Here is a 72,089-nt window from a genome sequence, read left to right as displayed (position 1 = left end):
CGATTTCAATACCTTCTAAATCCTAAACAATGTCGAGTTAGTGAGCAAATCCATAATAAGAGTTGGAGATCTACATACTAGCTACAAAATTGCTTTAGCAATCAAAGTCTAATTCTCAACGGTTAGGAAGATACATCAGCACAAAGTCAAGCACGTCAGACTGTAAACAAAAAATGACTTAGCAAAATTTCCAAGTCCCAAAATCAGTGAAATGTTGATTCTTGTGAGCTCAAAATGACCAAGCTAGACACTGAATTAGCTCATCACCCAAAAATAAAAGTTGTTTCTCTACTCAAATACTACAACTTTGATTTAGTGTACACATCCATGCAAAGGCTCTATGACATAGTTCAACCTAGGTCAAACATACCACTTTCAAATGAGGACTTACACTATAACTATGACTTAGAAACAAAACTAGCCTTAGTCATGAATACCAAAGTTGTTCCTAGTGACATTCTAAACATGTTTAAGGTATTCATAAGGTCACACAAGAATTTCATACATTGGTTACATATAATGGTTCCTAGGTCAACAAGCATATCATCACTTTGGAGCTTAATTATATAAAGTGATCTACATGAACATTGTTCCATTAGTCATCTTAAGTGTAGCTAAGGTGTTTTAGTGACCCACATCAACCACTTACACTTATTCACACATGATCATAAGCATACACATATGGAAACATAAAATAACAAGGCATGTTTCGCATGTTTCAGTTGTACGTTTCATATGTAAAAGCTTATATATGAATGCTTGATGATTATACTCATGCAATGCAAGTGAAATTATGCAAGCCTAACACCTAGGGTGTTACAACCTAGTCACCCGAGAGTGCCCAAAACCTATCGGAGCATCCATGAATACCGTGGAGCATCCGCTAGAGCCTGAATAGAGTCAACCAAAGACGAGTCACCCCGGCACCCGGCACAATGAAGTGTCCATCAGTTGAACAAAGTGTCTGTCAGTCATAGAGAGTGTGCATTTAATTAACAAGCTTACCCAGACAAGTCAATAATACTAGTTAGTATCCCATGCCAGCAACATAATAGTAGACCAACCATTAGATGTCACTTCCTAGGAACCAACTGTGATCTATCCACATTCCTTATCATTGTTCTGAATCACTAGTGAATCTCTCCAATCGGATCTCTCTTGCTCTTTTCAGGAATTGTCATGATCAGAAGCGCATATAGGATGTCATTGTCAGCTTCTAGATGTCTAAATGGCAACACCATTAGGCCAGCACCCCAATATTATGAACCCTACTTTGGATACCTATCAAGTCACATTATTAGTTATGCATTGCATGTAGAGTTGGATAATGATCTCTTTTACATAACACTTATAGTTATTCTTTAATTTGTTATAACCCACTCATCTTAACAATGGGAATGGGAACGCTTAATGCTTAATGCTTAGTTGCTTGGGCAACTGTGGAAGTCGAGCATGAGACGGGAACTCATACTCGCGTGTGTAGGATGCTACACCTAGATAATTAACTACTAAAACCAATAAGCGTACATCTTGACCTATCTAACCAACCTAGTTAAGGAATGATATCCCTAATGTGATAATCTTAATGATAACATGGATATCTTGCTCATGCAAGGGGTAGGTCGTCATCAGTGTGTGATCTCAGATGACATAGCTCATGGAGCAATAAGGACCATGTATTGGGATACGTAAGTCCGAGTAACCACCCATATAGACCACATGTTGTGGATGGGGTCAATAGCCAAGTAACTAGTTGTGACCTGTTTATCCGTAAAACTAGCAGGGGGGTGGCATTGGTCGGAAATGTCTAGGACATTGACTGGGAACCCAGTCAAACCTTTCATGTGACACTCGGGCCGGATTAGGGAAAGGTTGAAGAATGTGAGGCAACCCTTACTACCAGACCTAGTGCATGGTGGTTAGTCCCATTTTTTGTGTGGGTATAGTTGTACACCTCTGTAGAGTCTTGAAAGCCTAAAGTCCTTTGGGATGGAACTATTCAATTGTTCTTTCATTTTTATACCCATGGTAGAATGAATGATGGACTGAGCATTTTTACTATAATGATAAATATTGTAATTCTAATGTTGAGCATAGCATGTTATACTCTTAATGAATATCATTGCTTTCTATAACCATACAAATGCCTAATAATTACCCTATGCATCCACCAAATCTTATATGTTGGAATTAAGTCCTATGAGTACGCAATGTACTCATGGTGTAGCCATTAAGTTGTTTTGCAGGTAATCAGGGCATCTCCTTGAGACTAGCTCCAGTGAATGCAAAGGTTAGCAAACCTTGGAACAGGTGTTCTCCAAGATGAGCTATGTGTAACTCAACAAGTAGATGAGTGACAAGTGTGGCAACCTAGTGCAAGGATAGAGTTGATCGGAGCATTAGACTTAGTAGTAACCCTATTCTCTTAAATCCTATTTTGTTATCAATAATGTATTAGGAACAAGCATGAGACTAGAGCGTGTATGTGATTGAGTTGCCTGGTATGCATTGTATTGGGTATGTGTGTGTAACTCAGGGCAAAGATCCCAAAGAGGAGTTGCTACGTGCGCTACTAGGGGCCTCGTGATGTTATGTTGCTTAAATTGAGTTGGTCCAGAGGATGGCATTCAATTTAGGTGAATTAACACGATGGGTACCCCCACACTACTACTACATTGGCAAGGATAAGATTATTTGTTACATAGCTTTGATCATCTTATGTCACTATCATGAACTTGTCGCATAGGGCCTACGATAAGTTGAAGTCAAAGTCCAAGAAACATTGTGAGCTTGGCAGATCTAGGTTTCAAGTAGTATCGACCAGTTTGATCCCAATGCAGCCTGCGGGCAATGATCTCTATGGGTTCTATGTCATGCATTACATGCGTAGCCTCATCAATGCTTTCTCCGGCTCACAAGTTTGGCCCCTTGGCCCCTTTAGTAAATTTGGATGACCTCACAACATACTTAGAGTGTGTAGCAAAGCTTTTCATAACTATGTTTCACCCTTGTGTTCTAGACTAAAGTGTCATCTACACCAGAGCTGACCAATTTGGATATATCTAGGTTCCAAGAAGATCTTTCTGGTTTCATTATGGACCAAGTCATGAACACCAAGGGAGTCCATCACTTTCTCTAATCAAGGTGCTAGTGTTCTGAAAACTATATATTCATTGTTGTTGGATGCTAGAGGTTATGTCGTTGTGATTGAAAACTATGTTTGTTGCTGTCATTTGTATGGATATTTGTGTCTCAGTGGTGATGTATGTTTGGATACATTACATTGTCTCTGTCTGTATATGTTGCTGGCAATGCATAAGCCATGAAATTTATGTATTATTATTGGTGTTATAATGTATTGTGAACAATAATGATGCACAGTAGTAACGCCAGCGGTAATGGACAAAACAATACAGCTGGAACAAACACAATGGTGGTGGTGACGTTGCCCCTCATTACGGCCGGAGGGAACACCGATCACGTGCGCTGACACCTACATCACCGCTAGATATTACGCTGGTCTGGCATTGATGTTCTCATCAACATAGCTGGATGGTACGCTGGTCCAGCATTGATGCTCTCGTCATCACAGCCAGATGGTATGCCGATCTGGCGTTGATGCTCCCATCACCATAGCTAGATGGTACACCGAACCGGCGTTGATATTCTCGTCATCATAGACGAATGGTATGCCGGTTCAGATAGGTCCATCATCAGCGCTGCTAGGTATGCTGGCCTGGCGATGATAGGTACACCATCATCGCCGGATGGTATGCTGGTCCGGTGTCAATGGAGGCATCATCACCGTCAGATGATACGTTGGACTGGCATTGATGTACGCATCATCACTGCCGCATGGTACGCCCGACCAGCGTCGAAGGATGCATTATCACTGCTAGATGGTATGGCAGGCCGGTGGTGATAAGATGTCATCACCACCGTATGGTATGCCAGACCGACGGTGGTAAAATACCATCACCACCGACGCGCAACTAGTGGAGATAAAGGTCACCGATCACCGCCGACTACACCAATAGGGCCCAAAACCATCGGTAATGGGGTTCTAGAGCATGCAGTGATTAGCTTTTTGTAGTAGTGCAAAGTGCATAATGGACTCCTCCATCATATTTTTATCGTCAAGATGGCCAGAAAGTATACTTGTGTCGGGGACCAATACTAGGGTACCTAAAGAGGAGCTAATGACCATCAACATCGATTCATCCGAGCAGTCAAGAGCGCAACTATAGCTCCAATCGACCCCCAGGTATGCGAGCTCCGCCTCACCCAACCTCTAGGGGCAGGCTCCGCCTCGCTCGATCTCGAGGCCACAAAGCGTGGGCTCCATCTCTCTTGACCTCTAGGCTGTGGGCTTCAAATCACCCGACCTCTAGGAGCAGGCTCTGCCTCACCTGACCCTAAGGCTACAGGCTCCGCCTCGCTTGACCTCCGAGGGCGAGCTCCACCTCACCCAACCCCAAGGTTGTGGGCTCTGCCTCACTCGACCTCTAGGGGTGGGCTCTACTTCGCTCGACTGTGAGGCCATGGGCTCTACCTCGCCTGACCTCTAGGGGTGGGCTTTGCCTCGACTGACCACGAGGCCATGGGCTCCCCCTCGCTCAACCTCTAGGGGTAGGCTTCGCCTCGCTTGACCCTAAGGCCATAGGCTCCACCTTGCTTGTGCCCCGAGGCCGCGTGCTTCGCTTCACCTGACCTCTAGGGTAGGGCTCTGCCTCGCTCGACGGGGTCCCATACCACCGCCAACCACTCTAGGTCTAAGCGTATGGGCCAAGGTCAAAACTCTAACACCAAGGAAGAGATCAGCACACCCAGATGTAACCCATGGTCTTGATGGGCCATACCTGATGGTTCACATCAAGAACAGTGTTGGGCGTGCTGGTATTGTTCTGCCTAACCATCATATGAACACTGACAGGCGCATTAGTTCATCATGATGTTTGTCGGAATGGAACGCCATGACCAGTAGACGATGCCTGCGTGTGGCACCAGTGATGGACAGGGCCACACGGTGGAGCTGCCCCTGTTGACATCTACAGGGTTGGCAGGACCTGCATGAAAGAGAAGAAGCACCCGGTGATCCTGAAGGACTTCTTCTCCTCTCATTCTTCTCTTTTCTGCTATTGTAACCTATGCTTTCCCTTGGCCTATAAAAGGGAAAGTAGGGCATCCCATGGAGAGGATCGACCCATCGAGGATAGATTGAATCACCCCAAACCAATCAGAACATGAGATAAACACATAAGAACACGATATGAACACACGGCTAAGCAGCGATCGAGCTCTCAGCACCTGTTCACTCTTTCCACCAGAGACTTGGGATCCTTTCCCTCTCTCACCTATTTGTACCCCCTACTACAAACTTGTAGTGCTAGTAACATGAGTAGTAGCAACAAACTAGACGTAGGGACTTTCTGCCCAAACCAATATAAACCTCGTGTCCACTAAGCACACCATCCAAGCCAGATGCGTAATATTAGAAATTTACTCGTCGGTGGTAACTTAAAACACTGACAGTTGGCGCACAAAGTAGGGGCCTTTTGCATGCCTCGAAGTCCACTTTAGGTCTCAAATGGCAATTCATGGCGTCAGCTGGGTCCTGGGCATGCATGTGCACTTCGGGGACCTAGACTTCATCATCACAATGGAGGGAGAGTTGGCGTAGGCTCCCACCGCCATCCAACCTCTCCACTCTGCTAGCCTCAACGCGATCGCTGAGGTGCTTGAGGAGCTACAGCTGCACGCACCAGAGGCCCATTCCCTCAGGAGCGACTAGCTCCTTGGCTTCAACTATGGGAGGTTAGAGCGCCAGCTTGGTGCCTTCTTGGGACCCTGACCGTCTTGGAAGGACCTATGCCACCTCACCTTCTTATTCGCTAACGTCCTAACATAGCTTGCCGGAGGAGAGCCGCTCTCTCTAGAATACCCAATCTAGAGCACCCCGATAGCACTCCTGTTCGGTGTCCACAATGCCGTAGAGACGATTGGCCACCTTGTGGCACAACGCACTCCTCCATCCCCCACGAACGATGAGTTTGTGGGGATGATTGAATATGTCATGGAATGTTTCATGGCAGGTACCCCTAAGGGATATGTCAAAAGCATCCATGAGGGAGAGGCTACCCCAACGAATGACTTCAACGATGAGGTCGAAAGGGATGCAGGGGCCGCACCTTGCCTACGGGTAGAGCAGCTGAAGGCCTAACACCAAGAGCTCAAGGAAGCGTGACTCTAGCTTGAGCAGGAATGTGTAGAGCTCGAATAAGAGATCGAGCGCCATGGAGATGGTGGGCGTGCATGTGCCATGGCCCACATGTGAACTGGAGGATCATCAAGGATAATGAAGCCCTCCCACACTTCACCCGGGCAAGCCAGAACATCACTGCTGCAGTGGCCTTGCTTTGAGGGCTTTCGAGACCCGTGATGATCGAAGATCATCGAGCCCATCATGATATTCGCATGCTACTCGAGCATGCGGCGGTGCAGCGGGCTGAGAGCTCGCTGCCCCAACGATGTGAGCACGATGCTAGCCAGTGCATGCCCTCAGAATGACCCAACAAGGACACGTCAGTCCACCAGGCACCGCAAGGCGGCAGGCCACGCACTGTAGTCCTAGTCCATGAGTGTCTCGACCACCACCCTAACGGGCATGACACCCTCGATGCCCATAGGCGTGCCCACGGTGATGCAAGGGAGGGGGCTAGCCAAGGCTACCAACCTCACCATGGAGGATGCTATGATAGCTGTGAGGACCAAAGCCCCAGCCTCGACCTACCGAGACCTCAGGCCTTCGACCGACACATCCTCAACGCCGTCTTCCCACCACGGTACCAACCAACATCCTAAAATACTCTAAGAAATGAACCCTGAACTATGGCTCAAGGATTATTAGCTTGCTTGCAAAGCTGGTGGAGCGGATAATGATGATTTCATTATCTGCAACCTTCCATTGTTCCTAGCCGATTCGGTGCGAACATGGTTGGAACACCTTACACCCAACATAATCCAAAGTTGGGTGGACCTAAAAGAGATCTTCATGGGAAACTTCTAGGGCACATACGCGTGTCCTGGGAACCCATGGGATCTCAAAAACCCTTTGTGGGTACAACCAGCACTTCTCCTAGTAGTGCAACGAGCTGCCCAACATCACTAATGCCGACATCATAGGAGCTTTCTTATCTAGGACCACCTATGAGTCCCTAGTCCATAAGCTGAGATGTAAGGGCCCATGAACCACCAAGGAGCTCCTCGACATCACCACTAGCCATGCCTTAGGTGAGGAGGTGGTCAGAGTGATCTTCAACCACCTCAAGGGTAAGGCGAAGCGGGATGAGGATGCTGGCGAAGGCGCCTCCAACTATCCTAGCAAGAAGAAGAACAAGCAGCAGCGTGAGGGCTCGCTCGTGGCCACCACTGACCGCAAGGGGGTCAAAAGCCACTAAGGGTACCCCAAACCACTTTGAGAAGCTGCTTGAAGGGCCATGCCCGAACCATGCCTTCCTCGTCAAGCATCTATACAAGGAATGTGGCCTCATGAAGTGGTTCTTGTCTAGAGGCTCCAACAAGGGGGAGCATTAGGGGGACCCCAAGCTGGCCATAGATGATGCTGAGGGGAAGGATAGTGGCTTTTTGACACTGGATGGCTGCCTCATGATCTTCAAAGAGACGGCAGCCTATGACTCCAAGCGCCACCAGAAGCTTACGTGGCGCGAGGTCTATACAACTGAGCCAGTCGCGCCTTCCTTCCTCTGATGGTTGGAGTCCGCCATAACCTTTGATCGGACTAAGATGATATCTGCTCATGGTTGACCTGATCATCAGTACAAAGTGTCTCACCAAGGTACTGATGGATCGAGGCAGTGGCCTCAACATCATGTATGATGAAATGCTCGACGCCATGGGAATCGACCGAGCACGTGTCCGGCCAACCGGGGTGCCTTTCCATGGCATCATGCCTAGAAAGTAGGCCATGCCACATAGGCAGATTGATCTACCCATCACCTTTGAGGATCCATCCAATTATAGGATGGAGACCCTTACCTTTGAGGTGGTCGGGTTCCATGGAACCTACCATGCCATCTTGGGACGTCCATGCTACATGAAGTTCATAGCCGTCCGCAACTACACCTATCTAAAGCTAAAGATGCTAGGTTCATGCAGGGTCATCACCATCGGCACCTCCTTCTAGCACGTCTATGAGTGTGAGGTCAAGTGATGTGAGCATGCCACGGCAATTGTCGCCTCTAAAGAGATCGCAGCCATCAGGAAGGAGGTCACCGAAGAAGCACTTAGCCCAAGCAATTGGCCAGGTCTTTTGAACCTATAGAGGGTGCCAAGGAGGTCCTCATAGACCCCAATGGCTCTAAGGGCAAAGTGGTGCGCATTGGCACCACGCTTTCCTCCAAATAGGAAAGCATGCTCATCGACTTCCTCCGTGCCAATAGAGACATCTTTATGTGAAAACCCTCAGACATGCTAGGCATTCTAAGAGAAGTCATCAAGCATGCCTTGAAGGTTAGGCCAGGCTCCAAGCCGATGAAGCAGCACATGCGTCGCTTCGATGAGAAGAAACGTAGGGCAATCGGTGAAAAGATTGCGAAGCTTTTGGTGGCTGGGTTCATCAAGGAAGTATACCACCTCGAGTGGTTACCCAATCCCATTCTTGTATGAAAAAAGAGTGGGAAATGGAGAAGATGTGTTGACTACATGGGTCTCAAAAAAGTGTGTCCAAAGGATCCATTTCCTTTGCCATGCATAGACCAAGTAGTTGACTTAACCTCAGGGTGTGAAACTATTTTGCTTCCTTGATGCGTACTCTGGGTACCATCAAATCACAATGAAAGATTCTGACTAGCTCATGACATCTTTCATCACCCTATTTGGATCGTTTTGCTATGTCACAATGCTATTCGGTTTGAAAAACACAGGGGCAATGTACCAGAGTTGCATGATCAAGTGTTTTGGGGACCTCATCGGGTGAACCATTAAGGCCTACATGGATGACATTATGGTCAAATCCAAATGGGCTAACCAGGTCATAGACAACCTAGAATAGACCTTTGCGAAACTCTGAGCACACGGCATCAAGCTCAACCCCGAGAAGTGTGTTTTCGAGGTCCCAAGGGGTATGCTACTAGGTTTTATCGTTTTCGAGCATGGCATCGAAGCTAACCCAGAGAAGATTTCGGCATCATGAGGATGGGCCTGATTTAGAACATAAAGGGGGTACAGTGAGTTATAGGGTGCCTCGCCATGCTTAGCCACTTTATCTCGCGCCTCGGCCCCTCTATTGGCTCCTGAAGAAGGCCGACCATTTCGAATGGATGCCTAAGGCCTAGGAGGCACTTGACACGATCAAGCAACTTCTAACAAAGGCCTCGATCCTAGTCCCCCTAATCGATGGGGAATTGCTTCTGCTCTACATCGTGGCCACCACACAAGTGGCCAGCGCCACCCTAGTGGTAGAGCAAGAAGAAGAGGCACATACCCTCAAAGTGCAATGTCCCGTATACTACATTAGCGAGGTCTTGTCCGATTCCAAGACCTGCTACCCCCAAATCTAGAAGCTCCTGTATGTTGTCCTCATCGCCAAAAGGAAGTTGCATCACTACTTCGAGTCGCATCCAGTGATGGTCGTGACATCCTTCCCTCTCTACAAGGTCATCCAAAATAGGGATGCCATGGGAAGAATTGCCAAGTGGACACTTGAGCTGATGGGTCAAGGCATTTCATATGCTCCCCAGACGGCCATCAAGTCCCAAGTGCTGGTTGATTTCATTGAAGAGTGGATGGAGGTCCAAATGCCACCAGCAGTCGTTGACCAGGAGTACTAGATGATGTACTTTGATGGACCGCTGATGAAGAAAGGTGCCAGCGTGGGGCTGGTGAAAGGTCCTTGTTTGGTTTTGGTAATTGAGTGACAACTTAGGTAGACTAATTATGTTTATGTGAGATACACAGGTGATTAGTCCATAGGTACATGTGTGTGAGCAACATATGCCATGGAGGTGAAAATGGCTTGGAGATGTTGCAAAGCTCACACATGTGATGATGAAGGAGCTTATTGCACATGAGACATGACATTGAGTCATGTGATCAAGGTGGAGAAGATCAAGACAAGACTTGGCTTGATGGACCGGTTGCAAGCGTGAAGGGCAAGTCGAAGGCTTTGGAGTGATGGACTGCGTGGCGGTGAAGCTTGAGCAAGACTTGGCGCTGATGGATGATGGCAACGGTGAAGAGCAAGTGAAGTCAAGATCAATGAACCAATATGATCACATGATGATATGAAGTGGATCATATCATTGTTGATCGTGTTGATGCATGCGTTGCATCGATGTTGGAGGAGATGGAATGGAATGCGCAAGGCAAAGGTATAACCTAGGGCATTTCATTTCATCGGTCATAGGAGTGTAGAGAAGTTTATGACCGGATTTAGGATAGATGGCCGTACTATCAAGAGGAGCAAACTTGTTTGCATATCGGTCGTCTAGTGCCACTCGAGTGATCTAACTTTGCATCATCGCTAGGATTGAGTGGCGTGGCAAGTTGAGTGTCTAACCCTTTGGGAAATGATTGAGAAAAGCTAACACACATACACATGGTGGTGTACACTTGGTGGTGTTGGCACATTTACAAAGGAGATGGAGTTGCAGTTGATGTGTATCAACTTGGTGAAGAAAAGGAGTGAGTCACGCTGGTCAGAGAGTGATCGGACGCGTCCGGTATGGTGACCGGACATGTCTGGTATTAACCGGTGAACTCAGCGACCGAACGTGTCTAGTCGCTACACCGGACGTGTTCGGTGTGAATCTGCATGGTCGGCGTTCTGTGAACGGTTGACCAAGAGATTGTACAATGAGAGAGATGAGATATAAAAGAAATAGAGGTTGGACATGGACAAAGAGGGAGCAACATTGAAGAAAAGAGATGGATCAAAATTCTTGGACAAGAGAAGCACACAAGTAGGGGGAGTAAGCTCATGAACTTTTATCGATTGCATTTGATATGTGCATATTCATGTGCTTGCTTGCATTGCATAAGCTTTCAATCTCCCCCTTTTTGGTAATTGATGACAACCCTTATACAAAGATATGAATAAAAGTTCATTTGAATCCATGTTGCTTGCCCAAGCATATTTACCATGTGTAAAGAATATGAACAAGTTTCATGAACTCCAAATGGTAGCAATTGCTCCCCCTACATATGTGCTAAGAGTTTGGATTGTAGCTTTGCACATATGATTAGATAGGAAATATAGGAGTCAATTTCTACCAAATGATGCTAAGGTACAAGAGATGGACCTTTGAAGCATGATACCAATCGGAGTGCACCAATATACCATCCTTAGCACCATTAGTAACTAGACATATACAAAAAAACTAGAATACCTCGTGAGATCAACATTACATGCAAGGGTCTAGTTTCTATAGAAAGAACATAAGTCTAGTTACTTAGCCTATGCATGCTAGTTTTTCATTTCAACATTCAAACTTACAACTAGCATACACCACACAAGCATGGATATTTGGAATTAAAACTTATGCCATGCAAGCAAACATATGTAATGCTCATTCAAATGCACCATACAAGTTTATGAGCTTGCTCCCCCTACTTGTGTCCTTTAGCATATCTCTCCCCTAATGTCCAATACTCCCCTATCACTCATATCTTTGTTTCTCTCCCCCTTTGTCAACAATTATCACAAAAGGTGAGCTCAAAATATGGATAGGTTGGGGTGAAACCATGTGAAATGAGGATCATTTTCCCAATTTGGTTCAATCTAGATTATTTGCACAAGATATTTAACTCGGTTTGATCCAAGGACAAGCTTCTTCACACCTCCAAATAAGGGTTATCTTGTACCATGTTGAGTTAAATACTTATAGCTCATTTTCTAAATCAAACGCTAGGTTTACAAGCCCACAAACATGTCATATGCTACCACTAGATCATTTCAAACATACAAGCAATAGTGGTACCATACAAGCATCAAATTCATTTGATTTTCATGAATAAGCCTAGGACATGATGGGAATGACTAGATGCACAAAACACGTCCTTAGTAATGAATGGATGACATGTCAATCAACTTTACCTTGCTTTGCTCGAAGGAGAGGCATGTCATATAGTGGGGGTGCATCAACTCATATTGGAGAAGTCAAGTATGTTCAATTCATTCCTTAGCTTGCAAAACCTCTTCTCATCAAGTGGCTTGGTGAATATGTCGGCAAGTTGATCTTCGGTGCCCACACTCTCTATGCAAATGTCCCCTTTTTGTTGGTGATCTCTTATGAAGTGATGACGGACATCTATATGCTTTGTTCTTGAGTGTTGAATCGGGTTGTTGGTGAGCTTTACGGCACTTCCATTGTTTTATCTTTCTCATTTTCTAAAGACATGGTCATGCTAGCAAGTCCGCTAACAAGCTCATCATATGAATCAACATGATCAACCACATTATCATTTGATACCTTAGTGTCACCTTTATGGCAGAACCTCCTAAGAAATCAGGCCCACATGCACTTATCGTTGTCTTAACAGACCTCGGATAGCGTACATGAGTTCCCAACAACTCAACAGGTTTGTCGGGTGTCCTTGGGAAACTTGAATCATCCACGATTCTCTTTTCAAACAGGATCCCAATCACAGACATTGCAGATTACAATAGTTTATTTAAATATATACATCAGAGTAAAAGATAGCGGAAGTCTTAAGATAACATAGTTTACAAACCAGTTGTTTTCAAACTTACAATACCATAAGTGTCATACAACCATAGTAGCGGGATAATATTACATTAACTTTATTTATCATACAAACTAGTGCCTTGTCCAAAGGCCATTCATCACTCCTCATCATCATTGACTTCAAACACAGACATGCAGCAGGGACCAAAATAAGCCTACACATGTGACTCACCTGCAACAAGGGTTAACAAACCCTGAGTACAAAACTACTCAACAAGACTAACCTGATGTAAAGGGGTGTAAGACTTTTTAGAGATGTAGGGTTTGGGTCAAGGTAAGGTTGTAGAAAAATTCAAAAGTTCTTTGCCAAAAGCTTACTATTCTTAATTCTATTTTCTAGTTTTACCCCTAAGTACTTTAGTTCATTATCTCAAACTAAGTGTTCATATCCCACATTTAAATCTTTCTCATTCCATTCTTTTCTCATATTTTAGTAATTCACCAGTCCTACATTGCTTCTGTAATGAATCGAGTCTCCATATCCGTGGAGCACCGGCAATTCAAATTGATTCAAGTCCCAGCTGAGGATTCCTTATCACACGACATATGTAGAACTTAATCTTGCATATATCAACCTCGCTACCGGATCCTCCTATACTAAGCCGTCTCCACGCCACCCGACAGCACAGCACACCTCAAATCTAGCCACATTCTAGCCACGAGGGTACACGCTACTCCCGCCATCTCTCCACTCCTAGTGCGTGGGCATTCGTCTTAGTATCAGATTAGCCGAAGTAGGCTTACCAGAGTATGTGACCAGTACTACAAAGTGTCTCGTTCAGAAGATCCACAATGAGTGGCCTTTAAGTGACATAGTCGGCAACATTACCCAACATTCAAGATAAGTCACCCGACTAGTCTCTAGTTCATTCTATCTTCTTTCTTCCTTTGGCCAGTATGCCATCTTTGATTGTATTGAAACTTTTACTTTGAAAGCCTACCATAAAGCATACTAAGCATTCTATGCCTTTGTAAAAGAAAACATCTTCAAGGATGGTAAACAATTAACAAGGTAGACAATGCATCAAGTATGTAACATTTGAATAAATCAACTTAATGCAATAGGTAACATAGGTGATAAACTTTTCAAAGTAAACAAGGTAAGGGTTTAATGCATAAACCGGGGCTTGCCTTCGTTGACGATCTCAGGTTTTGGATCAGTACCATAATTATCGAATCCCGTGACAATTGGGGATTCTTCCAGAACTTGCTCAACTAGAATCGTTTCACTCTCGGATTCTACATGAAATGATAACATATGCAGTGGCCTACAAATTTTATGTAAGCTTCCTCATGACAAATTAGTGTACCAAAACAAATTTCATAATTTTTGGAATTATACAGTGGCCTACAAAAATCATGGAAATTGCATTTATCAATTAATGGACTTAATATTTGAACATTAAAAATTTATTCAAATTTCAAGTTTCATATTTTTAAACCATACTAGAATATGTACAGAAGCTACACACAAATTTTTAGAATTTTTGGAGCTATGATTATTTTCCTACAAATTCCCAAAGTTTTAGCACTATTCAAAATCCAGAAAATATCAAAACTCACTATTCTCTCTCTCTCTCTCTCATTGGCAGCCGGCCCCCACATGTCATCCCTAACCTCTGGCTTTGACTGTGGCAATGATGGCACTGACCGGCGCTAACTCACCGACGGTGAGCCCAACAGTGATGGCCAAAGTACCAACACGTTCACAAGAACTAGGCGCATCGATCTGTGGTACTTCGGAGGTTGATTATGACATGGAACAAGGCTGACGCCGGCCATGGCAGACGCGGTGGTATGGCAGCGTTATGCCGGTGAAACAAGGCCAGTAACGGTGAAATAGAGAGTTCAGGAAGCATCAGTGGCTCACCCCGAATGTGTTGAAGCAACGAGCGAGACCGGAGAAGCTATGGTGACGCGTTTTGACGGTGACAGTGATCACAGCAGAGCGGACCTCGTCGACGACGGCATTCCGGCGACTGTAGTGGGCAAAACGACCAAGCAAGAGTGGATTAAGCACTACAGCATCAAGACGAAGCTGTAGAGACAACAAGCAAGGGCAACAGCTCACCGGATGATGCTGGCCGCGGTGAATCAGAGTTTCGGTCGAGGTCGCTGGCCACGAGGAAGAAGAATGTGGACAGCGAGCTCTCGGTGAAATCAAGCGGTAGCAACAGGTTGGTTGGATGCACAAGGAGCATGCGGAACTAGAACACTACTTTTCTGGGGCTATCTTGCGCTGAGGGAGCGAGAGGAGCTCGCCGGAGTTGAGGCGGCGGCTCGGGAAAACAGAGGGAAGGAAGAAAAGCAATTGACGCCGTCTGGGCTTTATAGCGCGGCCAGGAGCGCGCGGGATCGACATGCAGCGTGCACCCCATGCCAGCGCAAAGCCGAGGGCGGCCATGGGCGCACCTAGAAGGCCGGAGAAAGGACGCCGACGGTGGGGCGGTGACGCCCTGTTGCCAACCTGATTTTTGAAATATTTACAGAATTGCCACTGCATTTATTTTGCAAATTACTCACAAATTTTCTAAAGAAGTTGAAAATCTCCAAAAATGAAAGTTGCTCAACTTTTCAAACTCTACAACTTTGCTTCAAGGAACATTTTCAAATTATGCTTCTATTTTGAAATTTGAATTTGGGGTGCATTTGAGTATTTGAATCATTTCAAAATTACTCCAAATTTTATATGTAAACTTTAAAAACTTTGAATACCAAAGTTGATCCTTATAAAATAATCTTCAACTTTGCTTTTTGCCTCAACCCCAAATTCCAAATGGATTTTGAATTAGTCAAAAGGGGCAAAAAGGACTTTTATGATTTGAATTTGAATTCAAATTTGATTTGTTTACCTTTTTACTTTAACTTTGATTTTTGACCAGTAACATGGCCCATTAGGGTTATTTAAGTCAAATGACACATGGTCTAACATGATCACATGAAATTTGACCCTTGTGGTCATGATCTTTATTTAGGGTTTTGAATCACATCACATAAAATAACAACTTATGAAATAAAGCTTATTTAGTGAATACATTCAAAATTTTCTACTTTATGAATGCTTTGCAATGCATATGATGACATGTCAAGTTTTAGTGCTAAGTCAAAACACCGAAGGTGTTACAACCTTGTGACATGAGACAATGTGTTGTGGTTGGAGAGCATGTAGTAGCCTCTTCATCATGTCTTGAGCATGAACCATCATTACCATCAAGTGTGCATGGGGTAGCATCATCACTTGCAACACTTGTGGCATCATCAACCTTGTCAAGTGAACTTGTAGTAGATCGATCATCATCATCATCACTTGACCATGAGGTGGAGCAATCTTCCACAATCACCAAATTGTGGTTATGCTCAACACACTCATGCACCACCTTCTTGGGCTCATCCTCCTTCTTGAATTTGCCATCATCCCATGTGGAGGAATCACCGAAGGTTTCCTTGATGGACTCCCATATCTCACGAGCGGTTCCCTTGATGTTTACTTGTTTCATCAAATCAAAGCTTAAAGCATCCATTAGAAAATAACAAGCATGTGCATCAAATTTATAGAGAACTCTTTGAGCTTTGGTGAGATTTCTATGGTCCAAGACATGGGTGAGACCACTTGTGACAACCCACCAAAATTTAGGTCCCTTTGCACAAAAATGATCAAGCATGTGATTTTTCCAAAGTGCAAAGTTTGTGCCATAAAAAATGTGTGCCTCACAAACATCTAGCCCATTAGACGCCATCCTCTTGGGTCGATGAAGACCACAAATGAGAGACCGGGTTCTGATACCAAGAGATTGTACAATGGGAGAGATGAGATATAAAAGAAATAGAGGTTGGACATGGACAAAGAGGGAGCAAAAAATGAAGAATGCATCCCTCACCTACAAGAGCTCAAGTGTATCAAATGGATGACCCATGCTATCACATAGGGGGAGGTGTCCCACAAATTGATATCAAGATAAAAAATCTTATGTGTGGTATCTCAAGAAACCCTACACAAGATACAAGTGGTATAAGTTACAAGTGGTATCTACAAATGGTGTCATTCCAACAATCAAGTGATGTCCATCAAAAATACAAGATTCAAGCCTCAACCATCTACCCCAAATGCATACCTTTGCATCAATAAGAAGCACACCTTTTATGGAAATTGGTGACAAAGGGGGAGAGATTGTATAAAGATATAGCTTGATTAAATGGGGGAGAGATTGTACAATGGGAGAGATGAGATATAAAAGAAATAGAGGTTGGACAAGGACAAAGAGGGAGCAACATTGAAGAAAAGAGATGGATCAAAATTCTTGGACAAGAGAAGCACACAAGTAGGGGGAGTAAGCTCATGAACTTTGATTGATTGCATTTGATATGTGCATATTCATGTGCTTGCTTGCATTGCATAAGCTTTCAAATTCAACATGCATGCTTGTGTGGTGTATGCTAGTTGTAGAACTTAAATGATGATTTGATAACTAGCATGCATAGGATAATAGCTAGACACTTGGTATGTTACTCAAATAATGCTAGTACCTTGCTTTTAATGTTAATCTCACAAGGTATCTAGTGTTTTTATTGCCAAGTGATATCTAGCTAACCATGGTGCTAAGGATGAACTTAAAGTTGCAACTCCAATTGGTACACGCTTCAAAGGTTTATTCTATACACCTTAGCATCATTTTGTAGTATTTACTCTCCCACATTTTTAATCTATGCATATGTGCAAGCTTAAAATCAAATACTCTATCACATATGTAGGGGGAACTAATACTGCCATTTCGGATTTGTGGTACTTGTCCAAAATCATTTACACATGGTAAAATTGCTTGGGCAAGCAACATGAATCCAAAAGAGCTTAATTTATATATCTTTGTAGAGTTGTCATCAATTACCAAAAAAGGGGAGATTGAAAGGTCCTTGTTTGGTTTTGGTAATTGAGTGACAACTTAGGTGGACTAATTGTGTTTATGTGAGATACACAGGTGATTAGTCCATAGGCATATGTGTGTGAGCAACATATGCCATGGAGGTGAAAATGGCTTGGAGATGTTGCAAAGCTCACACATGTGATGATGAAGGAGCTTATTGCACATGAGACATGACATTGAGTCATGTGATCAAGGTGGAGAAGATCAAGACAAGACTTGGCTTGATGGACCGGTTGCAAGCGTGAAGGGCAAGTGGAAGGCTTTGGAGTGATGGACCGCGTGGCGGTGAAGCTTGAGCAAGACTTGGCGCCGATGGACGAAGGCAACGGTGAAGAGCAAGTGAAGTCAAGATCAATGAACCAATATGATCACGTGATGATATGAAGTGGATCATATCATTATTGATCGTGTTGATGCATGCGTTGCATCAATGTTGGAGGAGATGGAATGGAATGCGCAAGGCAAAGGTATAACCTAGGGCATTTCATTTCATCGGTCATAGGAGTGTAGAGAAGTTTATGATCGAGTTTAGGATAGATGGCCATACTATCAAGAGGTGCAAACTTGTTTACATATCGGTCATCTAGTGCCACTCGAGTGATCTAACTTTGCATCATTGCTAGGATTGAGTGGTGTGGCAAGTTGAGTGGCTAACCCTTTGGGAAATGATTGAGAAAAGCTAACACACATACACATGGTGGTGTACACTTGGTGGTGTTGGCACATTTAGAAAGGAGATGGAGTTGGAGTTGATGTGGATCAACTTGGTGAAGAAAAGGAGTGAGTCGCGCTGGTCAGAGAGTGACCGGATGCGTCCGGTATTAATTGGCGAACTCAGCGACCGGACGTGTCTGGTGTGAATCTGCATGGTCAGCGTTCTATGAATAGTCGACCGGACGCTGGCAACGTCCGATCGGACCTAGGTGCTTACTGGACTCGACTAGACACAGCGCCTCAGCGTTTGGTCATGTCTGCTTCTGTGTTCGGTGTGAGCGTCCGGTTGAACATGTCAGAGAGTCGTTGTGGCAACAGCTAGTTTGAATGGGACACATGGCGGTCAGGCACTACCGGCCATGTCTGATATAACAACTGGATGTGTCTAGTATGCACGGTCGGTGCGTCTGGTGCAGCGTCCGGTGCTACGTCCGGTCGGCCCAAAAAACGCCCAGTGAAGGGGTAATGGCTCTATTTGTTCGTGGGGTTATAAATAAAAGCCATGGTCGGCCTTGGGGCAGCAGCTGAGCACACTAGAGCCTTGGTGGCTTGTGTAGTGGTGCTTGGAGCCCTCCATCTCACACATACTTGATAGTGATCATCCGATTGTGTGAGTGAGCGATTCTAGTGAGGTTGCATCGAGTGGCACTAGGTGACTGAGTTGCAAGCCGATGGTGCTTGTTACTCTTGGAGGTTGCCACCTCCTAGATGGCTTGGTGGTGGTCTCCGTGAAAGCCCACAAGAAGCTTGTGCGGTGCTCTGGAGAAGTGCTTTGTGAGGGGCATTGTGCTCGCCCCGCGGGAGCCGTGAAGAGCAACTTTAGTAAAGCATGTCATTGAGCTACCCTCACTTCTAGGGTAGGTTCTTGTGGCGCCCGACGTGCGGGCTTGGTGGGTGATGCCAATTAGCCACTGAACCACCAAGTGAGTGGTCAACACAACGGGGACTAGCGTGTTGGCAAACACGTGAACCTCGGGAGAAAAATCATTGTGTCAACCTTGTTCTTCCCGTTGGTTTGCATTCCTGTCACACAAGCTTGTGATTACTTTTATATACATTGAGCTTGTGTTGTTGCTTTAATAATTAGTTAGCTTGTGTAGCTTGCTAATTATCTTCTAGCTTGTGTAGCATAGAAGTAGCTCCCTTACGTGGCTAATTTGGTTTGTGTAACCTTGTTAATCACTTTCCTTAGTTTGTGTAGCTAAGTATTTGTGCTCTCTAATTCAGCATTGGTTGCCTTGTTATTGAGCATTGCTAGTGAGCTTAGTTAGCTTTGTGCTATTGCTTACTAGCATGTGTAGGAGCTCCCTTGTTGCTTAAAGTACTAGTGGCATAGGTTTGTATGACCTTGCTCCTAGAATTGTTTAAGAGAGCTCTAGCTAGCCCGGCACCTTAGTTGCATAATTAGTATCTTTGCTAGGTGCTAGTGAACATATATAGAGGGGTGTAGTCTTGGCTAGACCGATTGTTTTAATTCCGCATTTATATCGGTTAGCCGACGCGTTTAATTTTAGAAAAGACTATTCACCGCCCCTCTAGTCCGCCATCTCGACCCTTCAGCTAGTTTTTGTTTTGCCCCTTGGGGTACACATGAGGTACATGGTTCACATCCATTTCCCCTCCTCCAACAACGTGGCCAAATATGAGGCTCTCATCAATGGCCTACGCATAGCCATCGAGTTGGGTATCCGACGGCTTGACGTCCAAGGTGACTCCTAGCTGGTCATCGACCAAGTCATGAAGGAACCAAGCTACCACAATGCCAAGATGGTTGTGTATTGTCGAGAAGTCTACCAGCTGGAGGACAAGTTCAATGGTCTCGAGCTCAATCACATCCCGAGGTGGCTCAATGAGGATGCCGACGCACTGGCGAAAGCGGTATTTGACCGAGAGCCTGTGCTAATAGGCATCTTCTCTAGTGATTAGTACAAACCCTTGGTCTGCTATGAGGAGTCGGAACAAGCCGATGACTGGCTGCCTACCCTAGGCTCAGGGGCTAACCAATCGTCGGCTCCATCCGACCCCAAGTCATGGAGCTTGATGAGGATCCAGCGATAGAGCCCGACCCTCTAGCTGACTGGAGGGCATCTTACCTCGACTACCACCTCCATGAGGCGCTATCGATGGACAAAACAGAGGCTCAATGGCTCCCACATCGTGCTAAGTCTTTTGCCATTATTGATGGTGAGCTCTATAGGTGAAGCCACACTAGGGTCCTACAGCGCTGCATCCCCATCGAACAAGGGAAGCGGTTGTTGAGCAATATCTACAGTGGGGTCTATGGTCACCATGCCGCGCCTAGAACCCTGGTTAAAAATGTGTTCCGATAAGGCTTCTACTAGCTGACCGTGGTAGTCGACGCTGAACATATTGTGCGCACCTACGAAGGGTGTCAATACTATGCTCCATAGACCCACTTGTCGGCCCAAGCACTCTAGATGATCCCCATCACGTGGCCATTCATGGTCTAGGGGCTCAATCTGGTCGGACCTCTCAAGAGGGTGCCCAAGCACTATATGCACTTGCTCGTCACCGTATACAAGTTTACAAAGTGGGTAGAGGCTCGATCAATCTCCGTGATCAAGTTTGAGCAAGCCATGCTATTCTTCCTTGACATCGTCCATTGCTTTGGAGTCCCAAACTCCATTATCATGGACAATGGCACGTAGTTCACCAAAAAGAAGTTCCTCTGATTCTACGATGAATACCACATCTGCGTCAATTAGGCTACCGTGGAGCACCCCTGCATGAATGGGCAAGTCGAGCGCTCGAATAGCATGGTCCTACAAGGCCTCAAGCCTAGGATCTTCAACTGGTTGAACAAGTTTGGCGGACGATGGGTCGTAGAACTTCCCACGATGCTCTAGAGCTTAAGGATGACCCCCAGCCGGGCCACTGACTACATGCCATTTTTCATGGTCTTCGGTTCTAAGGCTATCCTCCCGACCAACCTTGACTATGGAGCACCAAGGGTTAGGGCATACGACAAATAGGGAGCCGAGGCATCCCTCGAGGATGCCATGGACCAGCTAGATGATGTGCATGATGTTGCCCTCCTCCACTCAGCCAGGTATCAGCAAGCGTTACGCCGGTACCATAGCTGTTGAGAGCGGGGTTGGGACTTCAATGTCAGGGACCCAGTGCTTCACCTCGTCCAGAGCAACAAGAACTGCCACAAGCTTTGTCCACCATGGGAGGGACCATATGACATCATGGAGGTGCTCCGACCAGTCATCTATAAGCTCAAGACCATCGATGGCGAAGTCTTCATCAATACCTAGAACATCGAGCAGCTACGTTGCTTTTACCCTTAATATATGCATAGTTTCTCTTATCAGTTTTGCTATCGACTTGTGACACCAACCCCAGCAACGGCAAGGGGTCGGGCCTCACTCGGGGGCTAATAAGAGCATATCTATCTGGTAGACATTCTCTATGCCCAACCCTTTCTCACATTGAGACTTGAAAACAAGGGTTGTGGAAATGAACGCTGAGTAAAACTGGTCAGACTACAAGAAACCTACGCCCTAGTGGCTATAGCATTTTTGTTCACCAGCGTGATTATAGTTTTTCCGCACCATGAGCTTTTAGCCTTAACTATAGAAAGAGTTAGTATGTGGCTAAGAGTATATCCACCTGGTAAACATTCTTTGTGACCGACCCTCTCTCACATTGAGACCTAGAAGCTAGGGTTGCAGAAATGAATGCTGAGTAAAACTGGTCGAATTGCAAGAAACCTACGCCACAGCAGCTATGGCATTTTTGCTCACCAGCGCGATCAGAGTTTGTTCACCCACACCCCTAGCTTTATGGCCTCAATGACAGAAAGGGTCGTAATGCACTAACCTTTTTATACAAAAGGGGGAGAAGGGCTAAAAAGCTATTTGGCCATAACAAAATTTAAGAGCTTATCCATTTATTACAAGTTCGTCGCCTGCCTTATTTGCCTAACTAATTACTAATTTCTTGGGCAGGATGATCTCATCCTCTATCTCTGAAGGTAAGTCCTGTGCTAGTGGGTCACACAAGTTGATCGAACAGCTTGGCCGCTGCTGAGAGATGGGTATGGAGCAGTAGGATGCCCTATGTGGGTTATGCCAACTCCGTCACGAACAAAGGGCATGGATTCCACTCGAACATGTCCGGTAAGGGCTCTCCAAACTTGTCACTTGAGCCATCAAGGTAAGTCCTATGCTAGCAGGTCACCCAAATTGATCGGATGACTCAGGCTGCTACCACGACATAGCTCTAAGTGACACCCGACCCTAGCAATGGCAAGGGGTCAGGCCTCACTCGGGGGCTAGCAAGAGTGTCTATTCGATAGACATTATCTATGCCCAACCCCTTTCTCATGCTAAAACCTAAAGTCAAGGTGTGCAGAAACAAACACTAAGTAAAACTAGTCGGGCCACAAGAAACCTATGCCCCAGCGGCTACGACATTTTGCTCACCAGTGTGATCAGAGTTTTTGTCCCCACACCCCAAGCTTTAGCCTCCACCTTCCTAGGAAGGGTTTGGAGGGGCCCACCTATGGAATGACCATTGAGGAGAGGCTAGCAGGTCACCCAAGTCGATCAGATAGCTCAGGCCACTATGAGAGAAGGGTAGGGAGTAGCAGGATGCCCCATGCAGGTTATGTCGACTCCGTCACGAACAATGGACCCGGATTTAACACGAAGATATCTGGTAAGAGGTCCTCGAACCTGTCACTTGAGCCATCGAGGTAACTTTACCAACCCCCACTTTACTTCTCCAGTGCATGAGCATTCATTCATCCATTCTCATGCATGCATTCATACATTCATCTCATACATCCAAGCATCGCATATGCAATTATTGCGTCACAATGCTTTGTGTTGCGTCACGAAGCAGTAATCGTCTCATTCAATATGAGCGGCGACTGACCGAGGTTCAAAGGCTAGCCTATGAAGGGCTTGAGGCCACCTCATGTCAAATAGAGCCAGGGCAAAAAATGATGATGAGCCCCAGCGGCCTTTGCCTGACCTGCTCAGAAGCAGATAGGGTCATCTCAACCTTCTTGTTTGATCCTAACCTCGAGCCTAGCCCATAGAATCTCCATCGAGGGGAGGCCAATGGGCCACCTAAGTCAGTCTCTAGAATGACTCGGGCATCTACTGGGAGGTGGCTTAAGGAGGAGTGGAATGCCACATAAGGGCTATGCCGACCCTATCATGAACGACGGACCCAGATTCCACTCAGACATATCCATTAGCGAGATCACCGAGTGTGACACTTGAGTCATCGAGGCAAGTGCCATTAGCTCAATCCCTCCGATTGCGGAAATTGCAGACGGGGTGACGCATAAAACTTGGCCGACCCCTACCAAGCCCAACGGGGCTCGGGGGCTCAACCCGCCTGACCCCGACTCGAGAATTCGATAGACTGAGGTTTGAAGGCTAGCCCACGAAGGGCTCGAGGCCACCTCGTGTCAAACAAAGCTAGGGGAGAAAATGCAGATGAGCCCCAGCAGCCTTTGCCCGACCCACTCAGAAGCAGACAGGATCATCTCAACCTTCTCATTCGATCCTAACCTTGAGCCAAGCCCACAGAATCTCCATCGAGGGGAGGCCAGCGGGCCACCTGAGTCAGTCACTGGAATGACTTGGGCATCTACCAGGAGGCGGGTTAAGGAGTAGGGGAATGCCACATGAGGGCTATGCTGACCCCATCATGAATGACGTGCCCGGATTCCACATGGACATGCTTGTTAGCGAGCTCACTGAGTGCATCACTCAAGCCATCAAGGCAAGTAACATTAGCTCAACCACGAATGGGGTGATGATCACAAATATGAGCCAACCCTCAACTGGAGCCCTGCTACGCACGGGGGCTTGAGGAAAATTGGACTCATAAGGAGACCGAATGCGCGATCGTAGAATGATGGCTCAGATCCTAGGGAGGGGGTACATGTGAAAACTAAGAATACTGTTTCTAAAATAAGAGACACTTTCTCCTACTAGTTTTGCTATCCTCTCCTCGATCTTTAGTGACACCTGACCCTAGCAACAGCAAGGGATTGGGCCTTACTCAGGGGCTGATAAGGGTATATATATACCCTTTCTGAAACAATCACCGTGCCGACCCCTTCTTCACATTAAAAACCCTAGTGGCAAGGTTTGTGGATACGAACGACTAAGTAAGGCTGGTCGGACTACAAGAAACATACGCCCTAGCGACTACGGCGTTCTTGCTTACCAGCGTGATCAAAGTTTCCCGCTGACACCTCAAACTCGACGATCTTAACAAATGGAAGGGTTAGAACGCATTAACCCCTTTTCACACATAAAAGGGAGAAAAAACAAATTTGTTCACACGAAAATAAAAGAACAGACTTGTTTGAACAAAACACAAGGGTTGGAACTTGTCCGATTATTACAAAAATTATCGCCCGACCTATTTAACTAACTAGCCCCTCCGGGGGAGAACTATGCCTTCTATCCTATCTACCAGGTCCTGAAAGGGGAGCCACCACCATTTCCATCTCTAGCTCGTGGACTTCATAATCGGGCACGTAGCCGTGGCTCATGGCCTCCAGATCGATGCTATCCCCATAATGAGAATGAGAAATCATGAAGGACTAATTGACCTCAGTGCGAAGGGCCTTCCTCTTGAGCTAGCGCACCCAAGCCATGATCTCGATGGCATGGGCCACGAGCGAGCTAGTCCCCTCTGACCGCACCACCTCAAGGTCATCACAGACCACTCTGAGCGTGGCGCTCAAGATACCAAGCTCATCACTCTCCACCTCAAGATTCCTCCTCACCTAGGCAAGATCCACAGTCAGCCCAGCAGAAACGCTCTCGGCATCTAGCCTTGGGGTCGTCGCACTTTCAAGCTCAGCCTAGAGGGAGCCAACCCTCTGCTCCATGTTGTCGCGCTCTTGGCAGGCCTAGTCATGCTCTCAGAAAGACTGGTCATGCTCCTTGCGAGCCATGCCACATTTTGAGCGGAGCCTCTTCGTGGTTTAGATCAGCTCATCCCGCTCCTTGCGCAGCCGAGCAACCACCGTGACATCTAGGCTTGCCCTCTTATCTAGGGTCACGAGCTTCTCCTCAGCCCCCAGCTTTAGATCCCTTTCGTTCTCAACCTCACCTAGAAGGTCAAGGATTTGCTAGCAGGTCTCAGTGTCCTTCTGGAGCAACTCATCCCGCTCCATCCTGACCCTAGCGGCTTCTTTGTCATCCTTCTGTGACCTCACCGATAGGACATCGAACGCCTTCTTGGCCTCATCAGCATCCCGATGGGCCTCGGCCACCCGTGACTAAAGATTGGCTACCTCCTCATTGAGGGGGGTTAGCTCAGCCACCCTGTGCTAGGCAACAACAAGCTAAGCTATCACCTCCCCACATAGCCACACCTCCTCAACAAGGCAATCCCAAGCTTCCTTCTATTGATGAAGGAACCAAGATTTCCCCTGGCTACGAGCTATAAGGACTGCAGAAAGACGATGGTCAGGATACAAAAAGTATATAAAAGGAAGATAAGGGCAAGAAGTAAGACCAAGCAATAGCTGGCCAGAGGGAACAACGACATCGTGCAATGCGCCTGTGGCATGGTCCAAGGCCTCGAGCATGGACGCGATCCCCAACATTGAGGCCCTCCCACACCATGCTCTCTATGGTGGTGTCCAGGGTAAAAAGTGCCAACGCTGGATCCTATAGATCCATCCACTAGAGCAGGGGCTTGCCCTACGCGGGCGAGCCACTGCCCACTGACATCAGGGCTAGGGGCGACTCCTAGGTGGCTCCAAGCGCCGCCGACCCCTATCGATGTGACGTCCCCACCGAGATGCCCCCTATGGTGATGAAGGGGTTAGCGGTTCGGATGCCAACCTCTCTCCTAGTATAATGACTCCTAGAGACCCCTCCATCTAGCCCATGCCAGGCATCATCGCTTGGGCCACCGATGGCATGAGTCACGCTGGTGCCTCAGGCGCCGCTGCGGTTGTGCCCGGCTATGACCCATCTATCACGGCTGCCACCACCTCCCCTTGTGTTGGCAGGGTCACGACCGACTGTGCCACGCCCACCACATTTGGTGCCACGAGCACAGTCGGCTGCCCCATCCGTCCCGCCATCGGTAGTAGTATCGTGGCCATCACCAGCTGCTCCATGACCTTTGAAGGCGCCCCTTGAATGCCCATGTCCGCATGTCCCGCCAAGGGCACAGGCACCACCATGGGTAGCACCTGATTGTCCGATCATGCGGTCACATTGGTGCTGCTCCTGCCCAAAATGGGCGCGACACCAGTCGATAGCTACCACCTTGATTGGAGGGCGATGCTCTTCTTCGGCGTCGACGCCAAAGGATTCTGCTGCCTGCCGATGCTGTAAGGGATGAAAAACATAAGTCATGATGAAATCTGACTAAAAGAGGAAAAAATAGAGGAATTGATAACTCACCTCAGCGCCGTCGGGTGGTAGATGTGTTTGGGGGGTGAACCCCCTGACCTTTGCTCTGCCTCATCAAAACAAGGCCATTTCGAGCCTGCACCCTGCTCCTAGGCAGAGGGGCTCACCCCTAGTAGCTTTTAGGGCACACTGGCGAAATGCCCCGCTCCCCTTGGCTCTTCAAGCGCGATGGCAGAGCCGCCTGCCTCTGTTGGCTCCTAAGGTAGGCCAACGGTACGTCTTGCCCCCGCTGGCTCCCTTGATGTGCCCTCCCCTCCATGGAATGGGAAGGGTCCCGATGCCTAAAAGGATGAACCGACACCTATCAGCACATCCTTGTTCTCTAGGTTGTTCCACTCGATATCGTCGGCTACAGATTTTTCTTCCTCCATCACCTCATCGTCGTCACCATTGTCATCATCATCATCATCGTCGTTGGTGTCCTCCCCTTGTTCCCATGCCTATAGCTTTTGTTGCTTCTTCATCTTCTTGTCCTCCTTCACCTTCCTTAGCCGCTCACCCTCAGTGCAATTCACTGTCCTCATGGCCAAATCCCTTAGCTAGTCCCGCCCCTCTCAAAGTTAGTATCACAGGGTCAGGAAATCAATTGAAGAGAAGGCAACAGAAAGGGAAACTTACAAAGATGACATAGACTGGCTCTAGACGCATCAGAGGATGCCCTAGCATAGGGTATATGAAGTCAAGGGCAGCACCCACATTGTCACATAAAGGCTCCATCATGTCCTTGATGCATTGCGTGATCTTGGAGTTGGGGAGCATTCCCTCAGCAAGCATCGTTCCATCGAATGACACCTTAGGTGCCATTGCGTATAATGGGAGCGCGTGCATCATCAATGGCGCCACCCTCCTCGCCTAGTAAGCCCCGATGATGCCTAACCCCTTTAGGCCATTCTCCTTCAGTATGTGGATGGCGGCGATGTGGTCTTAGATCTCCTTCTTATCCTTCTCTAGAACACCCCACTTCCTCCACTGCTCCAGGGCCTCTTCGATCAGGTGCCTGGTGAACTCTGGCAGAGGGGCGGCAGCATCATTCTTGAGGTAGAACCACTACGAGTGCCACCCCTTGTTGGATGTCGAGAGCCACATGGACGGGTACTCACCGACCCGATTATTCTGAAGTTGGATGCCAACGCACCCCATCGGCATGTGCAGCTCTTGTCTACCGCTTTCTCCCTCTTCTTCTAGAGGTTGATGGAAAAGAAATGCCTCCATAGGTTGAAGTGGGGGCTGATCCTTAGGAATCCCTTGCACAACATGATGAACGCCACCATGTGCTAGATCCTATTGGGATTGAGATGCTACAGCTCAATCTTATAGTAGTGCAGCAGCCCCCGAAGAAACTTGTGGGCGGGGGTCGTGAGCCCATGCTCGTGGAAGTGGGCGAACGACACCACGTAGCCATCGAGCGGCGATGGCAAATCCTCATCGTCGGGTAGCAACCACTCCTTGGTCGAGGTCCGCACGTGGAGAAGAATGTGATGGACGAGGCCCTCCATGCACTGGAAGGTGATGTCGGAATGGCACCATGGATCCATTAGAGGTGGGGGCGGATGGATGCGGGCTCAACGACGGCGGAGATGCAGAGGCAAGAAACCTAAGCATTGGCGGTAGCGGCATGGCTGCAGAGGTAGGGATGCAGGCGTGCCAATGAAACACAGAGGGCTAGCCCTTTGGTTTTATAGGGGCGACGGTTGCGAGGAAACCAACCGTCCACCTAGATCTCCACGCCTACCATGACCTATCATCATGACTCATTGTGGGGCGTGCGCACGCAACCTATGGTTGTCCCCTCGAAAAATGCGCCAGACCTTTTGTCTCCCCGAATAGGCCACAACCCATCATAGGTAAAAGGGATATCTAGGCCTAGGAGTTCAAATGTTGGCCCACCGACGGTTTTGACAACCGCTCCGGGCACCTTTAGAGTGAGGGGTGGAAAGGGATGGGCCCGCTAGTGGCCAAAACCCGGGCACACGAGCGCCATGGGCATCCTGGCCCATGTTCAAGTCTCAACCAGATACGATCCATGGTTTTTCCTCGAAGAAAGGCAGGAAGCCCTCGGGACCGGTCGAATGGACCCAAGAACTATATGGATTGATAGCTGAGAATCTAGAGTCGGTCACCAATTGACCCAAGCCAGACCCATGCAAACAGGATACCGAGGCCCCATTCAGACTAGCCCATTAATAGCTCACCGAACACCATGATTCGTCTATAAAGGAAAATTGTGGCATGGCTCAGCCCCTCCATTTTTGTCAGAAAAAACGCTTGAGCGAAAACGATCACAAAGACAAGCCAACCCTCGATCGGACCCCTGCTATGGGTGGGGGCTCGAGGAAAATTGGACTTGCAAGGAGACCGAATGCGCGGTCATAGAAAAATAGACCCATGTAGGGGTTGAAATTAGAAAAGACCTTTTCTGACCCACCAAATCTCATGGCTATACCCCCAAGGGGTCCAATCTTGACAAAAGGGAATCACTGTCCCTAGGTGATGCCATGGGTGATAAACGAAGGTTAAGGCCCTCAGAGTCCTCCCGTTCAAAAAAGCCTTCGAAGGAGTATTCTACTCCTCCGTAGGCTTAGGGGCTACTGTCGGTGACCAATACTAGGGTACTCGAAGAGGAGGAGCTAATGACCATCAACATCGATTCATCCGAGCAGTCAAGAGCATGACTACTGCTCCAACCGACCCCCAGGTACGCAGGCTCTACCTCGCTTGACCTCTAGGGGTGAGCTTCGCCTCACCCGACCCTGAGGCTGTGGAGGGCGGCCTTCGCCTCGCCCGACCTTGAGACCACGGGCTTCACCTCGCCCGACCTCTAGGGGCGGGCTCCACCTCGCCGAGCCCCGAGGCCGTAGGCTCCGCCTCGCCCATCCCCAAGGCCATGCGCTCTGCTTCGCCCGACCTCTAGGGGAGGGCTTCGCCTCGCCTGACCCTAAGGCTGTAGGCTCCGCCTCGCTCGATGGGGTACCATGGCGCCGCCAATCACTCCAGGTCCAGGTGTATAGGACTGGGTTAAAACTCTGACACCAAGGAAGAGATCGGCACACCTTAATGTAACATGTGGCCATGATGGGCCATATCTGAGGGTTCACATCAAGAACAGTGTCGGGCATGCCGGTGCTGTTCTACCTAACCATCGTACGAACGCTGACAGGTGCGTCAGTTCATCACGACGTCCGTCTAGATGGAATGGAATGTCGTGACCGGCAGACGACGCCTGTGTGTGGTACCAGTGACGAACAGGCCCACGACGTGGAGCTGCCCCTATTGACATCTATAGGGTCGACGGGACCCGCATGAAGGAGAAGGACCCGACGATCCTGAAGGACTTCTCCCTCTCATTCTTCTCTTTTCCTCCACTGTAACCCGTGCTTTCTTTTGGTCTATAAAAGGGAAAGCAAGGCATCCCATGGAGGAGATTGACCCATCGAGGACCGATCGAATCACCCCGAACCAATAAGAACATGAGATAAACACACAAGAACACGACATGAACACACGGCTAAGCAGCGATCGAGCTCTCAGCACTCGTTCACTCTTTCCACCAGAGACTTGAGATTCTTTCCCTCTCTCGCCCGTTTGTACCCCGTACTACAAACTTGCAGTGCTAGTAACACGAGTAGCAGCAACGAACTAGACGTAGGGACTTTCTGTCCGAACCAGTATAAACCCCATGTCCTCTAAGCATACCATCCGAGCCAGATGAGCAATATTAGAAATTTACTCGTCGGTGGTAACTCGAAACACCGACAACTTGGATCATCGCATTTGGAACCCAAACGAAGGAGGCTGACCCAGCTAGTTGGCTGTAAGCCAACTTTTTCAACTTCCTCAAATTCAAGAATGGACTTCACCATTGTGTTTCTCTCATCGAGCTGATCGAAAAGCATATATGGATCGCCTCATTTGAAGTCGGATGAATTAATTATGAATTTTAGAAACTTTTTATGCGGAATCCTCAACGCCAAGTCAGCTCGACTCTCCTTGTTTTAGCCCCCTCCTTGTTTTAGCCCAGAAACAGCACTCTGAGCCCTAGAAACCGGAAGTCGGCTAAGCCTGACTTTTCTGCTGTTTCTGAGTCGATTTGACTTCCAAATTGATTTTCGACCTATTTTGAGCGTGTGAAACTTTGAGATTACGATTGAGACTTATTTTCTAATGGGATAAGACAACTCCCTCTATATAAACGAGAAGATCATGACCGGCCCACTGAGGATCCAACTCAATCATCAAAATTTGAAAAGCTATGGAGAGATTCGCGTATGAGAAATCCAATCGTGAAGCGTGTTGTTTGGAGGCTTAATGCCGCTTTTTTTATACCAAAATCCACTTAGAATCTACTCCTAACAGGCCAATATTAGATTCAACGCAAAAGCCTACCAAACGGCCACTGGAAAGAAGGTATCGTACGAGAAGCACCTATACAGTCTGAAGTCATTTTTGTACTGTAATACTAGGTAAAAAGAAAAAAGCTTCCACCGACTCCTCTCCATAAAAAAGAAAACTTTTTCGCTAGAGATGCAAGGGCGAAAGCCATGTGAAAAGAGCTGAATTTTTGCCAAACGGGGTTTTATGATTTTTCCTATATGAATATAATTTATCTAGTACACAAATGAAAAAGAGAAAAATAACTTATTATACGTTATAGAATGTAGTAATGAACTAATGATAGCTACGTCGGTTATAAGAACAAAAGATATTAGGAAACCAAAGCGGTAAAAGCATGCGACGACGAACCCACTCACCATGAATAAATTTCTGCTGCCCACAGTTTACACATGCGTGTTTTTTCTTTTCTTTGGGCGATCTATTTACATGTGAATGACTTCTGTATGTGAGCATTTTGGGGCCAGAGCTTGGGCTAACGAAATTCATGCCCAGGACGACTGAGGTTGGCTAGGAGGCCGGAGCATTTTATTTTTCTTTTCATGTTAAAATAATAGTTTTATTAGCTTTGGGCCGGGCCTAATATGCCCTAGTAGGTAGCAAAACGAGTTCAACAAATCACCGCCTATAAATTTCCAATACTAGCATTGCGCTGAAAGCATAATATATTAAACAAATATCATTAGATTTATCATGCCATATATTAGGCCAACAAGTCAATCAATCTCATGTTTGCTCAAATATATACAAAAATACGCTAATTATTATAATATATTAAATAAATATCATTAGATTTATCATGCCATATATTTTCATAGCAAACCTATTTAGAGATACAAATGTCAATACTCTTTTCTACAAAAATAGTCAAACATGAAATTAGTTCACTTCTCAAAATGTGAGATGAGCATTTATTTTAGGAAGGAGGGAGTACTTATTTTTCTAGTTTTCAAAGTTGAGATTGTGTGTCCTATGCTGTTTTAATTTTATGCTAAGTTAATTTTTAATTTTATTATAGTTTATGCAGAAAATAAACCACCATATTAACATCAAATTCGTTTTACTACATCCACAATACAATATATGTTAATGATGTATTTATGTGGTATTATTAATTAACATTAACATATTTTTCTATGAACTCGGATTAAAGTTAGAGAATTTAACTTACTGCCTCCGTCCCAAAATAGATGACACTTTTGACTTTTATAGGTATCATCTTTGAACATTTGTTTTATTCAACTTTTTTGCAAATAATAAAATAAATACGTCATTAAAATATATCTAATGATAAAATAAGTCGTAACAAAATAAAAAATATTTATATAAAAGGAATTGAATAAGACGAAACAAGATGTCTAAAAGTAAAAAATATCATGTATTTTGGAACCCAAGGAATATAGCAATAGCTAAAACGGTCTATGACTCTATGTTTAAAATAAAGAGGTACAAGATATAGCTGACAAAATTGATGTCACCTCTACCGTGTTTAGCTATGCTGTACTTAGTCAAAATATGCTTATTTGTTTCTGTCTAGGTTAGGCTATTGGTTAATGTAGCTACCAGCACATATAAAATAAGCTGTACTAACCGCGTTGTTGGCCAACACGAGCTAAACTACCTGATCTCTTTTATCATTGACCAAATACAGATTATGCCTTCTCTTGTTATTACTCCCTCTGTCCTTAAATATATGTCGTTTTTCTTCCCGAGAAACAACTTTAACTACATATATATTAAAACAATATTAATATTTATAGTTTATAATTAGTATCATTGGAAAGATCTTTAAATCTAGTTTTGAATAAATTTATTTGGAGATACAAATTGTGTATATATTTTCTACAAATCAAGTCAAACTTGCGACACGTACATTAACAATGACAGTTATCTATTAAGTGACGGATGGAGTATGTTTAAAAAGCTAACTACCTTTATGAGTTTCAGGTAAAAGTAGTCCCGAAAACTTATCTCCATCAAATCAGTCAGGTACCTGCTACCCTGCCCTAAGCAGCTTCAGATGATCGGATCTCTCTGTTTTTTTTGTTCTAACTTCTAAAAATATATAATTAGGCATCAGATCTGAATCATCAACATGATCACATCACGTCCCGTCTGGTAACGTACGTACCGAAACCAAAATCCTCCCTTGACCCTTCGTCGAAAGGGAAAGGAAAGCACAGGCGCGCTCAGCCGGTCAGCCCTCCAGCCTCCAGCTCTCCGCCTCCCCCACCCCCAGCTCGTTCCCCACGCACCGCGTCCCTCTCCACCCACCACCGGACCAACCGAAGCTCCTCACCAAACCGCGCACGCAACGCAAGCAGAGGAAATTCCATAGCCTCCTTGCTCCTTCCTCGCATGAGCTTCCTTCCGGGCACGTAAGTCTCTCCTGCCCCGCCCCGCCCCGCCCCGCCCCTGTCCCGCGGTTCGACGCCACCGAGGTTCCCCTTGCTTCCGCGGAATCGAGGCTAAGGTTCTTGGTTTTCTTGCGCGGGAGCATTGCGAGATTCTGGACCGGATCGGGAATGTAGCTCCTGCTTAATCTCAGGACCGCGTGATTGCTGTTTTAGTCTGGTGTAGTGCGCCGCCGATCGGTTCTTGGTCTCTTGTTATTGTGAGGCGTTGACCTGTGAGCGCAACCTGTTCGTCGGTATTACTGACCGGAGCTTCGGTAGAGTCTTGGGTAGTGAACCTGCAGCTGTTACTACTCTTGTTTTCCCCACTTCGTTTCGAGGAAAAAAAGTGTGGAAAGAGCTTGCTTTGGCTCCGGCCCAGGATCACAACTTGGCGTTTATGCAATCTTAGAATGTGGCAGCAAAGCACAAGTAACCTGACTGGCTCTAAAATTTTGGATTTGGAATGACTTTTGTGTGGTTCACCATATGTATTGTAGATCTGAAACAATGGACTCAACTCCTGTTCTAGAGTAATTGTCAGTATATATCGCAAGCCTGTACTACCTTAGATCTAGTTCAGTTAGAGCAGCACCGGAACTGTGAGTTCAGGTTGATAATCAGTCTAAGATTCCGAGTAAAGCATAAACTTGTGAGAGATACAGATGACTCATGTTGTGCCCGTACTCTCTTAGATCTAGTTGTGTTAGAGTGGCTTCTATGTTTGTTTTCACATGTCTGACTATATAGACTGCATCATTTCCTCATGCATAGGCTAATGCGTTTGGATACTGGTTTAACCTACTAACTTTTCATATGGTGATGGTGAATCCGTTATATATTTTCCATCATGATTCATGAGGAAGATGGCCCTTTCAAGTCTGAAGGGTGAGGCAAAATTTAAATGCCCCAATTCCATTACAGCCAAAGATCACCAAAGCTACAACAAAACACTTAACCTGACAACAAATAGTTAAACCACAAATATAGCATGGCCTCCATTCAGAAGTTTACACAAAAGATATCCATAATTCGTGCTTACATGCTCATGCCAAAGCTAAACACTGACAACAGGGTAAAAGGACCTTCAAGGTTTCTGTACTGCGTGTTTTTGAATTGAGAAATCCAGTACGGCATCATGGTTTGCATACATCGAGTTACCTAAGATATCAAATTGTTGAAATGCATTTTCTCCTGCAAAATTTTGCTTTTGACAGATTGGGCACCATCGGGTTTTCATGCTAACATCTCATGTCTGATCTGTGCAGCTGCTACCTGAGATGACTTGTTCTTAGCACCAGTTTTCATTAGGCCCTTACAACAGCAGTGAGATATCTGCAAATGCTGATAAGCTTCAAGGTTATTGGTTTTAACTTTGCCAAATAACTGTAATACTGTTGCGGCCAGGGGTTTGTGCCTTGGTTTTTTATGAGGGGAGGTAATTTCTTTTTTATACTTTATCCTCATGTTCCATGCACAATAACTGTAACATGTTTGTTGGACCTTAAAACTCTCACTGTCATTTCAGAAGAAGTGTGTTCAGTCTTTATAGTGAAGAGTATTTCAAATATCTATTGGAGCCGTTTTGCATTAACTTCATTGGTTCTTCTGAATTTCTCAGGAAGGTCAGATGAACTTTGTCGTTGCCAGGCGTGCCTTGGTAAGTACACACTACTTGGAGATGAAGAAAATCCACGATTGTCAATATATGACAGACGGCCCCCCTGCTGTGGCTGTGGAATAGGTTGGTCGTGGTGAGTCAATCTGCTTTGGCAATGAACTGCAATAGTCTTTTTCTCGCTTGTAAATGCTGTATTAAACATATTACTATTGCAGTTTTCTTCTAGGTTTCTTGTGCCCTATCATTTGGTACGTTGCAGCTCTTCTTTATTGCTGCAAGTACTACAATCGAGACCCTCGTGAACGGCCTGGACTCGCTGCTTCTGCTGTTCTGGTTAGTTTCAGAACTACTGTACATTCACTGCACAAACTCTTTATCCTATGAGGGAATTTCAAGTTTATGCTATTAGCACTGAACTCATTTGAGTTTATGTTGAAGGACATCATTTTGTTTCTTATTACAGTTCCTCTGGTTTGATTTGTGCAGGCGGTTATCTTTACAGCTGCAACTATTATAACCCTTTCTGTTCTGCTGATATGTTGTGCCAACAAACGGTTCTTGAATAGCTGTGCAGTTTGACCTGAATGATAGCAGCAAGATATCTATTGCAAAACATCAGCGTTGAACTACTAACTGAAATATTCTTTAGATTCTTTAGTCAGTCCATTTATTGTTGGACTGCAAAAGGGTAATCAACGGATTCTGTTTAGCATGATACATTATTATCACCAGTGAGTGTACATTACAGATTACTGAACTTGTGGAAATCTTAGAGCTATACTATATGCAGCAATTCCTTCTCTCCCCTGAAACTATTGAACAATTTTGTACTGCTAATATGCCTGATCAGAAGAATCAAAGTTCAGAACTTGTATCCAACCTGTCTGAAATTACATGAGCAGATTAATCTGGAATGGAATTTGTGCTGCATTTTTATTCTAATATAAGCTCTATCACCTTTTGTTCCTTTCCCTGCCATTTTCTGGAGTTTAACTGATGCAAAGGTAGCACGATGCATCATGCTGCCTGCCTCCTCTTGATCCTAACCCTCATCCCGTTCTTGGTGTGGAGCAGCACTGAGTTCTGCGGCTCAAGGACCTGGCCGTCGACGCGCTCCACCTGAAAGTTGTATAAGATCGCTGCGGCGGCAATCTTGATGTTGCTGAGCCCCAAGTTTTTGCCAAGGCAGCTCCTGGGTCCGCAGTTGAACACGGCGAACTTGTGGCTGGGCTCGTGCTGGACTCGGCCAATATCGGGCAGCCACCGTTCCGGTCGGAACTCGTGGCAGTCGCTGCCCCATATCCCCTCCATCCTGCCCATGGCGTAGATGCAGAAGATGACCCTGGTGCCCTTGGCCACCGTGGTGCCGTCAGGCAGCACGTCGCTACTGCCTCTTTCTCCTCGAACGGCGCCGGCGGGAACAGCCGCAGCGTCTCCAGGACCGCCGCGTGGAGGTAGGACGCGGGCTGGAGCGCGTTAGAGTCGAACACGGCGTGCTCGCCGCCGCCGGTGGAGGCGACCGTGGCGGTGGGTTGCAGGGACCTGAGCTCGTCGAGGATCTTGGCCTCGACGTGCGGGTGCATGCAGAGCATGTAGAAGAACCAGGTGAGCGCGGCGACGATGAGGTCCTTGGCCGCGAACATGTATCCTACGGCGGAGTCCCGGAGGAACTGATCCCTCTGCCGCTCGCTCATGCCGGGGTCCCTCGGCCATGCCATGTACAGTGACAGGAGGTCGCTGCCTTCTCCTGATTGGCTTCCGATGGCGAGCCGTGACTTGCGTTCGGCGATCTCGCGGTAGACGAACTCGTGGAGGACCGCCTTGGCCTCGGCCAGCCTCGTCTCGGCGCCGACATTGAGCTGTTAGGATTGATCTCCCACCAGTTAGGCCCAACGGCCTAACTGGGTTTTGTTCTCGTGTCCTGATCGGGGACGCCCAACCCTACATGGTTGGTGGGCCTCCGTCGCACAGCGCTATAAAGGAAAGGTGGGAGCCGGGGCTCGCAGGACGAGGTTCACCGCGCCGCCAGTCACCCCACCGACATCCTAACCCTAGACCCGATCTTGAGAAGGGGCGCTGCCAGCGACGGGAAGCACCACCGACGCCGGCAACGCCACCCCGACGCACACGCCGCCGCCGAGGACGCCACAGCGCCGACTCCCTCTCCACTGAACGTCGCTGCCGGCGCGCAGATGGCGTCCGTCAACGAAACCCTGGCCGGAGCTTCGACAACTACGGCATTCGATGGTTTGCAACCTATCACCCATTTCTCTCTGTCTCTCTGTGAAACCCGAACACCTATTCCTACTACCAATACATCCCGATCCGATGAACATGACTAAAAAGAAACCTAACAATGGTATCAGAGCCACGATTCGACAAGAAATCAGATCGAGGAAGTGAAACCGACCGATCTGATGCGGATCGGGAAAGAAAATAGAAAACCAAACCCTAAGACCTAACCCTAATTCCCCAAATCAAATCTGAAGAAGGGATTGAAGAAGGGAAAAGGGGAGGGTCAGATTTCGAGAACCCTAGACGCAAATCCGAAAGAGAGAAAAGGGGAAAAAGAAAGAAAGAAGGGTCGAACCCTAACCATAATCCTAGTTTTCCATTCGGATGAACGAAAAGAAAGAAACGAAAGCAAAGAAATCGAATCGGCAAGAACGAACCTTAACCCTAACCCTAGTTTTTCCCATTCGGATAAACCCGAAAAGAACAAACTCAAAATCAGAAAGGGGAAAAATGCGTTAGGGTTAGGGTTCGTTGGATGAACCTTCACCGGCGCGGAAGAAGAAGAGCCGAACCGGCTTTTTCGCCGGCGCAGGAGAAGAAGTGCCAATTCGGCTCGCTGCTCGCTGGGCTCGGCCAAGGGGCGCCGCGGCCAGGCCGTTCGACGGCGGCGTGCTCACCCGTTGGGGAGCACGCGCGCCGGCGAGGGGGCCGGCGACAGCGCCATGGAGCGCTCGTTCCTTCGCTCTCGGTCACTCGGTTGCGCTGCGACTGAGAAAGGAGAAGAGAGAGAGCAGTGAGGCGAAGAGAGAGACCGAATGAAATGACCTAGGGTTTGCTCGATCGGGCGCGGCGTTGAGGTTTTATACTCGGCGAAACGTGCGCCTGGCCATCGGATCGAGACGGACGCTCGAGATGCGTTGGGCCAACTCGAGGCCCAAGCAGGGGTGCGCTGCCGAGGCGCTTTGCCGGCCCAGGCCCAGGTTGCGGCCTGGGTGCGGCCTGGGCGAGCGCGCGGACGCTGGGCCGTCTTGGGCCGCTGCAGCGCGCGCTGCTGGCCGGGCCACGCTGCTGGGCCGAGCGGGTTTTCAGCGCGTTTTGGGCCGCGCTGGGCTGAAAATGAAAGAAGAAGAAGAAAATTTTCTTATTATTTTCCAGGAGCAATTTTAAATGCATATTTTGATGAATTTGAATGATTTTGATACAATTTTCTGTGCAAATTTTATCCAACGATATTTTGCTCAGATAACGGTGAATTTTTTAGTGCTTCTGGAAAATAATAATATGAAAAGATTATTAATGTTTCCGCTGTGCATGATAATTATTGTTCTCTTTGATTAAATTTGAACCAACGGGATAATTTAATTTTAAGAGAAATGAATTTCTGATAATTTTGATGCGATTATGATATTATTATTTTTTTACCAACGTTGTTAATAACAATATTATAATTTTTTGATCCATGAGAAATTGTGCATTAATTTTACTTCTGCCCAACGGTGATGTAAAATGTTTGCATGGATGAATTATAAGTTTTAATTTAACCAACGTTGAGTTAAAGCATGGAATTTTATGTATAAATGTTTCTTACTCACTCTGGTGTGATTTCAGGAGACAAATGCATTGTGAATATTACCAACATCCCGACACTCAACGAAACCAATCACCGTGTGTGGCGGGAGAAGTATGAATTGGAACTTGCGTTGGGAGAGGTCGATTTTGCCATCACCTCACCGTGTCCTACTGAGCCAGAGGACCCGGTGAGAGATGACAATGAATCTGACACTGATTTCGCTTCTCGAAAGTGTAATCATGCTGAAATAAGAATGAAATATGACCTTAAACATAGGCAATGGACTCTCTCCAACCGCAAGTGCTTGTTGGTAGCCAAAGCCACCATAGAAGAACAGATAAGGGGCTCAATCCCTGAATGTGCTACTGCCAAAGAATATCTTGAGAAAATCAAGAGTCAGTTTACTGGGTCTACCAAGGCCACAGCAAGTTCACTGATTAAGAAGCTTGTGAATAAGAAATTCACTGGTGGTAGCATAAGAGAGCACATTGTGAAGATGAACACTATGGCATCTAAGCTAAAAGAAATGAATTTGAAGGAGGATTTCCTGATTCATTTAATTTTTGCTTCTTTGCCAAAAGAATATGACACCTTCATTGTGAACTATAATATGCAGCCTGAAAGATGGGGCATAGAAAGACTCATCTCAATGTGTGCTCAAGAAGAGGAGAGGATAAAGTCCTCACAAGGTGAATTTGCTCATTTTGTGAAGGACAACAAAAGAAAGAACTTTAATGACAAGAATTCTAAACCACAAGGGAAACCTAAGTGGGATAAGACCTCTTCCTCTAGTTCACAGGGAAAGAAACCCCAGGATTCTGAGAATCAGCAGTATGGTGGAGCTAAAAAAGATCAGTGCAAGCACTGCTTCAAGAAGGGGCACTACAAGAGGGATTGTCCAAACTTCCTGAAATCTCTGCTAAAGAAAGGTGATAAATTTATTACATTTGTAGATGAATCTCTGTATTTATGTTATGACAAATCCACTTAGTGGGTTGATTCAGGAGCAACTACTCATGTTGCAAATTCTTTACAGGGGTTAAGTGGGATGAGAACCTTGCAAAGAGGAGAAAGAACGATTAAAGTTGCAAATGGAGTGCAAGCCAATGTTGAAGCCATTGGAGATTTTTCTTTAGAATTGAATAATGGTTTTGTACTTAGACTTAAAGAAGTACTTTATGTTTCCTCTTTACGTAGAAATTTGATAAGTGTTTCAAAACTTGATGATGATGGAATTGATTGCCATTTTGGTGATGGCAAGTGTAAGATACTGGTTAATAATAAATGTGTTGGTCTTGCCTTCCGACAAGACAAACTTTATTTATTATCTCTTGCTGAGAATGCAAATAATGTATGTGATGAGAATGTGAATGATTCCCTATCTGTGGATGTAACTAAGAAGCGGAAGAGAATTGATACTATCTCTTCGAAATTATGGCATTGTCGCTTGGGCCATATTTCGAGGGGGAGAATGGAATGATTGGTTAAGGAATCAATTCTCCCGCACTTAGAATTTTCAGATTTAGAACAATGTATTAATTGTATCAAAGGAAAGTATGTCAAAAAAAATTAAAAAAGATGTCAAACGAAGCATAGGAGTTTTAGAAATAATCCACACAGACATATGTGGTCCTTTTTCTGTGAAAAGTGTGGATGGTTATGACTCGTTTATAACATTCACAGATGACTACTCTCATTATGGCAATATTTATCCAATTAAAGAAAGATCGGAAGCATTGGATAAATTCAAAATATTTAAAGCTGAAGTTGAAAATCAGCACAATAAGAAAATCAAGATAGTACGATCAGACCAAGGTGGAGAGTACTATGGGTGACATACCCCATATGGCCAAATTCCTGGACCATTTGCAAGGTTTCTACAGGAAAATGGCATAGTTGCTCAGTACTCCACACCGGGGGAGCCTCAGCATAATGGAGTGGCTGAAAGACGTAACCGTACCTTAATGGATATGGTAAGAAGCATGATGAGTTACTCCACATTACCGATTAGTTTATGGATGGAGGCACTGAAAATCGCCATTCACATACTTAATCGAGTACCAAGTAAATCGGTGCCTAAAACACCGTATGAATTATGGACAGGAAGAGAACCCTCACTTAACCATTTGCGTGTGTGGGGCTATCTAGCTAAGGCAAAAGTGTTTAACCCAAACATAGGAAAGTTAGACTCCAAGACAGTCAGCTGCCATTTTATTGGTTATCCAGAAAGATCGAAAGGATATCGCTTCTATTGTCCTGACAGACATACGAAGATTGTAGAAACAGGACATGCTGTGTTCTTGGAGGATAACATGATTAGGGGGAGCATGGTAGCATGAGAAATCAGCCTACAGGAGAAGCGGGTACATGTACCCACTTCGATGGTTGAAGAATCATTCTTCACGCTACCTGTTGCTGTTGCACCGACAATGTAGGACACTGTAGTGCCAACACCTGTTGCAAGTTCTCCCGTGGCAACAATGAATGAACATGAGGAACCTGTCCTTGAGGAACCTATCCTTGAGGAACCTATAGAACCAAATGTTGCACATGAGGAAGAACAACAACAGCCCAATGTGAAACAAGTGCCGGAGGCACCTAGAAGGTCTCAAAGAATAAGACGATCAGCTCTTACTGATGACTATGAAGTTTATGAAACAGAAGAATGTCAGATGGGGGATGATCCCACCTCATTTGAAGAAGCCATGAGAAGCGACCACTCATCAAAGTGGCTTAAGGCCATGGAAGATGAATTGAAATCAATGAGTGCCAATAAAGTTTAGGACTTAGAAAATATTCCTAAATGAGCCAAAATAGTAGGCTGTAAATGGGTCTACAAAACGAAATATGACTCCCAAGGGAATATAGAAAGATTTAAAGTGCGACTTATGGCGAAAGGCTTCACGCAAAGAGAAGGGATTGATTACAATGAGACGTTTTCTCCAGTCTCATGTAAAGATTCCTTCAGAATTATAATGGCACTTGTAGCCCACTATGATTTGGAGTTACATCAAATGGATGTAAAGACGGCTTTCCTAAATGGGGATTTGGAAGAAAATGTTTATATGGCACAACTGAAAGGTTTTGTCGTAAAAGGAAAGGAAAATATGGGATGTCGCCTGAAGAAATCAATCTACGGATTGAAGCAAGCTTCAAGACAGTGGTATTTGAAGTTTGATAGAACAATAAAAGGTTTTGGGTTTGAAGAAAATGTTGAGGACAATTGCGTTTATGCAAAGTTCAAGAATGGAAAGTACATATTCCTAATTTTGTATGTGGATGATATCTTGCTTGCTAGTAGTGATATCAATCTACTAATGGAAACGAAGAAATTCTTGTCCTCAAACTTTGATATGAAAGATCTCGGTGAGGCTTCGTTCATTTTGGGAATAGAGATTCACTAAGACAGGAGAAAAGGAGTTCTAGGATTATCGCAAAAGGCATACATAGAAAAGGTCCTGAAGAAATTTAGTATGCATGCGTGCAGTCCTTCACCTGCTCCTATAGTCAAGGGCGATAGATTTGGGGAACATCAGTGTCCCAAGAACCAATATGAAATTGACCGAATGAAAGCGGTACCATATGCTTCAGCTGTTGGAAGTTTACAATATGCTCAAGTGTGTACACGCCCTGACTTAGCTTTTGTTACCGGGTTACTTGGCAGATATCAAAAGAATCCAGGAATTGAACATTGGAAATTAGTGAAGAAAGTCCTGCGTTATTTGCAGGGTACGAAAGGCCTCATGCTTACATATAGAAGATTTGACTCCCTATAGATAGAGAGGTATTCAGATTCTGATTATGCGGGAGATGAAAGAAAATCCACATCAGGATATGTATTTACTCTCGCAGGAGGGGCTATATCGTGGAAAAGCTCTAAACAAACCGTGACTACATCCTCGACAATGTATGCCGAGTTTGTAGCATGCTATGAGGTAATGGGGCAGGTGAATTGGCTGAAGAAATTCATACCCGGATTGAAAGTGATTGATGATATAAATGAACCACTGAGATTGTATTGTGATAACAATCCAGCGGTACAGTACGCTTACAATAATAGGTCAAGTGGTGCTGCCAAACACATTGACATAAAATACTATGTTGTGAAAGATAAAGTTCGGGATCATATAATAAATCTTGAGCATATAAGTACAGAGAAAATGCTCGCGGATCCACTCATAAAGGGCTTACCACCCAACGTGTTCAGAGAACACGTAGCCGGCATGGGTTTAAGGGAAAGCCTATGATACCCGAACATACGAAGGGCCCAAAGAAAGTTTACATTTCAAAACGGAGAATTGTATTGTGGCTGTTAGTCTAACGGCACTAATTGCTATGACGATGGGACAGTTCTATGCACTAATCTGTGATGAAATAGGATGGAAGCAAGAAAAATATGAGTTGAAAGTTTTGAGTATGAAATTAAAGAACGAAGAATAGATGAGAGATCAAGGGAGAGAATGTTAGGATTGATCTCCCACCAGTTAGGCCCAACGGCCTAACTGGGCCTTGTTCTCGCGCCCTGATCGGGGGCGCCCAACCCTACATGGTTGGTGGGCCCCCGTCGCACAGCGCTATAAAGGAAAGGTGGGGGCCGGGGCTCGCAGGACGAGGTTCACCGCGCCGCCAGTCACCCCACCGACATCCTAACCCTAGACCCGGTCTTGAGAAGGGGCGCTGCCAGCGACGGGAAGCACCACCGACACCGGCAACGCCACCCCGACGCACACGCCGCCGCCGAGGACGCCACAGCGCCGACTCCCTCTCCACCGAACGTCGCTGCCGGCGCGCAGATGGCGCCCGTCAACGAAACCCCGGCCGGAGCTTCGACAACTATGGCATTCGATGGTTTGCAACCTATCACCCCTTTCTCTCTGTCTCTCTGTGAAACCCGAACACCTATTCCTACTACCAATACATCCCGATCCGATGAACATGACTAAAAAGAAACCTAACATGAGCCACCTCAGCAGCCTCCACCACCAGGCCGGCACGATGTGCCTGAAGAGCGCAGACTAGCTGGCCACCCTGGTCGCCTGGCCGAACGGCGGCACCGGTGCGTCGGCGGCGGCGATGGACAGCGTGTCCAGGTCGGCAAGGAACGCGGAGGCGTAGGACACGTCGAGCGAGTACCGCATGAACACGTCCTCGAGATCAATGACGCCGCCACCATCCCCCTCTCGATCATCCGCGGCGGCAGGGTCCAGGAACCACATGAGCAACCGCACCGTCTGCCGCGCCATGGTGGACAGGACGAAGAACCAGAACGCCGGGGTGCCGAAGACGGTGGCGGCGACGTGCCGCTGGCGCGCCCACGACGCGGCGTCCGCGACCAGCAGCCCGTCGCCGACGACGTCGAGCATCTCCGCGAAGTCCCGGCCCTTGTCGTAGCCCCCGTGGTTGGACGCCAGGCAGTGCTGGACGGCCACCGGGTCGCACGTCAGCAGGAAGTCCGCGCGGGCGAGCCACGGCCCGCGGAACACGAACGTGCACCCGGACCCGCGGAGCGCGTCGGTGGTGGCGTCCAGGAGGCGCCCGAGGTTCGCGAGCACGAATGGGAGCATGCCCACCACGGCCGCCGCGCGTGCACCGCGAGGCGCAGGGCGGAGAGGGAGACGAAGCACAATGCGGCCACGAGGAATTCCAGGTAGGAGAGGGCCAAGCTCCGGAGGGCGCCCATGGCTATGGCTGAGTGCGCATGAAAGGTGGAAGGAACAACTGTGGCTTGGTGGTGGCATGTACGTTAGCAAGCTTAGCATGGTTAGATAGATAGGCGTGCGTGCATGGCAATGGCATGATCGTGTGTTTCTGCCGGTGGTTCTTCCCCGTGGGAGTGTGCTTCCCATGGCCATGGGCTCACAACACTAGTGTGCATGGGTTGCGGAGGTTTGCTAGATATGGAAACGTGACATTGGCGTGGCTATTGCTTTTACCACCGTCGTCACTATTACCGATAGTAGTTTGTAGCTGTCCTTCACAAAAGTAGCACCATGGAAAATCAATCAATCTTTCGAGTGTCATTTTTGTAAGTTTTTCAGAAAAAGGAGGGGAAAAAAACATTCCAAAGGTGACGATGACAAGCGACGAGGCCGGGGAAGAATAAAAATCATGCCCGAGCCGGCAATCGAACCAGATCTGTACCGTGGCAGGGTACTATTCCACCACTAGACCACTGGTAATTTGTTTTATTATTTGCATACTAAATGCTTAATTAAAACGAATGAATACAAATGAGAATTTTTTTGACATAAGCACAACTGTTAAAACACTAGGAGTACCAGTTTTTTAATGACAAAACGATGATCTCGCTCGCTATATACAAGACTACCGGAACTATTGATCGCTCGCTATATACAAGACTACCGGAACTATTGATAAATTTGCCTCCTGCTAGAGCTTCAATACTATCGCTACTGTAGCAAGGAGCCTACCTTTTTTCTTCTACCCAAAATCAACTGCAAAGAGTAGCCAGGGAACCTACATTTCACCAGTTCCAGCTCCCACGAGCCCACTGTAGCCACGGAAGCTATTTCACCAGCTCCAGCTCCCACTCGCCACATTGGTAAGCTAACATTTCACCAGCTCCAGTGAGGCCCTACATTTCACCAGGGCCTTTTTAGTTTGCGAAAAAATTTGGAAAATGGTATTGTAGCACTTTCGTTGTTATTTGATAATTAGTGTTCAATCATAGTCTAATTAGGCTCAAAAGATTCGTCTCATAAATTTCGTCTAAACTGTGTAATTAGTTTTATTTTTTATTTATATTTAATGCTCCATACATGCGTCTAAAGATTCGATGTGACGGAGAATCTTAAAAAATTTTGCAAAATGAAGTGCAACTAAACAGCACCCAGCTCCAATTCCCACTCGCCACATTGTTTCAGCAGGAAGTGTTCAAAGCTCTACTAATAATGTTAATGTTACCTATTTTGTACAACTCTGCTTCACTCATTTAGTTTTTTTCCGGCTTCTTGAGCAGCTGCACTGGTAAATGTTGGTAAAACAATTTCTTACAGTAGATAGGAGAGAGGGAGTTAGAAAAAAGCTAATATTTTTAAAAAGATTATAATATGGAACTGATTTTAAAGAGAAGCTATCTAGCAGTCATCCCTTGTGAGACCTGAGACCTAATAGTTTTAAAGAGCTCCTAAAAACTCCTGGATAAGGTGTGGCAGATTAGACCTTCAGCCTGTTCACTTGTTGGTTTCAGCCAGCCCAAACCGGCCTAGAAACCAACCAGCGAATAGACCCCTTAGTTGGAACAGCTGGTGCAGAGACTTGATGAATAATCTTAATTAAATGTTAATTTGAACTAAATGTGCAGACCCTGATGTTTTTCCAGCAAAAAAAAAAAAGACCTTCACAATAAAAACACGAAAAATTCAGAATCGCCATTTACCCACGGTCTTACGGACCATCTTCAATAAATAGCCCGTTCGCTTGCTCGTATACGATCGTGGATTATAAGCTTAAACAGTATTTTTCTCACACCCCAAACCAACCAGCAGCAAGTAATCCACAATCGTTTACGACGAAACGAATAGGCTGAAAGATTACATCGTGCGCGTGGGGGGGGGGGGGGGGGGGGGGGGGGGAAACCTGAGAAAGTGTACCCCACTGCTCTTAATCCTTCAACCATCCAACCACCTCCTTTGTCAAGAAACAAGAAACAGAATAACTTAACGTCCCAACACACATCCTCAAATGTGACCGACCGAACAACCATCTCGCTTAGTTCACACCCCCACCGACTATAAAAGCAGGTGAACAGGGTCAATCACACAAATGTTTGATCAACGGCAAAGCTAGGCCGAGGGATCTGTGGCTCCCTCAGGTTTGTCTGTGTCCATCTGCTCGGCTGGAGGCTCCTCTGCAGCTCCCCCGCTGGCTGTGCTTTCGCCATTTGATTGCTGCTGCTCTGGTGTCTGAGGCTCAGGAGCCTGGGTGGTTTCTGCCGGAGGTGGAGTCTCTGGCTTAGGAGCTGGCTTTGGTTTCGTCATAATCGGCTTGCAGAACCTGTAGATCAAGGTTTAGGGATAAGGCCTCTCAGTAATAAGGTGACTCAGAAAGGGAGAAGGGCATATAGACCATATGCTAACCTGTCGAGTGTTTCAGCTTTCTTCTTAAGGTCAGCAGCAAGAAGGACCGGATTAGCATGCTTTGGCAGAGCATCCTGCTGCTGCCTTTTCTCTATTAGCCAAATCTCTGCTTCTGAACACTCGTTAATGACCTGCAAAACAAAATGAAATTAGTAACAAGCCAATGACAGTATTTCTCAAAACTTGTGAATCACATTGCAGTTAAGGTAATCTATCATGGGAATAGGAGAAAGCTCAACTACACTGTATTATATTTATTTAAAGTTACTAGTTAGAGATAAACCTTTTGCTTTTCTGACATGTCTATGTGTTCAAACTTCTGGTCATTAGACAGTGCAGCTTCTCTGAAGCTATTGATGCAGTATACCAGTTGACTAACAGCAGAACTTCTAATCTCCCATTCTTTGAAGCGCACCTCAATAGGATCACCAACCTGCAATCAGAAAAGAAAAAAAAAATCCATCATCTATCTAAAACCCAGTGGCAGATCTAGGCATAAGCAGTGGGGGAGCTTTTGCCAAAATACGCTTAGCCCTAAATTTTGCAATGACTGTTAATTGGCTCAAAATCCTAGATCCGACACTGCTAAAACCTTAAATACCGAAAAACATTATACCAATGACCAACATAGAATAGTGTGCAAATATGCTAAAGAAGGCATACCTTTTTAAGTTCTTCTAGTTTAGCAATATAAACTCCCTTGGTCTCATCCTCGCCATCTTCATAGAGCCAGTCTTCAACCTCCTGAAGCTTAGCAATCAAACCTTCCTTGTCCTCAGGTGTGACAAAATCACTGTACTTGTCATATAGCTAAATAGAAGAAAACAAAATCAGGCTCACAACTTCACAAGACAACATTATTATTGGTATATGTAACTCAATATACCTTGTTACGCATGTCATACACATAAGCTTCAACAGCATTCTTCTTCTCCTTTGTTTCTTCCATTACTCTGTCTTGAAGAGACATCTCATACTCTTTCTCTACAGCCTTCTGCAGGTCAGCTGCAGCCAAGGCCCCATAGATCAACTCATGGACCGGAACAGTAGTTTTCTTAACTTTCTTTTTTGACGGCTCAACCTAAATACAATAAAGTCAACCAACAAATTATTAGTTTATGAACATACAACCAGGCATTCATAAACAGAACAAAATACAAGTAATATAACTTACGTGGACAAACAATTATTATAATTCTAACACACATGGACAGAACAAGAAAGCTAGCCTATAAATTACTCTTTGCGATGACATCTCAAGATACAAGAAACAGCTCTGAATAAACAGAAAGCACTGTGTCTGGCAGCTCACCCATGACAATATGACAAAAAACCACTAATTCATCATAATATCATCCTCATATCCTATAATCCAACAATTTGCCAAGAACATATCATACCTTTGCATCAGTTTCCATCGGAACAGATTTTTCCTCAGTATCTTGTGCTCCATTTTCAGCTGCAGGAGCAGCCTCACTGGTATCAGCACTTTTAGGCTCCTGCATATTCACATCAGATCCAGCAGCAGGATCACTTGGCGCATCATCTGTGTCCATCTTCATAGTATCCTTTGGAGCTTCATTTGCAGATGAGACTGGAACTTCCACATCCTCCTCCAGCATCTGCATGCAAAAGTAGCATACAACAAAGTGTTAGAAACACTGACAGCCGTCCCAAAGGAGGCTGCACAAACACATATCATTGTGAGAAAATTCCTTGTGTAGCACTGAAAAAAGTTGACCTTCCTCCTATAGCACTGAAAAAGTTTTCATGCCTTATATAGCACTAAGTCTGAAGGGCGGGCCTGGTACAAGCGGTAGAGTCTTACCGCCTGTGACCGGAAGATCCCGGGTTCGAGTCGCGGTCTCCTCACATTGCACAGGCAAGGGTAAGGCTTGCCACTAACACCCTTCCCCAGACCCCGCACAGAGCTAGAGCTCTCTGCACTGGGTACACCCTTTTTTTATATAGCACTAAGTCTCATCTTTTATTCCCTAGATAGGAATTTTCGTCAGCTTTGTGTGCATATTCTGTTTAGATTCCATCTCAGTTATACCTCTTGGACCAAAATACCCCCAGAAAAAAGAACACCTTTCCAGGCTCTCACCGTCGCCCGAGTCACGGGAGGTCAACACTCCCTCTCGGCTCTCACACGTCCCTCTCTCCTATCCCATGGCGTCTTCCTCCCCAAACCCTAGATCTCAATAGGAGCGGCCTGGCCTTGGCCATGGATGGCACAGGCGGCAGCCTGGCCTCAGCCACAAGTGTGAAGGGCGGCGGTCCAGCCATGGGCGGCACGAGCAGCGGCCCGGCAATGGGAAGCAAGGTCAGCGGGAGGGGAGGCAGGGGCGGCGCAGCAGCGAAGGCGGCCTGCCAAGGGCCGTGTGCGGGTGCCCCGGCCATGGGCGACACGAGCAGCAGCCGGGCCATGGGCAGCAAGGTCGGCAGGAAGGAAGGCAGGCAGCAGCCGGGCCACGGGCGACATGAATGGCTTGAAGGGTCAGTTACTTTCTCCTGCAATTTCTTCAGCATGTTGGTAGTAGTAGGAATTTTCTCATGGTCAAGGATATTTTTTATGCACAGGATGGATCCGAAATCAACTTATTTGCTGAAAATTAAGCATCTTATTTGTTGCTGCAGTTGTAAAATTATATTATTGTATTATCTTATTCCTCATGTAGAGGGCCACCAAAGAAGAAAAAGACCACCTCACCTTAGACAAGCATTGTGCCTTCAAATGATGAAGCGCCAGCATGCACTATGACTTTTCCACAAAGGTTAGTACAAATTTAATTGTGCTCCGTTGAATATCTCATTTATTAACTTAACAACTCTAAGTAGTTTCCATGTCACCATAGCCAAAGTCTACAATCTGCAACTATAACTAAACGACAAGGAGGTAACTCAGAATCTGGAGGGGCTCTGTGAGGTATTCTATTGAATTCCTCGTTTACCGCATTTCTGAATTTTATTGTGCCAAACTATTTCTTCCATACATGTATAGGTGTAGGTCAAGATCTGGTTCAAACCAACCTGAGGCTATGTCTGTTGTCACGACAACTGCTCCTGGAAAGTTTGCCTACAAGGAAAAGGAAGCAGATTGCTAACAAGCAAAGGGGCAAGAGTCTTTTGGTCACATTTGACAGCCCAGCAATGGCCACAAGGAGCAAAAAGACTGACTCTGCTAGCCCTGCTATGAGCACGAGAAGCAAGAGAAGGCTTATTTTGTGATTGTTTCATGGTCTCTGATACACACTGCTAGTCCTGCTATGAGCACGAGAAGCAAGAGAAGGCTTATTTTGTGATTGTTTCATGGTCTCTCATGTATCAGATATGTATGTATGCCTTTTATGTTTGTAAACCTAATGTACTACATGTGTGAACTTGGGCGCAAGTTATGTGTTCGAACCTATGTATATTTGAATTGGTCATGTGAACCTATTGTGGTATTAGTGGGCTGATTGTGTTTGTGTCCATGCATTGTTGAACCTGTAGTTTTTCTGCCATTGTGAAACAGTGATATTTTAAAAACCGCATGAGCGTTACAGAGTGCATTTTTTCTAAAAAGTATGTCCTTCCTATTTTACTAGAGAACTAGTCTAAGTGCATGAGCATGTTGGTCATAGGCGTGCTGCTGCATGCTTACAGGGCTTGTCATGCATGAGGGAGGCCAAATTCATCTTTGTTCACATGGCACTTAACCGCATAACTGACAGAATTCCAAACTAGGGAACAAAATATGAGACTGGTGCTATACAAGGCATGAAAACTTTCAGTGCTATAGGAGGAAGGCTAACTTTTCTCAGTGCTACAAAGGGAATTTTCTCTATTATTGTAACTTACCATTGCCGAATCAACTGTGACAGTCCCATGGATGTTGAGACGCACTTTCACTTTCAGTTTGGCCTTCTCTCCTTTGGAGGTTTGGAAAGGGCCAATCTGCCAGAGTTTAGCACATCATATCAAATCAACTATCGCAATACATGCAAGGGCTGTAATACTCAAACATATAGCACCAGCAGAACTACTATTGAATAACATAACCATTGTGAAAAGGATTGCTTACTGTGTAAGTGCTTATTTTTTGTGAAACTTGTGAGTCGTCTGGGTCGACATACAAAACATCAACTTCAAATGTACTGGATTTAAAGAAGGTAAGAGCTTTAGTGCTAGGAATTGCATTCCCCTTTGGGAATACAAGGGTCTGTTGGGGTGTATTCTGGGAGTCTCCATTCCATGACAATGCAATTGAGAAAGGAAACCCATCATTAACCTGCAAAATACCAATCCAGCGTCATTGCCAGGATGAAAGACATAAAAGCACATATCATATAGTAACCTTTCATTTTATACAGTTTTAATTAAGATCATTAAGTATGGAAATACATAACAACACAGTACCATGTACTTGTATGTGATGTGAATCAAACTGCTACTGTTGAACATGTGGCAAGGATTCCACAAGATACACCACTAAAGGAAAACAGCACAAACTATAATGAAGAATTAATGAAAAAAGTTAGTGAGAATGTCACAAGGACACCTAAAATGTCGCAGAGGGCATTTTTAACACTACTACCACTATTCCATGCGGGGAAAATGGAATACTTAAGCACCTACTTTATCCAGCAATAATTACTACAGCAATTTTTCCATGAAAAACTTAAAAGGCTGTTTTAGAAGAATCTGTAATTTAAGAACATTTTGAATAAAACTTTAACCAGACAAGATCACTGAGATCAAATTAGTCCTTTTTGTTAGATATTAAAACACGAACCAGGAAAAACCAGACCACATTCATTGAATAGTATTGCAAATTTAGTTGGTCATTGGCACAAGCAAATGTTACACCCAGGGAAAAAATTCCACTTACTAGTTAAGTGACTGTTATTGCCAACCTAAATCAAATACAAGTATACATATCGGCTGCTCCAGTAAACACCAATTTGAACAATTTACAAGCAATGAAGTGCGTAGCATTTGTAATGCCAAAAAGGGACTCCGCCTATGGTGGGGCGCCTTTGGTGTCCCAGCATAGCAGGTCCCAAGCCCTGGTAAAGGAGGAGGGTTGTGTTAGGCGTGGCGAGCCAATGTAAAAACTTAGCCACTTAAATGGAGATGAAACCCGAAAGGATCGAGTTCGGAACGATGATATACGTGAGAGATTAGGGGTAGCGCCAATTGAAGAAAAGCTTGTCCAACACCGGTTGAGATGGTTTGGACATGTGCAACGGAGACCTCCAGATGCACCGGTGCGTAGTGGAATCCTAAGTCAGGATGGTAACGTGAAGAGAGGCAGAGGAAGACCGAAGTTGACTTGGGTAGAGGCAATAAAAGGAGACTTGAAAGGATGGAATATACTCAAAGACTTAGCCTTAGATAGGAGTGCTTGGAAGACAGCTATTCACGTGCCTGAACCTTGATTGCTTCTGTTGGGTTTCAACTCTAGCCTACCCCAACTTGTTTGGGACTTAAAGGCTTTGTTGTTGTTGTTGTTGTTGCAGCAAACCAAATACTGTCTTCAAACTTTAAAACAGACTCCGTACTGACGGTTATTATAAGCAGGATTTTCAGGTTAAACAATAGCATCTATCAACATTAGTTCTAGGAAAAAGACTACAGGGAAAAATAAAAGCCAGTGTGCAACAAGAACAAGAATATCTAGAAAGGTGAAGATAACATTGAAAGAGAAAAAAAAAAGGTGATAGACTGTTTGATTGTTGACACAGTGCTGTGATCTATTTTTCATGAATTAGCAGTTCCAGTGGTGCACATCTTTCGAAGTTTTAGTTTCCAGATGGTATGCAACTGTTGCAGTATCCAATACTATTAATTGAACATAGACAGCAGCACACATCTTTCTAAACTTCAATATGTATAAGTCGGCATAAAAAACAAATATACATATCAACTACTCGATTTTTTTTTAAAAAATAACAATTTACAAGCAATGAAGTGTGTGTCATTGTGTAATCTAAAAAGGGACAACACATCAAACCAAATACTTTCTTCAAACTTTAAAACAGACTCCTTACTGATGGTAATCAAAAGCATGATTTTCAGGTTAAACAACAGCAGCTATCAGCATTAGTTCTAGGAAAAAAGAACAAGTTTAAGATATATACTAGTCTGGTATGATCCAATCCACAGTAACAGAAAACAGATATACAAAGGTAAGCTGAGGAGCATACCTGGAATTCTCGCACTTTGAAAGTGGGGCTGAGAATAGCACACTGAAGAGCACATCCTCGCGCAACACACTCACTTGCATTCATGGTCCGTCTTGGCTCCTTCCCAAAAAATTCAGTAATTATCTTGATTATAGCCGGAACACGAGAACCAGATCCAACAACCTCAACAAAGTGCACATTTTCAGTAGTCAACCCAGCTTCAGCCAAGGCCTTCTCCAGTGGCCCTTTCACGCGTTCCAGCACAGAGGCACTGATCTGTTCGAACTCCTCTCTCTTAATAAAACCCCGCACATCCTTCTCATCCATCAAGCACTCAATGTTCAGTGGGGCCCCTGGGTTGGCGCTCAGCACCTTCTTAAGTTTCTCACATGCCACGCGCAACCTAATGCATGCACGCGCATTCTGGTACACATCAATCTTATATTCCTCTTTAAATTTTGCTGCAAAGTGCTTAAACAGGGCCTCATCAAAGTCCCTCCCACCAAGAGACTGGTCATACGTATGCGACAACATCTTGAGCTGTCCTTTCTTGTAACCAACAACACTGACCTGCATGCTTGCATGACCGACATCAACAAATGCAACGTTCAACTGGTCATTCTCTGGGAGATCAGTCTTATAAATACCATATGCCAGGGCAGTGGCTGTCGTCTCATGGAACAATCGCAATGGCCGGAGACCCGCAACAGTAGCAGCATCAAGAACAGCCCTGCGCTGCAGATCTGTGAAGTAGACCGGGATACCAATGCAACAATCAACAACTGCGGCATTCAGGTTACCCTCAGCAATGCCCTTCAAATTGGACAGAACCATGGCAAGCAGCTGGGTGGGGGTGAACGTCTGCTCCTCGCCCAGGTACCGTGCATGGACCAGGGGAAAACCATCGGCGCCCTCCGTGACACGGAACGGGAAGGAGGCGAGATCGCTCTGCAGCTCGGGGTCGGAGAACTTGCGGCCGAGCAGGCGTTTGATCTGAGAGATGGAGTTTTTGGGGTTCATGGTGGAGGACGCGGCGCCGGCGGTGCCGATGAACCGCTGCTTGTCCCCAAAGCAGACGATGGCGGGTGTCTCGCGCTTGGACTCCTCGTTGAGGACCACGTCGATGCCGCGCTGCCGCGCGACCGCCACGATGCAGCTCTCATTGCCGAGGTCGAGCCCCACCACGCTCATCTTCGATGCACACTCAGCTGCCGACCACTACAGCTTCAGATCTGGATCACGAGCAGCCACTGCATCGCAAAAGGCAGAGATCTACAGGTTAGGCAGGTCACAGAAGCGACGAATTCTTCCGTGAATCTAAGACGAGAACGCCGAAACCATGAATTTCACGCATCAAAACGAACAGCTATGAACTCTTCACCAAACGCAATGCGAATCCCAGCCGACGACTACAAACCGCCGTCCCAGTCGACGGCTCCAAACCCGCCGCAAAAAACATCCAAACATTAACCTAACCATCCAGTAAGGAGGAATGGAGAATCCGATCGTACCTTCAGAGGTGGAGACCGAGGCCCGTCGAAGATCGTAGCGCCGCAACGGAAGTACGGGCAGGGCTTTCCTTTTGGCGAGAAGGGGGAGAGGAGGCGGTGATATACGGTGTGTGCCGCGGGGTCGGTCAATGTAGACGGGAATCTTCTAGAACGTGGACTGGAAACCCTCGGTGCTACGATCCTGCGCCGCCAGAGATAGACATCTGAGCCGCTGGTTTGATGCCAAGTTTCATGGACGGTTAGATGGGTGCTTGAGTTTTTTTTTTTGGTATAAACCATGTGTGCTTGAGTTTTGCACCTGTTGGATCTCTCTGTGGGAATAGGTCAATAGACAATAGGATGGGATGATGGGTTTTCTTCCAGTTTTCCAACCTAGTTCTAGTTGTATTTCCAGTAATAAATAGTAATCAACCTGATCGGCATATCAATACAATATGGTTGTGGCTGTATAGCATGTGCTACAGTACTCTACAAGTATGGATATACAGCAGCAACAGCTGCTGTAGCGAGCGGAGCCAATAATGAAAAAGAAGAAGAAATACAACGACCATGATGGCATATAGGGTGGCTTATGAACGTGCGATCAACTTCTACACTCGCAGCGGCTTAAATGAACACTCTCGTAACGAGCACAATGCTAACGGCTCAAGCGAACACTCTCGTAGCTTTGGGTCAGTTTGGTTCTCGACTAGTCTTGCCTTACCTCGCCAGGCTAGGCTAGCCTTACCTTGCCAAGGTGAGAGCTAAATTGGCTAGCTTGAGATAGCAAGAATATCCTTGATAACAAAAAAAAGAAAAAAAAACTCTGCAAGAGATTCAAACACTCAACTACGTATGGTTTTCTTGCCTTGCAAGGTGAGTCAAGATTTGGCTAAAGATCCAAACATTCCCGTGACATGCAGGATGACCACGTGTACACCCATAAATAACACAAAATATAAATAAATAAATAATCATTTTTGTTTCCAATTCTGCTTTTTCCTACCATCGGCCTCCATAGTCGTCCTTGACTAGTGGCGCGCTCTTTATCGGTTACATCATCAATCGCTCGTTGCCGCCCTTTCACCCGTCCACCACTAACAAAGAGCAATTGTAGTGGTGGGTCAACCCATCCAAGAGAGAGAGTGCCACGTGAGCAGCAAGGAGGAGCTCAACTCACACGATCACTAGTGCCACTAGATGCTTAAACTCTAAGCAAATGCACTAGAATCACTCATAATCTCACAAAGATGATGAATCAATGAAGGAGATGAGTGGGAGGTGTTTGACTTAACTCACAAGGATGTATCAATGATAAAAAAAAGTCCAAGAGGGTGAGCTAGAGCCGGCCAACACCTATTTATAAAAGCCCCAACAAGTCACATACTCGTTGGCCCCCTCATCCTGATTTCTGCGCACTAACCGGACTCTCCTGCAGTGGTCACCAAGGTCCGGTCGCCCGATGATCACCACGTGTTACTAGTTGTTTGAATGTTACCATTGCCGCTCAATGGCTTTTCGTGCACGCTCTTCGCCTTTGGACCAGACTCACCGATCAACTGAACGGACTCAGCTCCCCTTAGGGTCTGGTGCGGTACAGAGAGCTCCTAGAGCCTCAAATTCGTGGTTGGACCCATCTAGTCTCCCCTGACCGGACCCTGGCCAATGTTCGGTCCACCTCTGAGCCCACTGCTAGATGGTGAACAGTGCTAGGGCACATCCGGTCGTGCCCTCGAGCTAGCGTTCGGTGCGCCTGCTGCTCTCGGCCTGAGCTAGGGTATGCCACCAAACTCGCATGACGCGTCTGGTCACCTCAGTGCCCTTCACTTCTTCTCCTCTTTCATCCCTTGTGCAAATGTGTTAACTTCACCAAGTTCCATCACTTGTGCACATGAGTTAGCATTTCACAAACATGTTTTTCAAGGGATGTTAGCACTTACTAGGTCCTAATGCAAATGCATTGAGTTAATTCATATAGTGGCACTTAGATCACCCCTTTTAATAGTATGGCTATCTATCCTAAACCCAATCACACCCTCTATGGTGTCTTGATTGACAAAAACAAAATGGCCCTATCAATTATACCTTTGCCTTGAGCCAATTTTGTTTTTCTCTTTCTTTTTTTCAAGTTGAAGCCTTGATCTTCATTTAGGCCATCACCATCATCATGACTATCATCTTCTAGCTCCATCACTTGGCCTTGGACCATCCTCTCTAATTTCAAACACTTAGATAAAGGATTAGTCCAATATGTTTCATCAATTATCTAAAACCAAATGTTGACGGTCACTAACTATCAAATCCAACCGCCAAATAAAGTCCAAAATGAGAGAAATGAATATTTACCTAGATCCACTTGTATTGCAGAAAACATGTTTTGCAGAACTTATATTCGAATACAAGTGGAAAACCAAGCAAAACGCGCAAAACAGAAAGCGTAAAACAGAAATGCACGAAGAGAATAAAAAGAAAAGCCCACCTACATGCCAAACTTGGGCTGACCCCCTCCATGGGAGGGGTCTAGATCTAGCCAAGAGCCCACAGGAGCAAGATGGTGGCGAGCAGGGCCAGCCAGGGTGCGGCCACACCCTAGGTGTGCCCTACACCCCCCACCGCCTCTCGGGCCCATGCTTCTCTAGTGGTTGCATGCCGCCATGCATACATGTGGGGGTACGACCCTGGATACCCATGGTAGACTACATGTGCTACGCCACTAGGGGTGGTCCAGCCCATAAGATGAAGACTTACGGTGCACGGTACTGCTCGGTGTGTACCACAAAACATCAAAGGGTGATATCCTGAAGTTGCTACGAGATCTGTTAGGATATGCTCGATCCCGTGATTCCTATAACCTGTTATTACTTACTGGTTATCTTCTAGATCTAACCGACTTATAACCCTACCCCCGGCTATATAAGGCGGATAGGGAACCCTCTCAAAACACACGCAATATCATACGATAGCCAATATAAACCAATAGACCACAGGAGTAGAGTATTACGTCGTGCTGACAGCCCAAACCTATCTAATGTCTCTGTTGCCTTCTTGTTCTTGATTACATGCACCTCTGCTGATCAATCTATATTCATGGGTTACCCCTCAGAGGACTGTCGACGATATTCTATCGACAGTTGGCGCGCCAGGTAAGGGTGTGCGTGTTGTTTCTATGATGAACAAGATGGTACACTTTTTAGGCTCTTCGTCCTCTCCAAAGCTTGGCTAGATCTTTATGGTCAGATCGATCTCCTAGTTCATCAATGCTGACGAAGACGGAGAGATCATCAAGCCAATACAGATCGATTCTACGCCGACCACACCAATGCCTGCAACAGCAAATCTAATCTCAGAACCACTTTCGAGGTTGTCTTCACCAACAACTCACTGCATGTTGCCCCGCTACTCGAGGAAGCAGGTCAACAACGATGATCTGATCGCATCTATCGATCAAGTCAGCCAGAAGGTCGCCGACTGCCTCTCCCTCACGGAATCGGCTCTGACCACTATAGTTCAATGTCGACCACCTTTTGGTTTTGATCTATCAGAAGCAGATCGACAAACTCCAGGGGATACGGCCACCATCCATTAGGAGCTCGACTGCTTTCTTAGTAGTAGCTGCGACGAGTGGTTTGTACTCAATCCACTTGGAGAACTTATCAATGGCGACATACACATACCGGAAACCTCCTGGCGCTGGTTTGAAAGGTTCAATCATATCCAGTCCCCAGCATGAGAATGGCCAAGAAGCTAGGATGGTCTGTAGTTCCTGTACCGGTACATGTATTTGTTTGGCAAAAAACTGACAACCCTCACATCGTCAAACGAGATTTTCAGCATCGGAGATGGCCGTGGGCTAGTAGAAACCTACTCGAAAAGCTTTGCCGACCAGTGTTCTCAAAGCCGCATGATTGCCACAGGAGCCAGAGTGAATTTCAGATAGTAGCTTCACACCATCGTCTTGGATGATGCACTTCTACAGTATCCCTTCCTTGGCACTTTTCCTCATCAGGCTACCGTCCACCAACACATAGTGGTTACTTCGGTGAATTAGTCATTCGGTTTCAATTTTGTCGGTGGGTACTTCGCCGTTGGAGAGGTATTTGATGAATTGTTCCCTCCAATCGGCGACCTACGAAGGTATCGTGAGTACCAACTGCTCGGCAGGGGGTACTTCTACAACTTCCTTGTCTTCCTTAATGGATGGTGTCAAGAGATCCTGAACGAAGACCCCCGGCGGAGCCATGGTGCGTGAAGATCCTATCTTCGATAGCTGGTCGGCTATTTGGTTTTGGTCCCGTACCACGTGGTGGTACTTGATGCCGTAGAATTTCCCTTCAAGCTTCCTGATTTCGGCGCAGTAAGCATCCATCTTCTCACTGGAACAGGACCAATCTTTATTAAGTTGATTAATAACCAGCACAGAATTCCCGTATACCATGAGGCGTTTGACGCCGAGCTCGACGGCTATACGGAGGCCGTGGAGACATGCTTTGTATTCCACAGCGTTGTTGGAGACTGGGAAATGTATGCGAAGAACGTATCGGAGTTTATCCTTTGTCGGTGTGATGAACAGAATGCCCGCACCGGCCCCATTGATATTAAGGGCGCTGTCAAAGTACATCACCCAGTGCTCGAGGCAAGTGGCGATGATGGGTTCTTGGATTTCGGTCCACTCAGCGATGAAATCGGCGAGCACCTACGACTTTATGGTCGGCCTGCTTCTAAAGTCATTGGAGTAGGTGCCAAGCTCAACAGCCCACTTGATGATATGACCATTGGCCTCTTTATTGTGGAGAATGTCTCCCAGAGGGAACTCAGTGACCACGGCGATCTTGTAGTATTCGAAGTAATGTCGGAGCTTGCGTCAGGTGATTAAAATTGCATATAACAGCTTTTGCACCTGAGGATAACAAGTTTTGGGTTCATTAAGTACCTCGCTGATGAAATAGACCGGACGCTGTACCTTGTAGGCGTGTCCAGTTTCCTCGCGTTCGACGACAATAGCCGTACTGACAACTCGAGAAGTGGCAGCGATGTAAACCAGCAAAGTTTCATCTGGTCGTGGCGCTGTCATGATTGGAGGTTTTGTTAAAAACAATTTGAGCTGCTCGAAAGCTGTGTCTGCCTCCTCCGACCAAGAAAAAAGCTCAGAGGCCTTGAGGAGCTTGAAGAAAGGTAGCCCTTTTTCACCGAGGCACGAGATAAATCGGCTTAACGCAGCCATGCAGCCTATAAGCTTCTATATATCCTTGACACACGTCGACCATTTCATGTTGGTGATGGTGGAGATTTTGTCAGGGTTTGGTTCGATGCCCTGAGCACTGACGATGTAGCCGAACAGGATACCGGATGGAACTCCAAAGATGCACTTTGAAGGGTTCAGCTTCCATCGGTATTTGCTTAGGTTGGAGAAAGTTTCTTCAAGGTCGGTGATAAGATTGTCGGCGGTTCTAGTCTTGACGACCACGTCGTCGATGTAGGCTTCGACGTTGCGTCCGATCTATTGGTCGAGGCACGTCTGGATAGCCCTTTGGTAGGTCGCGCCGATGTTCTTTAGTCCGAAGGACATAGTGGTGTAGCAGTATGCACCAAAAGGTGTGATGAACGACGTTTTAACCTGGTCTTCCTCCTTGAGGGAGATCTGATGGTAGCCTGAGTAACAGTCAAGAAAGGAGAGCAACTCACAGCCAGTGGTGGAGTCTACAACCTCGTCTATCCGAGGCAAGCCGAAGGGGTCTTTAGGGCAGTGTTTGTTAAGATCAGTATAATCAACACACATTCTCCATTCTTTATTCTTTTTCTTAACAAGAACAGGATTAGCTAACCAATCTGGATGATACACTTCTTTTATAAATCCAGCAGCTAAGAGCCATTTTATTTCTACCCTAATAGCCTCCTTTTTGTCCGACGCAAATCGGCGAAGTTTCTGCTTGATCGGTTTAGCGGTCGGCGAGACATTCAAGGAGTGCTCGATCTTCCCCCGTGGTACCCCTGGCATGTCTGCAGGTTTCCAAGCAAACACATCGGCGTTGGCACGTAGGAAGGAGATGAGCGCGCTTTCCTATTTGGGGTCAAAGTGAGCCCCAATTTTCACCATATTGGAAGGGTCGTCGAGGCCAAGGCCGATCTCCTTGACTTCCTTGGACTTGGCGGAGGCCTAGGGAGGCTTTGGGATCTCCATGTCGTTAGTAGATGCGGTCTTGGCTTCGGCGAGGGCGAGACTTTCCATCTCACAGGCGTAGGCGACGGAGAGGTTGGCTCGTAGAGACAGGACTCCTGCAGGCAAAGGCATCTTCAACACCAAATACGCATAGTGCAGAACGACCATGAACTTGGTCAGAGTCGGATGCCCTAGTATGGCGTGGTAGGCGGTGTCGAAGTCGGTGACATAAAAGTTGATATGCTCCACTCTATAGTTGGTTGCCGTGCCGAACTGTACTGGTAGGGTAATTTCCCCAAGTGGTCTGGATGCCCTACTGGGTACCACGCCCCAGAAGGAGGAGTCTGAGGGCATGAGGTCTATTGTCCTGAGCCCGAGTTCCCTTAGGGCCCCGACGAAGAGTAGATTCAAAGCGCTCCCACCATCGACGAGGACTTTTCTGAAGAGCACCTTCTAGACAGTCATGTCAAGGACAAGGGGAAAACACCCTATGTAGGGTATGTCCGCCCACTAGTTGGCCCTGCTGAAGGTGATGGAAATTTCAGACCACGGGCGATAGCTAGGGTTGGCGGTAGTTTTTTCTGAAACTACGACGAGCACTCGTCGGGCGACAAGCTTCCGTTCCCTTCTGCTTTCGTTGGAGGCAAAACCCCCGAAGATGGTGGCAACCACCTTATCATGGTCCTGGAAGGCATTATTATTATCCCCTGGTGGTTGGCGTCCTCCGTTCCCACCATTGTCGTCGTTGTACTTTTTCTCCTGGAACTCCTTAGCCAAACCAAGTCAATCTTTCATCTTGTGTTTGGCGTTCTTGTGCAGGGGGCATGGACCATCAAGGATCTTCTTGTACTGCTCATCATAGTTATGCTTTGCGCATGGCTCATTGACGTTGGCAACAAAGTGATCTGGTCGGTGGCGGTGATTCTGACTAGGTTTGAATCCATCTGGCCGATCATGTTCGCTGTCCCGGTGGAAACTACGGTCGTCGTAGCGGCGATCGTTGTACTATCGGTTGTCGTTGCAGTCATCATGGCGGTGAACGTTGTGCTGCCGATTGTCGTTGCGGTCGTCGTGGCGGCGAGGCAGGCGATTAGTGCCCGTATCTTCATTAAAACGTACCTCCGCTTCCTCGGTGTTGGCGTACTGGTTGGCGGTTGTGATCATCTCGCCGATGTCGGTAGGTGGCTTTCTATTGAACTTAGAACAGAGTTCTTGGTGATAAAGTCCTTAGACGAAGGCGGTGATGACTTCAGCCTCCGTGATGTTGGGAATAGAATTCCTCATCTCGGAGAAGCGTCTGATGTAGCTGTGGAGTAGTTCAGACGGCTTTTGGTTGATGCGGTTGAGATCGTGCTTGGTGCCTGGCCGCCTGCATGTGGCCATGTAGTTGTCGGTGAAGACTCTCTTCAGATCTTTCCAAGAGCCGATGGAGTCCGGGGCGAGGCTTGTGAACCAGCTCATGGCGGCTAGCGTGAGCATGATAGGGAGATAGTTTGCCATGACGTTGGTGTCTCCTTCGGCGGCACGAATGGCGGTGGCGTAAGCCTGCAGCCACTGAGTTAGGTTCATCCTTCCTTCATAGGGCTCAACTTCGGTGATTTTGAAACCATAGGGCCACTAGAGCGTTTGGAGTGCCCTGGTGAATACAGGGGGCCCTTATGGGCTGTCGGGGCTGACATCGGCAGTATTGCTGGCGACGATCGGCTCTAGAGCTGAGTTCGGGTTGCCGTACTCTTGCTCGTACTCCTGGCGACATCGTACTTCATCTTCATGGCACCCGAAATGTCGTTGATCGATATGCCGTCATGCATCCCAAAGGTTGCTGAGGTGCACTCGGGCGTCCTGTTTGACCTCTTGGTCGTGCTGGCGATGATGCTCGGCGTGGTGGCCTCCAACTCCCCCCTAGGGAGGTGGTGACTGGTCGGTGAAGCGGCTTTGACTAGGGCAGCGATTAGATCTAGGATCAGCTGATCGGCGGATCACGCTTGTGGAGCATGAAGGTCTCTGAACTTCTCGGATCTTATTAACTTGACAGTGTGCCGCTTTAAGCATAGCGACGACCTTGGTGAGCTCGGGCGTCTACGGGAGGTGAGCAAGTTCATTGGCGGCCACGGCTAGATTAGCGCTCGGAGTCTTGAAAACGTCGTGGCCGTCAACGCGGAGGAATTCTTTGTTGAGGTTGCGATGGAGGGGCCTTCCTTATGAATCAAATTGGTTATCATGAGCGGCCTCGGCCATCGCAATGGCGCATTTGTTATCACACCGTTGCGCGCGGTTGGCGTTCCTGTTTTCACGGGCGGCGCATTCCTCATCTGTTTCACCGTTCTGAGGGGGCTGTCGATACTAACATTGAAGATTGCGCCACCCCAGAAAGGCAGGAGAGGAGGTTGCTTGGTGAAGGTCTCGGCGAGGGCTCGGTGGATCCTTGAGATTCAGAGTCCGGATTTTCCTCAAGGATAGTTTGGAGAGATGCTCCGAGACCCCAGTCGGTGTGCAGCATGTTGACGGTTGGTGGAAGCTGGTCGGTGAGCTAGTCGGTGAATTTGCCCCTCAGGGCGTCCTGATATGTAGTTGCGGTGTTGGTGAGCCTTGGAGTTTGTTGAGCATTGAACATCGACAAATCAGGATCAGAGGGTGCTCGGTGCTGAACAAGGGTGTCCAGAGCCAACTCAGCAATGGAGAGGCAATCAGCGAGTTTCAGGCTGACCCGATCGATAGATTCGATCAGATCATCATTATTGACATGCCTCCTCTGGTAGCTAGGAAGTGAGCGGCGAGTGGCTGATGGAGTCGATCCCGAAAGTGGTTCTGAGATTGGATCTGCAGTTGTAGGTACGAGGGTGGTCGGCGTAGAATGGATCTACACCGGCTCGAGAAGCTCTCCAACTCCATCGGCGTTGATGACCCACGTGATGGATCCGACCGTGAAGATCTGGCCGGGCTGCGGGAGGGACGAAGAGCCTGTGGAAAAAACCATCTTGTTCGACAAGGAAACAACACACAGACCCCTACCTAGCGCGCCAACTATCGATAGAATATCGTCGGCAGTCCACCGAGGGGTATCCCACGATGGTAGATTGATCGGCAGAGGAGTGTGTAATCAAGAACAAGAAGGCAACAGAGACACATGAGTTATACAGGTTCAGGCCGTCAGTATGATGTAATACCTTACTCCTATGGTCTGTTGGTTTGTATTAGCTATCGTATGATTTGCCATGATTTCGTAGGGGGTCCCTGCCTGCCTTATATAGTCTAGGGGGAAAGGTTACAAGTCGGTTAGATCTGAGAGATAACCGGAAAGTAATAACAGATTACAAGAAACATGGGATCGTATGTATCCTATCAGATCTTGTAACATCTTTAGGATATCCTCTCCATGCCTTGCGGGGGTCGCCGAGCAGAACCATGCCCCGCAAGGCTCCTTCTTGCGGGCTGGGCCACCCCTGGAGGCATAGCCCATTTGACCTGCCGTGGGTATCCAGGGTCATACCCCCCACAATGCCCCAAGAGACAAATTTGCCGACTAGATTGGAGACATCTATCCTCTCGCTGACCTGATCGCCGACCAGCTCTCGCCGACTATCAATATGTTGTAAATTGGCCAACATCCCGAAGAATCCCTCCACACCATCCTAGAGGAAAATCTAGATTCTGAGTCCTAGGGCTCTACGGAGATTGTCGCCGAAACCATCGCTGCCCAACCTCCTTTTCCACCCTTTCGTGGAGGTGGGATTTTTAATGTCAGCATCGACAGCCCTCTGCAAGTGAATGAGTCCGCCATTGTGCTAGCCGAGGCTGCTCGCAACGGAGAACAACTCAACTCGCAATGGAGGCCACGCCCACTCCGCCGCAACCTCAATGACGAATCCATTTGTGTCAACAGCCACAATGTCTACAAGACCCCAAGCGCCAACCTGACCATGGCCGCTAATGAGCTTGCTCGGCTCAAACAAACGCCAAAGGTCACCAAGGTTGCCGCAATGCTTAAAGCTACGCACTGCCAGGTCAACAAGATCCTCTAGGATCAGGGACCTTCCTACTCAACAAGCTCAAATCGTCAATCCACCACACCAAGATCCAATCGCCGCCCCAGCAGAAGTCGTTTCACCAACCAACATCGTGATGATAGATAACCCCTTTAGGGAGGAGCTAGAGGGACCCATATCAACCACCCTCACCAACACGACCAAGAAGTCAATCAAGATGTTTGAGCACACATCAACAACCTCTGAGATGCACGATGTCATATCGATGGGCACCATTTCTCTCGACATGAGGAGGAAGTACACCGACATCAAGAATACAAGCAAGAATTTGGTAATCCAGATGTAGCCCTCTAGCCACTTAACGTCGGCAATGCTCCCGATCCCAACGGTGATGATCCCGAAGGGCCCTGAGCATTCATGAGAGTATTCTGAACACTCTAGTGGCCCTGTGGTTTCAAAATCACTGGGTTCGAGCCCTACGAGGGGCGGATGAACCCCACACAGTGGCTACAAGCTTATGCCACCGCTGTGTGTGCTGCTAGGGGTGATACCAGTGTCATGGCAAACTATCTTCCCATCATGCTCACGCCGACCACAATGAACTGGCTCACGAGCCTCGCCCTAGATTCCATCGAATCTTGGGAATAGTTGAAGAAGGTCTTCACCGATAATTACATGGCTACGTGTACTCAGCCGAGCACCAAGCACGATTTGAATCATATTTATCAGAAACTATCTGACCTTCTCCATAGCTACATCAGATGTTTTTTGAGATGGGGAATTCTATTCCCAACATCATGGAAGCAGAAGTCATCACCGCCTTTGTCTGAGGACTCCACCACCATGACCTCTGCTCTAAATTCAATCATAAGCCACCAAGGGGGATTAGCGAGATGATCACGACCACCGATCAATACGCCGACACTGAAGAGGCCAAAGTTCGTTTCAACAAGGATGTAGGCACTCACCACTTTGCTCACTGTAGCGATGACCACCCCGATAAACGACGCCACAGTGAATGCCGCTACAACAACTGTGGACACCATTAGGACAGTGGCCGTGATCGGCCAGAAGGGTCTAAAGCTGGTCAGTATCGCCGTCGCTGACTAGACAACAACATCACCACTGTTGACGAACCTCATGCCAAACGTAACTATGATGAGCAGTACAAGAAAATCCTTGAAGCCTTATGCCCCTCCATAAGAACAGCAAGCACAAGATGAAGGACTGCCTTGGCTTGGCTAAGGAGTTCTAGGCCAAAAAGAAGGACGACGACAACGACAACGGAGCCAGAGGTCTTTGACCCCTTGGGGACAACAATAACGCCTTCCAAGATCATGACAAAGTGGTCGCCAGTATCTTTGGGGGCCTCGCCATCGTTGAGAACAGAAGAGATCAAAAACTCACCACCCACCGGGTGCTCGCTGTCAACTCAGACGGCGCTATCGCCGACACCAGCTATCGCCCCTGGTCTGAGGTCCCCATCACCTTTAGTAGGGCTAACCAGTGGGCGAACATCCCTTACATAGGGCATTTCCCCCTCATTCTTGATGCAACCGTCAAGAAAGTACTCTTTAGGAAAGTACTCGTCGACGAGGGAAGTGCCCTGAACCTCCTCTTCGCCGGAGCCCTAAAGGAGCTAGGCCTTGGAGTAGAAGACCTCACTCCCTTCGACTCCTTCTAGTGGTACCTGGTAGGGCATCCCGATCGCTTGGAGAGATCACCCTCCTAGTATAATTCAGCATGGTTAGCAACTTCCGTATCGAGCACATCAATTTCTATGTCGCCAACTTCAACACCTCCTACCATGCCATACTTGGTCAGCCAGCTCTAGCCAAGTTCATGGTCATACCGCACTATGCCTATCTAGTATTGAAGATGCCTTCGCTTGTAGGAGTTCTAGCCCTATGGGCCAACCTCTCCATTGCCTATGCTTATGAAACAGAGAGGCTCTCCCTCACCAAAGCCACCGACCTCTCTAGCGCTAGAGCCTCCATGTGCTTCCGCCAAGTCTAAGGAAACGAAGGAGGTTGGCCTCGGCCTCAACGACCCCACCAAGATCGCCATGATTGGGGCTCATCTTGACCCCAAATAGGAAAAGTGTGCTTGTCTCCTTCCTACATGCCAACGCTAATGTGTTTGCTTGGAAACTTGTAGACATGCTGGGGGTACCATGGGAGAAGATTAAGCACTCCTTGAATGTCTCACCGACCACCAAGCCAATCAAGCAGAAGCTCTGATGATTCGCACCAGACAAGGAGGCTATTAGGATAGAAATAAAATAGCTCCTAGCAGCTAGATTTATTAAAGAAGTATATCATTCTGAGTGGTTGGCAAACCCAGTTCTTGTTCAAAAAAAGAATAAAGAATGAAGAATGTGCGTTGATTACACTGATCTCAACAAACACTTCCCTAAAGATCCCTTTGGTCTGCCTCGGATAGATGAGGTTGTAGACTCCACCACCGGCTATGAACTCCTCTCCTTCCTCGACTGTTACTCTGGCTATCACCAGATTTCTCTCAAAGAGGATGACCAGATCAAAACATCGTTCATCATGCCTTTCGGTGCGTATTGCTATACCACCATGTCTTTCAGACTAAAAAATGCTAGGGCGACCTACCAAAGGGCCATCCAAATGTACCTTGACCAACAAATAGGCCACAATGTCAAAGCTTACATCGATGATGTGGTCGTCAAATCCAAAACCACCGATAGTCTCATCGCCGACCTCGAAGAAACGTTCGCCAACCTAAAAAGATATAGATGGAAGTTGAACCCTTCAAAGTGCATCTTTGGAGTTCCATCCGGCATACTCCTGGGCTACATCGTCAGTGCCTATGGCATCGAACCCAACCCTGACAAGGTCTCTGCCATTACCAATATGAAACGGCCAACCTACGTAAGGGATATATAGAAGCTCATAGGGGCATGGCTACTCTCAGCCACTTTATATCATGCCTCGGCGAAAAGGGACTACCGTTATTCAAACTACTCAAGGCCTCTGAGCATTTCTCCTGGTCGAAGGAAGCTGATATAGCCTTTGAGTAGCTCAAGTTGTTTTTAACAAAGCCCCCGATCATGACAGCGCCTCAACTGGACGAAACCCTATTGATGTACATTGCCGCCACTTCTCGTGTCGTTAGCACAACTATCATCGTCGAGCACAAGGAAGTTGGACACATCTATAAGGTACAACATCTAGTCTACTTCATTAGTGAGGTTCTTCATGAATCCAAAACTCATTACCCTCGGGTTCAGAAGCTGTTATACGCCATTTTGGTCATGCAGCGCAAGCTCCACCATTACTTTGAGTACTATAAGATCATCGTGGTCACTGAGTTCCCTCTGGGGGACATCCTCCATAATAAAGAGGCTAATGGCCACATCATCAAGTGGGCAGTCGAGCTTGATACTTATTCCATAGAATTCAGAAGCATGCCTACCATTAAGTTGCAGGCACTGGCTGACTTTATCGCTGAGTTGACCAAGATCCAAGAGCCCATCTTTGTTGCTTGCCCCAAGCACTGGGTGATGTATTTTGATGGTGCCCCAAACATCAATGGTGCTGGTGCTAGCATTTTATTCATTACTCCAACTAAGGACAAGCTCCGCTACGTCCTTCAAATTCATTTTCCAGCTTCCAACAATGTCGTGAAGTATGAAGCATGTCTCCATGGACTTCGTATAGCCATTGGGCTCAGCGTCAAATGCCTCATGGTATACGGAGACTCCACGCTGGTCATCAACCAAATCAACAAAGATTGGTTTTGTTCCAGTGAGAAGATGGACGCATACTACGTCGAGATCAGGAAACTCGAAGGAAAGTTCTATGGTATCGAGTACCACCACATGGTACGAGACCAAAATTAGCTCGCCGACCACCTATCTAAGATAGGCTCTTCTCGTGCTATGATTCTGCCTAGGGTCTTCCTTCAAGACCTTTTTACGTCGTCTATTAAGGAAGAGAAGGAAGTTCAAGAATTTCCCCCCGTCGAGCAGTTGGTACTTATAGTCCTTCGCCGGTCGTAGATTGGAGGGAATAGTTCATCAAATACCTCACCAGCACTGACACACCTGCCGATAAGACTGAAACTGAATGCCTCATCCATCGCAGTAAGCATTACGTGATGGTAGATGGGAGGTTGATGAGGAAAAGCGCTAAGGAAGGGATACTACAGAAATGCATCACCCGAGAAGAGGGTGCAAAATTACTCCTTGAAATTCACTCTGGTTCCTGTGGTAATCACGCGGCCTCTAGAAACCTGGTCAGCAAAGCTTTCTGAGCTGGTTTTTATTGGCCCATGGCCATCGTCGATGCAGAAGACCTTGTTCGACATTATGAAGGATGTCAATTTTTTGACAACCAAATACACATGCCGGTGTAGGAATTGCAGACCATACCAGCTTCTTGGCCTTTTGCCTGCTAGGGACTGGACATGATCGGGCCTTTCAAGCCTACGCCAGGCTATTTTCGGTACATATATGTTGCCATTAACAAGTTCTCCAAGTGGATCGAATACAAGCCGCTTGTTTTGGCCACTTCAAAGAAGGCAGTCGAGCTCTTTGAAGATATCATCCATAGATTTGGTCTACTAAACTCCATCATTACCGACCTCAGAACTACATTCACTAGTCACCATTTTTGGAATTTCAGCAAAGACCGATGCATCTCCATCAAATACGTCTCTGTTGCGCAACCTAGAGCCAATGGCCAGGTCGAACGAGCGAACGACATGATCCTTGATGCCCTAAAAAAGAGACTATACCAGAAAGAGGAAAAGCATTTGGGCAGATGGCTCAAAGAGCTTCCAGCTATGGTCTAGGGGCTGTGAACTGAAGCTAGTCACAACACCAGCGTATCTCCATATTTTTTTGGTCTATGGCTCAGAAGCCATACTTCCTGCGGACATTGCCTTCCGAGCACCTAGGGTAGAGCATTATAATGAAGAGCAAGTCATAGCTATTTGGACAGAGGATGTCAATAGAGCCAAACAAGAATGCCTGATCACTTGCATGTGCACAGCCAAATACCTAGAAGGCCTACGAAGATACTACAATCGCAATATCAAAGGTCATTCATTTGCGGTCGGCGACCTCGTTCTCCGTAGAAAGCAGAAAATCAAAGGGATGCACAAGCTCTCCTTCCCCTGGGAAGGGCCTTATGTGGTCAAAGAGGTTACTCGGCTAGGATCTTACCGGCTATGTGACATGGAGGGAATCAATATCCCCAATTCATGGCCATCGAACACCTTATATGTTTCTATCCTTGCATTGGGGACCTAATACCAGGGTACCCAATGAGGTGGGACTAATAACCGTCGAACGTTGACACTCCCAATCAAACGAGAATGTTACTGCGTCTCTTGTTCGAAACGATGGAAGACTGATTCTGCCTCACCTGACCCCCAAGGGCTAGGCTCCACCTCGCCCGACCCTCGGTGGCTAAGCTCTGCCTCGCCCGACATCCGAGGGCAGGCTCCACCTTGCCTGACATCCGAGGGCAGGCTCCGCCTCGCCCGACGGCCAAGGGCAGACTCCTCCTTGCCCGACGGCCAAGGGCCTCCTCCGCTTCGCTCAACGGCCGAGGGCAGACTCCACCTCGCCCGACAGCCAAGGGCCACCTCTGCCTCACTCGACGGCCGAGGGTAGACTCCACCTCACCCTACAAGTACACCCTACTCCTTCATAAGGATGAGCACAGGGTATGACATGACATTCGAGTCAAACGCAGCACCAAGGACCATGCCCTACGCCACGGCAGGAAAAGTACCACCAGGGTACGATGGGATGGGTGCTTTAGACCATTCCAACATTGCAAAGTCCGAACAGTATTGTAGGCGCCGCCTTCAGCCCTCAGATACGGAACCCAACATAGACATACGACAACCACTATGGTCTAGGAAGAGACTCGCGCCCTCTACAATGACGGATGTACTATCACCACGCTGTGGTCTGAAAGGAGCGGCACCCGCTTGATGACCCCCTAGGTCCACCACTCTGATCGGAGCACTCACTTCGGCCTCCAAATGCCCTCTCCGATCGGAAGGCTTTGCCCAAAGTGCTACTTCCGACTCTAACCCTGCGTTCCTTTGACCGGGGCTCGTAGGAACCAGAAGACGTGTGGAGAAAGGCAAGACAAGGCTCACAAGTCAAAAACACTGGACCAGAGACCATACCCTACATAGAGCAGTACTGTATAGCCACCCTAACATTCTACAGTGACATCGACAGTGTTGTAGGCGCCTACCATTATCTGGTACCCGCCGGTGTGGGCAACAAGGCTCGAGAGATGTGGACAACAAGGCTCGGTAGCATACGCACCCTTCCCCTCTCATTTGTAAAAGTCATCCCCTTTATCTATAAAAGGGGGTGCACTTCCTCCAACAAAGGGGACCGACTCTTGATGGATAAGTTAAACACACACAACACTTCATACACAGCTAAGCAGCGACCAAGCTCTCGATAACCTTTTCGATCATTCCATCAGAGAATTGGGACTCATCCCTCTCTTGACTATTTTGTACCCTGTAACACCCCGGGTGTTTGCCACTAGTTAAGCAATGGGTTTGAGCTCGAACATGGCATATTAAGTGATGATGAAGATGTCAAGGTCCAACCTATAGAAACGAGTCCCAACCTAACTTGGATATTGCACATTTGCTCGCCTATAGACCCCTTTTTAAGATATATGCTTGGGTGGTGTTATTGGAATATCTTTGTGTGTCTCACATCAATAACCATCTATATTGATCCATGGAAAAGTTTCGTGAAGTTTGGAATCAAGAAGTCACATGAAATGACGAGTTATGTCGTTGCTTGAATTATTTTATAAAGTGAAGGGAATTCTCGATCATCAACCAAATCTTGCAACCATGCCCAAAAGACTCTAGATGAACTCTACAACAAAAGTCATGAAAGGTTCATGTTGGGCAAATGCCACGAAAATGCTCCAATGGATCAAAAAGGATAATTTAAGCTTCATCGTGATCCTACTTTGGTCAAAGTAGAACAGTAGGTTCTATACCAGTTTTGAGGTTGGACCTTAAATGAAAGTTGTAGTCCATATCATGTAGAACAAACTTTGTTTTTGGACTAAGAGCTAGATCATCTTGGAAGTAAGTCAAATCGAGGTCACAAGATCAAATTTGC

General features: G+C 46.7%; 2 protein-coding genes and 1 pseudogene across 3 annotated transcripts; 1 reads left to right on the top strand and 2 right to left on the bottom strand.

The window, feature by feature from the left end:
- Positions 1–33,411: 33,411 nt before the first annotated feature.
- On the top strand, positions 33,412–36,111 carry LOC136512960 (large ribosomal subunit protein eL20z-like). Of its 2 annotated transcripts, XM_066506958.1 has the most exons (5): positions 33,412–33,596; positions 34,880–35,049; positions 35,233–35,365; positions 35,448–35,565; positions 35,719–36,111. In XM_066506958.1, the coding sequence occupies exons 2-5, from the start codon at positions 35,040–35,042 to the stop codon at positions 35,809–35,811; spliced, it is 354 nt and encodes a 117-aa protein (XP_066363055.1). In that variant the 5' UTR covers positions 33,412–33,596; positions 34,880–35,039; the 3' UTR covers positions 35,812–36,111. The 2 variants fall into 2 exon arrangements, with proteins under 2 accessions (XP_066363055.1, XP_066363056.1); XM_066506959.1 differs by lacking the exon at positions 33,412–33,596 and having other exon boundaries at positions 33,620–35,049.
- Positions 36,112–36,232: 121 nt separating this feature from the next.
- On the bottom strand, positions 36,233–44,717 carry LOC136512958 (noroxomaritidine synthase-like; annotated as a pseudogene).
- A 1,781-nt stretch (positions 44,718–46,498) lies between these two features.
- LOC136511714 (heat shock 70 kDa protein 15-like) lies at positions 46,499–54,971 on the bottom strand. The gene is made up of 10 exons (XM_066505751.1): positions 54,818–54,971; positions 53,328–54,556; positions 51,203–51,409; positions 50,980–51,075; positions 48,537–48,758; positions 48,023–48,217; positions 47,800–47,946; positions 47,420–47,569; positions 47,137–47,267; positions 46,499–47,053 (listed from the first exon to the last, which is right to left on the bottom strand). The coding sequence occupies exons 2-10, from the start codon at positions 54,495–54,497 to the stop codon at positions 46,843–46,845; spliced, it is 2,529 nt and encodes an 842-aa protein (XP_066361848.1). The 5' UTR covers positions 54,498–54,556; positions 54,818–54,971; the 3' UTR covers positions 46,499–46,842.
- Between the last annotated feature and the right edge of the window lie 17,118 nt (positions 54,972–72,089).

The sequence above is a fragment of the Miscanthus floridulus genome, chromosome 16 (assembly GCF_019320115.1).
Source record: "Miscanthus floridulus cultivar M001 chromosome 16, ASM1932011v1, whole genome shotgun sequence".
Classification (NCBI taxonomy): Eukaryota; Viridiplantae; Streptophyta; class Magnoliopsida; order Poales; family Poaceae; genus Miscanthus; species Miscanthus floridulus.
This window is presented reverse-complemented; position numbering and strand designations above follow the sequence as displayed.

Coding starts and splice junctions, on each gene's coding strand:
- LOC136511714 (XM_066505751.1), bottom strand. CDS start 54,497: ATGAGCGTGGTGGGGCTCGACCTCGGCAATGAGAGCTGCATCGTGGCG. Junction 51,076..51,202: donor AAAAAATAAGCACTTACACA/GTAAGCAATCCT, acceptor AAACTCTGGCAG/ATTGGCCCTTTCCAAACCTC. Junction 48,759..50,979: donor TCACAGTTGATTCGGCAATG/GTAAGTTACAAT, acceptor TTTTGCATGCAG/ATGCTGGAGGAGGATGTGGA.
- LOC136512960 (XM_066506958.1), top strand. Junction 35,366..35,447: donor TGTGGAATAGGTTGGTCGTG/GTGAGTCAATCT, acceptor TTACTATTGCAG/TTTTCTTCTAGGTTTCTTGT. Junction 35,566..35,718: donor TCGCTGCTTCTGCTGTTCTG/GTTAGTTTCAGA, acceptor TGATTTGTGCAG/GCGGTTATCTTTACAGCTGC.